General features: G+C 46.0%; 1 protein-coding gene and 2 pseudogenes across 2 annotated transcripts; 2 read left to right on the forward strand and 1 right to left on the reverse strand.

Moving 5' to 3' along the window:
* Window positions 1–18,928: 18,928 nt before the first annotated feature.
* LOC146186621 (uncharacterized) lies at window positions 18,929–56,932 on the forward strand. 2 transcript variants are annotated; one of them, XM_084607359.1, is made up of 6 exons: window positions 18,929–19,012; window positions 20,592–20,726; window positions 24,911–25,057; window positions 28,498–28,609; window positions 35,224–35,368; window positions 52,346–56,932. In XM_084607359.1, the coding sequence occupies exons 1-6, from the start codon at window positions 19,000–19,002 to the stop codon at window positions 52,433–52,435; spliced, it is 642 nt and encodes a 213-aa protein (XP_084463485.1). In that variant the 5' UTR covers window positions 18,929–18,999; the 3' UTR covers window positions 52,436–56,932. The 2 variants fall into 2 exon arrangements, with proteins under 2 accessions (XP_084463485.1, XP_084463484.1); XM_084607358.1 differs by lacking the exon at window positions 18,929–19,012 and adding an exon at window positions 19,783–19,947.
* An 11,353-nt stretch (window positions 56,933–68,285) lies between these two features.
* Window positions 68,286–69,695, reverse strand: LOC146186622 (uncharacterized; annotated as a pseudogene).
* A 149-nt stretch (window positions 69,696–69,844) lies between these two features.
* The window catches only part of LOC146186623 (uncharacterized), a 5,272-nt pseudogene continuing 3,027 nt past the window's right edge, over window positions 69,845–72,089 (forward strand).

Genomic DNA, 72,089 nt, shown 5'->3' on the forward strand with positions numbered 1-72,089 from the left:
CTGATTTTATTGTCCTGATGTTGTGCATCTGTTACAAACCTAGAAGTTTGGAACCCTGACGCAGTTTCCTAGGCACCGCCACTATTCATAAACACCCATATTTCGACCAATCAAAACTGCAATTTTTTGGTACATGGGCCCAATGGGAAGTTTTGTAACATGTAGTATTAGCTCTAGATTGTACCTTGTCCTTGTGTTGATAAGTATGTTGCAGACGACCGTTACTGAAATGTGCTAGAACTCGTACCTGTATACCAGTATGATGTAGATTCACATTTTTATATCACTAGCTCCACTCAGTGTGTTGGAAAAGGCCCTTGTTTCACTTTTGTGCAGCAGAGCCCCACTATATATGAAACTCGGATATAGTAAAGTGATACTGAAGTCCAAGTTAAACTTCCATAGATGACTGTTCATTTTATCCCCTTTATAGCGAAGACATTTTGATAAAAGCCTGTTATACTAGTAAAGTGAGTTTGGCCGCGGTGACGTGCTTCTCTTGAAATGGCATCGCCGCACGCGCACTACCTAGGATTGTGAGGCAAAATTTTTTTCTTGAAAAAAAAAGTAAACCTAAAGAATTTTTTTTTTCTTTTAATGGCTTTACCACTAGGCTTACCAGCTCTGAGGAGAAACCAACTTTACATAGACCTTGCTGCCATGAGGGAAAGCATGCGGTGTGTAGGAAAAAAAAAAAAAAAGCTTGCTGCGAACGTGGAAAGAAGGCAGTGTGGTCTGTTCAGAAAGTAAAAGAGTAGAAGTGCAGTGAGCAGAGAAGGGAACCAACGGTAGAACATTCGCAACACTTGGCGGTGGTGGAAGAAGTGGAGGTGCGGTGTGTGTGGTGTTGCTGCATGCAAATTTCTCATCTGTTGCCTCTTAAATGATGGAAATAGTGGAAAATAATGCCGTGTTCATGCAAGGCTTTGCTTTTCACATGAAATAAAACTCAGCTGTATTCGTAGCACATTGCATTCTTGCTAAAGAGGAATTCCACAAGTTGTAAGCAGAAAAAAAAATTTTATTACTGAAAAAAGAAAACAGATGAAAGGTATTTTGAGAGTCTCTTTTATTTTTTCCTGAAGCAACAAGATGTGTTTAGCAAATAGCCATTCAATGACCAGACCCGGGGCCTTACCAGCAACTGATATAGTACAGACCCATATGGTCAAGATTTTTGCCTGTCTGAGTAACTTACTCTGGAGGGGTTGGTCAGCTGCTGAGCAAGCATTTAACTTGTGAAACTCTCCAACTAGAGGCGCTGGCGCCCAGCATGGCATTCCGATCTCGTGAAATCTGCACAGCATTGACACTTGATTTTTGTGGACGCAGCAGACAGGTCTAGAATGTAGAAAGGGGTCATCTATTCATCTGGGGAGAGATACCACTATTCACTGTAGTTCCGTGCCCCCGACAGTGCGGAGGATCGAATTTCTCCCAACACTGCATGCATTTGGTGCCTTGGCACTGTGTTTATGTTCTGCTCTACCATTTCGTTCCTTTTTAATAGGTTAGCATTAGAGGATTACGCTACATTATGAAGAAAATCAGTCATCCGGATCCATCGTGTGTGGATGATGGCTAAATACACTTAGCTGGCTTGCTTATGTGGTCGAACGTCCTAAATCAACTGAGGCTATGAAGGATGCCCGTAGTGGAGGGCTCCGGATAGTTGTGACCACCTGGGATTTAACTTCCAAACCGAGTTTCCTTTAGACGGCTGTAGTCGGTGCGGGTAGTGTTGGAAACATATTTTGCATCCATTTGGAGGTGTCTGTGATGATTTGTGCCGATCGAGGAGAGTATAGCTCGAATTAAGAGAGTCCCAAATGGTAATCCGAATTTTTCCGAGTGGTGCATCTGGGGATCTGAATATGGATAGAGATGATGAAATGGTCACTTCAGAAGATTTGCTCTAGGTTTGTCATGAGCAGGATCTTTTTATTATTACTTTTTCTGAAGGTGATTGGGTGGATAAGGTGGACTTAATTTGTTGATATATATAATTGCTATGTCTGGTTGGTTAGTCTGAGGAAGTAGAGTCGAAGGGCATCAGCTAGATATGCTGTGAGAAAAGTGTTTCAGAACTGCATGCCCATGTTGGGTGTGTTCATTTGGCTAGCTGGTATGTAGTTACAGAAGGCTGATGTCATGCAGCCAGAAGCAGAGGGAAAATGTGCTTGCCTTTAATTGTCAAGGCGGGCAAATAGTTTCTTTACTTCTGATGTTTGTGATGAGAATTTTCACAAAAGGTGGTTGAGCATGTAGTATAATGAGAGGACATGCATATAGTGGGGTCCAATCAATAGGTGACTTGAGGAGCTGGGTTGATTTGTAGCGGTAGCATATGTCTAGTTGAGTTTGCCCTGCTCCTACTGCTTGTAGTATAAGACTTTTATTCAGCCAGAAATTACAGGTCAAGCATATGTCAACAGCCTGGGCGACAAGTTGCCACTGTTCTTCCCCTTTGGAGCTAAACCAGTTGGGCCAGGTGGTGATGGGAGAGGAGGGAGAGTAATCCAACTGCTGATGAGCTGGGAAGTAGAAAATGTAATGTAAGTTCACATAGGTAGAGTGCAGGTGGGACAGGTTAGTGGGTAGCATATTAAAAGAGGCTGGAAGGTGTAGTGAGAGCAGTCATCTGAATGTGCCAGGGAAGTTGAGCCTGTTCTTTCTGTGGGTACCAAAGGGCAGACATACCACACATCTTTCTCATGTAATCATGGCAAGCCACCTTGCCCAACTGCAGTGGGAGGCCGCGCTTCATCGGACCAAGAGGTCCAACTCCAAGTCACAGAGCAGGCCGAAGAGATTTCCGAACGACATCGTCAGTCAACCACTTGGCGTCTGGCTTAGAAGTGAACACACCTAAAACCTCTCCCTCAATATTCTGCTCCTACGGTATGCTGAGTGATGGATAAGGGGGTTGGTACAAGTGGTTATCTGAGCAAAGTTGTAGGTCGAGTCTCCCACTGCTTACCGATGGTTTTGGCTTTGAGTAAATGCATGGTACTCGGGAGTATTGTGGGCAAGTTGATGTCCGGGCCAATTAACTGCCATGAATCCCTGAATACCCAGCAACACAGGGGAAGGTGTTAGTGGAGGCCATTTGCTCGACCACTTGTTGAAGGGAAGTAGCATGCACTTTTGTATGTTACACAGAATGGCTTGACTCGGAGTCGATTTTGTACAGAGAGAGGGAGGGAGGACACAAACACCTGGTGGGCACGGACAGTTAGTGGCGAGGAGCAGTGCACTTGAAGATTGGAGGTATTGACCGCTAGTGTGGGTTTCAGGGCTAGGATATGGGGATAGTACCTTGTAAGCCATTGTCTGTGTATTGAAGAGTGGGAAATGGTGCTCTTGGTCGCATGACAATTCGATGGCAGGCCACGGGGGATAGGAAGGATGGCCGGCTAACCAGTAAACAATGTTAAGATTGATAACTGACACTCAGCAGATTATAAAAGAGGCCCCTTGCAGAGAGCTTGGTTGTTGAGATGGTAATACAGAGGCTGAAAACTTCCTTGTAGAAGCCAACTAGGACGTCCGCAAAAAGTATGTGCTGGAACTGTGCGCAAGGTGTGTCTGCGGGATATCGGTGGGGTTCTGGTATATATAGTGACCGATGGTTTGACAGCCTGCGATGAAAAAGTCTCTCTCTTTCTACTCTCTCGATCTCTAGAAAGAAAGGGAGATCTCTCTCACAGTGGATTATTTCTTTCCCTCCTCTCTTTCCTTCTACCTCTCCCTCTCTAGAGAGAGAAAGAGAGACTTTTACTGTCTACTCTCCCCCTCCCTCGAGGAATCGCATTGCAACAATCGCAGCTCCCCCGAAATTTTTATTTGGTTCAGTTTGTGGGGTTTAACGTCCCAAAGTGGGCTATGAGAGACGCTCTTTTTGAGTCTGGGTTAAGGGAATGTAAAGTATAAAGCACAGGAACTCGTTGAGGGTGAGTGCATGGGCAACCTTCCTTCTGCCACCGAAACATTAGAGCAATGTAACATTTTTGCTTCACTCGAACATTATTTTGATCTTAATGTCCTTTTTTCTAATGTTTTAGCAATGTTATATGTGTAAGGCAACATAAATAACATACAAGAAAATGTAGAGCAACCTTGCACTAGCATATAGGCCCACCACTTATGGCAGTACACAACTTGCACACTTTGCAAAGGCCACAATACAGTACAACACCATAACTAGCACAACTCCTACACTCGCTCTGAACAAATAGCATAGGGTCAAGCTTTTATATACACCGTCAACGGGTGTTCCATGAGTGGTAATGGAGAATGGATAATGAGCAAGACTTTCTATCTCCGGCATCATCTCAAACTTCTAGTTGCAAAGAAGTGTTGTTGAAAAACCATAGTTACTGGACGAAAAATGACTAAAGTGCTAGGACTCGGTGTTTGAAATATATATGCCACATTGTCTGGTAGTTATGATTCACGCATTACATTAACATTTGGAAGATCATATTCAACCGTTTCCGTGTAACATCAAAATAATGTTTGTAATGCAACATAACACATATATAATATAATAACATTCAAATGTCACCATTAGTATAATATTCAACCGTTTCCGTGTAACATCAAAATAATGTTTGTAATGCAACATAACACATATATAATATAATAACATTCAAATGTCACCATTAGTATAATGTTTCTACTGAATGCACTGATAATGTTATTTTTATTTCTCAAAACGATAGGCAATATTCAGGAAATTGCATAACGCGCATAACACTTTTTAACAATATTCTAATGTTCGGAGCTATCTCAGCAACACTGGTTTGGTTTGTGTGGTTTAACATCCCAAAGCGACTCAGGCTGCGAGAGACGCCGTAGTGAAAGACTCCAGAAATTTCGACCACCTGGGGTTTTTTAACGTGCACTGACATCGCACATCACACAAGCGCCTTGCTTTTCGCCTCCAACGAAAAGCTGCCGCCGAGGCCGGGGTTCGATTCTGCATCCTTGGAAACGATATTCTAGCACCTTAACCACTGTGCCACCCCGGCGGGGCTCAGCAACACTGTTCCTCGAAAAGACCTGAGTACTAAGGTACCATGTGGTGGGTTATTGAGTGGCACGTGGCAACGGCACGCTGGAACACTTACATTTTCTTGGCTGCATGTGAAGGGAAGCCGAAAACTGCATTTGCTGATGACAGGAATGGCAGTACCATGGCTGCTTGATGGAAGCGCTTCCATTGAGCTGTCGTGACAGTACTAGAAAGATGAAGAGGGATAAGGGATTATGGGTGCTTTGATATGTGGAGTGTTTGAGGATGGGAAGCTCGGAGTTCTCGATCTGGACCAGGAAAGTGACCCTGTGGTGAGAAAGGTGTCGGTAATGTCTATACCACATGTTGCGACGCCGGCAGGGCCGGAGCCGAAGGTAGCGAGCGCCAGCGAGGCGAGACAACAAGGCACCACGAAAGCGAGGAGCAGTGCATATTTATTTGCATGATGAGAGATTTTAGAGAAAGTCTGCCAATGTCCCCAGAAATGCCCCGGTTTTTCTACACTGTCTTGTCCCTATAGGTAGCAGATAGGGAATCCTTTGTCCTTGAGCACATGGCCAATCGAAGAGCACCATTTGGCATTTTTGCACACAGCACCATGAAGACACGCTTTCCGAATTCCTTCCCGTACGTAGGCCACGGCACGTGGGCGAATACGTCACCAGCTTCCCACTGGTAGACCTGGTTCTTGACGCTGCGGAAGCTATCGCGGATATCATATTGTCGGCGCGTCTGTTCTCTCAGGCGTGCTCTTGGTAAACCGACCACAATGCGGGGCCGGCGATGCATGCCTCTTTCTTCCACCGCTGCCTTTGGGAAGAGCGTAATTTCAAGGGCAGACTCCCGGAGCGTTCGCCGCATCTGGGTATCCGATGAAATGCGAGCTTGTTGCTTCGCGCAGGGCCTTGACCGCCGTCGTCGAGGCAGGCCTGTTGATATATATGCCCAGGTTGATATGTGTGCTTCCTCAAGTGCTCCTGGCAATGACGACACGCTGGCGCCTTCACAGACGTGAACGCACAGACATCACACACATTGCAAAATATACTGCATGGGACCTGCAGCAGAGCCAGCCAAATACAAGAGAATGATGTCTGCATATATGAAAGTTGTGGGGATGAAGGATATGGGAATATGGCCTGTTGGGAAGTGTGCCACAGCAAGATTGAGCAGGGTTGTCTACAATTGCGGAAGGGCCTGCCATGAAGCCGGCCGTACTTTCGTGGCGCGGCATGAGAGAAAGCGAGTCCAGTCCTCGAATTCTTTTATTTTTTTTTTTCTCACCAACCCGGCCGTGGCGAGCATGGCTGGCCTCAGCGGCTCACATCAGTCTGTTGGCTAAGAACATGTAAAATTTTTATTTGACCTGCAATAAACTCCTTTTCTATGTCGCTCCAGCCGCTTTCTTCATGCTGGCCTTCTGCAGAGACCCCGCATACTGTCTGAGTCTGGCAGCTCGGCAGCCACCACCACCACAACAACTCGACGGCAATGCTTTGAAAATTGGCTGTGGCTAAAGGTACAGCCGCCCTGATTTTTAACAATATAGCGCGAGCGTCGACCAAATTGCTGCTCAGCACCTTGTAACGGCGATAAGCGTGCAACACGGCGAGAGTTCGCGCAGGCGCACGAAGAGAGAGCGTCTTCTGCTACGCTGTTCGGATCACAAAGACACACGCCCTGTCACAATATCTGATTGCGACGTTCCACATTCTTGCGCATGCACGAACTCTCGCCGTGTTGCACGCTTATCGCCGTTATAAGACGCTGACCAGCAGTTTAGTCGATGCTCGCGCTATATTGTTAAAAATCAGGGCGGCTGTACGTCCGACGGACCCGATCAATGGTCTTAAAGGTACGTCCGACGGACCCGGTGCGTTTTTCTTCGGGATACGACGGACGGATCCGGGAAATATTTTTCAGAGGTACGGCGGACGGACCCGATCGGTAGGGTTCTTCCGACGGACCCAACGCATTTTTCTCCGATATATGGGCCTTGGTATCCGTCGGGAAAGCCGGACGGATCCGAGATCCCCAGATGTGGTTGTAACAACAACATGGTAGCCGTATGTAGCCAAATCGAAGTTGGTATGAGGTGTACGTGGTGCGAGGTGCAGGAAGTATGTACTACTGCATGCGTGAAATGTGAAATTACAAAGAATAGTACAGTGGCAAGAATAGTGCCTAGAATGGGTGATATACTACGTGATGGCATGATGATAGGTTTACGTGAGTTAGACCGCGGCAGGGTCGCAAGCGCATGTAATCGCGGTGTTGACGGCCAGCCCGCGGCCCGCACGCCCGCTCATTTGGTCCTCGTTATCATGTGCATTAACGTCTACGGCGGTCTACTAGTTATGTAGTTTTGATTCTTCAAAGTTTCGTCACTTCCATCTGTGATGAGATGCGTCACGTAACGCATCGCTTTCTGCTCGCATTGAGGTTTGGTGCTGCAAGTTCTACGTAGTCGCTGAAAAAGCTGGGTGCCGCCGGCGTGTCTCTAGCCCAAGCATCGCGTCATTCGTGTTTGTTGGAGGTGTGGTTTGTGCTTACCGTGAGATGCTGTGATGTACGGATTACGTCCTACTAGAGTGCTGTGTGAGACTACGAAGAGTGCTGTGATGAGTGCGCCGATGTCCGGACGGACATCAGTGTGTCCGTTTATGATCGGCGATGTTGCACGTGCATGTCAGTGTTTATTAGGTGCAGTGGTAATTTATTTATACGCGCTGTGCAACAATCAGACGAAAATAAGTCATCGACAATTTGTTAGCCTGCACTACAGAGCTCAAAACTCGGAAAATGGGAATGCACATGATGCAGTTTTCGCATGTTGGAGCTAGTGGACCGAAAAATAAGTGCCCAGCCCACACCGCCGGGATGCGCATTACTACAGGTGAAATGGGTCAGGTTTCTGTAAAATAGCTGCCTGGCACAGCACCTTCCTAAATGTTCAGGCTTTGTACTATTGTTGAAGGCCACTTTATCATTAATAAAGAAACGAATATGCTTTATGTGTTAATAACTAGTGCTTTTTCAACATATGTTCATTTTTTTTTTCGTTTTTCCTTAGTTTTCTTTGTTTTTCATGCTATAAAAACACAAATAGTACACTTTTAAACTTGTCAGTCCAAAGCTGAACATAAATATCTGCCATGCATGTGACAGCTTTAATGCTAGAAAGGTTGACGTGTATAGCATGTACGTAGACGCTGCGACATCTTAGTGGCACGTTCGGCTACTTGCCCCAAGGTGGTGATGTTTAATGCCAGTGATGGCAGTCGCACTTTGGTGCAGGTGAAATGCAAATGCTTCTGTTTCCTGCAAGATGTCAACGCAAAGTACAAAGCCCGGGCAGTCAAATTAGTCTGGGGCTCTCCACTACGGTATTTTTCATAGCTACATATGTCACTTTAGGATGTGAAACCCTACATGCCACAGGTAGGCTGCATTGTTTTTTAGATTTTGTAACCTCTCATCTATGTTTTGCAACATTTGGCTAATTTTAGTTGTCAAACAGTTGTTAAAGATGAAACCAAAGCAGTTCTTGGCATGGTTTCCTGCTTGGATTAATTTGCTAATTGCAGTTCTTTGAAACTTGCATCAATGCTGGACAGTTCAAATAGCAGGCAGTTGAATTACAGAAATGATGTGGATCGTGCATATCAGTTCAGACAAATGGAAAGTAACGGTCCCCTCCTTGCATGCATAGGTGCCCTTAGACAAATACATACTCGGGTGTGTAATTGTGACGCATATCAAGGGTCAACAGAAGGCCATGTGGAGCCAGTGTGATATTCTTCATGAAGGCTAAAGTAGAATTGTACAACAGCTGCTGTACCATGCAGAAAAAAATTTATCGTTTAGTGTATGATTAACTGACCATGAATAGCATCTTACTCAGAGTATGATGTGATATATATCTGGTTTAGCATCCCAAAATAACTACAGCTATGAGGAACACGATAGTTGAGGGCTCCGGTATAATTTCGACCACCTGGGGTTCTTTTACATGCACTGACACCGCACGGTGCATGACGGCCTATTGTTTTGCCTCTATTGAAATGCTCCTGCTCTGGCTGGAACCAAATCTGCATCTTTGGGTTCAGCAGCCAAGCACTAACTACTGAGCCAGCACAATGGGGCCAAGTATCAAAATGCATGCCATTACATTTCCTTCTAGCCTGTGGTTTTCTTCACAGAACTAATGTATACAAGGAAAAGTAAATAGCAAGAAAACACTAGTTTTATTGCACATTATATTCACATTTCAGCAAACATTCTCTAGGAAAAAAATTCTCATAATGTTTGCATGGAAACCATGAACATCTTACAAAAAAACAATGCACTTACTCCACTCCAATTATTAATGGGCAAGGTTGCATCTATGCTACTACACTGCACTTATCACAAAACCACAAGCCCCATCTGCTTTGGCCAATCACTTGATGAAACTAACGGAGACAGATGTCGCACACCACATACTGGTCGTCTCGCAACATATCTCTGCATATGTTGCATTTCAATTTCATGCCTTTCCACTTAGCTTCAACTGTTGCCAGCATTACTAGTCACCCATCTTTTCTGAAATTCTTTTTTACGCTGTTGGGATCAGCATGCTTGTTAACGATGGTCTCTGGAATTTTCGATGCTATCATTTTCACATCTTCCTCATCTGGAAGAATGGAGGAAATGACAAGCTTTGAGCAGAAAAAAAAATTAGGGAGACCTCTAATCTCCACCTGTAAGGGTATGGTGTGCCAGCGTTAATGGTTCTTGTCTGCAGATCCCACTGTGGATTCCCGTTAATTTACATGCCCTTTGCTACAAACATAATTACTAATTCCTTAATTCATGTCTCTGTTATCTCAGATATACTCATTAGCATACGGTCGTAGGCTGCCTTGTAAGGTGATAGACAACCTGGCATAGACCTCTGTAAGCCTCAACCTTTCTTAATTGGAGCTGAAACGTCCCAGAACATATTTCAAATATAACTTTGTAAGCTTGACTTAACACCTCCTGCCATGTCGTGTGGCCTCGTGACATTTGGCTCGTGGCACTTTTGGCTTGTGCACAGGGGTCATCTGTTAAATACTGGTTAACATGCATGAAAAATACATTTTCACACAAACTGGTGGCAAATGGTCAAGTGGTGCACTGCAGATTCTGAAATGTATACCTATATGCATGCAAGGATCGCATCATCACATAACATGATCAAGAGTTCTATCAGTACCTGTAGTTACATAGCATTTCAATGCCCATTAAAGGACCACCTCAGACAATGGTTGTTGTTACCACAAGACCTGTTCTAACAGCGTACTGACACCATTCCACTGAGCGATGGACATGTATATGCATACCCTAGACAGCTCATGATTGTGGATCTCATTTATTTCTATGACTTCCAAGGAATTCCTGTCGTGAGAAACCCTACACTTTATGAAATCGGGACAGTTGTCTTGAAAGGTGATGAAAAGAAATAACCAGGTTACCTTGACGCAATGCTAAATTACAGAGGGTGAATATGCTGCATGAAGATACCAAGAAGCTTGTACAAAGAAATGTGAGTGAAATGGCAGGATTTTTGAAACATTGAAATAAACTACAAACTATACTTGTCAAACCTGTCATTAAGGAATGGAAATCATGCAGTAATCAAAAACACAACATGGAGGCCATTTTAGGTCATCTTCACAAAACACATACCCACACCTCACACACAGCTTCATACTTATGAAAGAGGAAAAACCAATATGCAAGGAGTGTGGAGATGAACTAACAATAAACCATATTTTACACGTGCGCCAGAGTCGAGAAAATAAGAGGAAACATTTTGTACAATTTTGCAACAGATCCCTTTCCATCCCAGCATGATCCTAGGAAATAAATAAGAGAATAAGTGTCCTGTTTAAGTTGTTGCGCATTTCTCTTATATACTATGCAGAACCAACTAGCCCGACAACACGCTCTTCTCGACTGTAATCCTAGGAGAGACGTGCAAATTTCCTGCACTTTTGGTTTCTTAAAATGTTCCTAAACAAGCTACATCCTAAAGAACATTTTAGTCTTTACACACAAATAAATACATTAAACCTTGTTCTTGGTGCATGGCAGCATTAGTCGCTTATGCACCATAAAAATCAACACAATGCTGTAAGGTATACCTTGGTTAGCTGTGTTATACGAGACAAGCTTTCGGTCTGGTGTGGTCCTTATTCACGTGAAAGCGCTGTCATGAGGGTATATGTCCCAGCGATCGGAAAGTGACCTATTCCAATAATTTTACAAACTGAAGGCGATTCTACAGATTTCTAAAGACTGGAGTGCTCAACTGTTTTATCAACGTCCGCCTGCTTTGACAGCCTGGAGTGAAACTGTTGAAGAGAATACATTTTTGAACACTTAACGCGTTTCTGAAGGCGTTGCTTTCAATTACGGGGCCCACAAAAAGCAGCTGAATGTCAAACGCCGCCTAGGTAGGCTTTCTAGCAAGACAGCAGTGTAGCGTGGAAAATAGCTCCGCCGGTCCATCGCTGGCGCCGCTGACTTGACAGGCGAACTGTTCAAACTTACAGCTACTGACCACACCTGAAACACTGAATTGCGCATGATCAAGGCAGAATTTCTCTAACACTGAGCACTGGTAGCTATCGATTTCGCGCCCAATATTGTGAAAATCTGTCCTCTCTTCGATCATTGATACGTCCACGGTTGAACATTTATGCGCCTCGGGGTAGGCCAGCCGTTGGAACATGGATGTGTGGTTGTAGCAACGATCACTTGCATGGCGCACTCTGCAAAATTCCAAGAGTCAGCTTCTGCAACGAAATGTGCAGCGCACATTTTCTACCGCGTACCCAAGTCCGGCGATGCATGCATATCGATCCCGATCGTTTCAAAGCTGCGCGGCCGTTCAGTCGGGTTATGCTAACCTCGAGCATGCGGGGGTTTAAACTACATGTACGCAAAATTCAACAAGAGAAAGATGCAGGCTAAGCACTTTAGTCTTCCCCTAAATACCAAAGAACATTGCTGTTCACAGGGAATTCGGATCATTCGCGCTTCCGGCTTTCCGGTTGTGCACTCTTGCGGTGCGGTGCAGTAGGTCTTCGCCTCGACGAGTCGATGTGCAGTTCGCCGCGGTAGCAGCGCAGGCCTCTAGTAAATTCGGCATGTCTTCTGCCACGGCTCTGAGGTAGAATTTAAACGAAGAATTTAGCTAGAAACATCCTGTTTCCTCGGTCTGCATGTGAGGAACGAGCATAATGCCATTTCACATACATACTTTGGACTGCCGAATGTTCTGCACGGCGAGGTGTGTGTGTGTTGTGCCGGCGCTAGATCTTCGGAGGTCGATGCAGGACCTAAGACAGCGTAAATGCTAGGAGTAGCTCGCTTACATTACGGGCAGATCGAGGTAATAGTTTAGTGCGAAGCGAAAGCTGCTCGTGAATGTGCGTATCTCGATGCCAGCTGGTGGAGCGGGTGCAGTACGTAGCATCGCCTGCAGCTATGTGCGTGACAGCGATGCTTGCCGTACACAACCCTAAGTGAAGACCCTGATCTATGTTAGAACGGATGCACTCTTCGTAGCACCTCATCGAGAGTCGCGGCTAGCTAATATCATAGAGGATAAGATTCATTCACGCGTAGCAAGCGGAATGTGGCCGCGTTCGACGTGCGTATAGCCATGAGCCTGTATAACGCCCGCCGTATCTTTACGAGAATCGAATGGATACGTCGGACGTACCTTTAGACACTTCGTTGAAAATTGGGGACATTGCAGTGGAAAAAGTAACCGGAAAAAGAACAAGGATCCCGCCCAGGCACCAGTGGCCTACATTGCAGGTTTCTGCCCATGTCATATCGCAGTGCACATGCAGCGTGGGAGTGAGAAAGCAAAGCCTTGCCACGGCCGGTCTCGAGGGAGAGAGCGCGCGCTCTTTCTTACGGCCTTCTCAGTCGCCGCGTAAACAATGGGAACTTTTCTCCTTGAGTCACGCTCTCCGCCGCCGCAAGGGGCGCGACCTGCTCACTGTTCGCTCCGCATCTGCTTCAGTGGCGGCGGGTGGCTTTTGCTTGGTTTCGCGCTGTCGCCCGCGGGTTTCGTGGTGAATGCAGCCCCTAAATGAAGGATTACAGAAGGTAGATGCTGCAGCGGCATCCTGTCAGCATGCTACACACGTGAATGGAGTCTTTATATTAAAAAACACTGTCGCTCAGCAAACGCTCGACAAGCATATGACATGTATTGCGGCATGGTATCTACTTTTGTTCATTTTAATCTGAATTTTTTTCCCAAGCCTGTACAAGAAGATGAATAAAAAAAGTGAATGAGCAGTGATCACATCGAAGCTTCTTAATTCAAGGCAAACATAACAGCAACAATGGCAAAACCGTCTTTCAGCGCTAGATGAGAAACCATCGAGGTAACACCGAAGATGAAAATAATTTTATAAAATGTAATGTAAGTTGCACAATGCCTACATGACATAAAGTATTAGTAGTACAGGGTGTTGCACAATTAGACCCGCGCTGTAGAATGCTTCTCCCAGCTAAACCGCGGAATCCTTGCAGTTCAGATTTCGCACAGAAATCACATTTTGTCGCTAGTATTTGTTAATACTAAATTTGTTTGTGGTACTTGCCTGATTCGATCAGAAGAAGTAAAATATTCCCATCGCCTGCGGCGGCGGCGACGCCAGACGAACCGCTGCCCCAGTGATGGGACTGGTGGCGCCACCTCATGCTGCTAACAACAACTCAAACCTTCTGCCAGAAACGCTCGCCCCCTCTTTTCCTGCTACAGAGTTGTTGTTAGCAGCATGAGGTGGCGCCACCAGTCCCATCGCTGGGGCAGCGGTTCGTCTGGCGTCGCCGCCGCCGCAAGCGATGGGAATATTTTACTTCTTCTGATCGAATCAGGCAAGTACCACAGACAAATTTAGTATTAAAAAATACTAGCGACAAAATGCGATTTCTGTGCGAAATCTGAACTGCAAGGATTCCGCGGTTTAGCTGGGAGAAGCATTCTACAGCGCGGGTCTAATTGTGCAACACCCTGTATAACGTCAGACTAAACGATTTTGTTTTGTTTTCAATTTTGCTATAATTTATAGACCAGCAAATGTTTTATGTTGTATTATAAACATTATTTTAATTTTGCAAATAAACTTTGGTTTAATGAAATGTTTACATGATATCATGATTATTTCATGAAAAAACAGGAAATCTATTTCAAGCACTAATTCCTAGCAATATTTTCTTTCTTTTTCTAGTATATTTTTGAACTAATAGTTCCTTGTAACTATCTGTGCAGTAATGCCTGCCTTAGAGAGCAATCGCTGCCCCATTATTTTGGTAGAATGCTTTGCTTATTACACATTCGCCACTGTTACTCAAGGGACACTCCTCAATAATGGATATAAAAGCTTTTATCAGTGCGATTTATTCAGAGGTGACTATAGGAGTTGTATGTCGCGCTATATTGCGCGCCTATAGGCACCTAGTGTCGACACCGACCAAGTCATTTCAGCTCTGCCGCAATCAGTAACCGAGGAACTGAAAGAAGTGATGGTATCTCCTGTCATCTCATTACCCACTGTCACGTATTCTGGTTTAGCTTACGTCGCTGGATACATTAATTGTGAAGTTAATCAGTGACTTCGGGTGTGACGCTTGTGCTACCCTTCTTGAAACCAGCTAAAGAAGCAGCCCCATGTACACTATTCTGGGAGGACAAGATTCTAGCGGACTGCATTATCAAAAACCAGAGTTTGTAGCCCTCTTGGACAAGGTTGTGTTTTTTTTTTTAAAGCTGTCGTGCACCTTCCACACACAAATGTCCTTGAAGTCCTTCAAATCTTCATCCAGCCAGCACTTGAGAACTCACCTTTGCTGAGTTGCCTGGAAGGCATTGGCAATAGCCATGCTATAAGGTCCGCTTCTTTAATATGCGAGAAATTTCTCAGAATCCCTCTTGTCAATTATGCTAAGAAGGTGACAGACAGGAACGAAAGGCCAGCTCCATATGTGCACAAACCGTCCAGAAATATTTTGAGACTTTAAATTTCTAGCCGCATGTACCGTTTTGATGAATGAGTGCAATGTGTTAACTTTGAAGGACATTTTTTTATTGCTTGCTGCTCTTTTCAATTATGAATATCTGTTTTTATGCCCATTTCCTGTTTTTATTTTTTTATCACTGTATTAATCTGACTACGACTGTCTACGTGTGCATCAGTCGCGAGTCTACGTATACATCTGCTGTCTTAACCTACTGATTTGTTTTAAACGAAGCTAGAACAGCCCACTTCACTAGACAACTGAAATTTTAACTGTACGCGTAAATTTTTGTTCCTTACTCTGAATCTGAGACGTGCTATGAATTTTCGTCAGTGCCTCTTTTGTTCTAAACGAAAACGGCAGCGGTTGACAGAATATCCACTGAACAGTTTGCCATGCACTACCCAAGCAACCACCGACGTCCGTTGTACGTCCGAGCTAGAGCCGAACGTCCTTTTCCGAAATTGTACGTCCGTCGGACATACGTACAACCTCCGGTTTCGGACATCCGTATTCGTACGTCCGTTGGAGGTACAGACTACGTCCGTTTTTGTATATCCGCATGAGAGACGAGGTGTACGTCCGATGTACGTACGGACGAGTATGTTTCCAGGACATATATCTCCTCGCTGACAAAATTCTGTTTCAACATTCACACTTGTCTTCAATGCTCGAGGTTTGTCCTGCCTGGTCAAAGAAAAAGAAACAAATGGTTACATCTGGACCCAATATTGGACACCACTTCTCCAATGGGTTAGTCCAGCTGGATTAAGCAAATGGTTCTGCAAATACCAATTGGGCATTCCAAATAGTTCCAATTGCATGTAAAATTCCATTCGGATTTTCCAAATGGTACTCAAAATTCCAATAGGAAATCCAATTAGGTTTGCAACTTCCATTCGGCCCCTGAGATAGCGAATTGTATTATATACCAAATGATTAGCTGGTTGGACTAAAAAACTCTGGCACATACACAGTATGGGGCGATTGTCATTAATTTCTCAGCTTTCATGCCCCAATTCGTTGTATCCGTTGGTAGCGGCGGTTGTGATCTCAATTGTTACTCTAGTTGAGCCTTAACGTATGTACTACATGTACCACCTGCGCGGCTTCGCCATCCACGATGGTTCACGACCACGTCTTGGCGAACGAAAGAGCCGGATTACCTTGCACTGTGGTGCTGTGGGTCTTTACAAAAATATCTTTTTTTTTTTGCTGTTTGAAATCCCCGCCAGTCCTCGCCAGCAGGCGGCCGTACTGTTTGGTTGAAAGTTGCGTATTCCATCGCAGTGTGTGTGTGTGTGTGTGTGTGTGGGAGGGGGGAGGGATGGTTGGTTTCGCTTGAATAACCTCACAAAAAAGGGTACCTATTTAAAGAAACTAACAATATTCAGTAAAAATATAGTGTTAACTTATTACGGCCAATTCATTTCTGCGCATGAATGTTCCTGCCGTAGTTTCGTACCACGTGTTTCTGTACCGCCATTGCCGGCGTCGCCGCGGCTCGCTGCAGCAGTTTTTTTTTTCGTTCTGTGCGGGTGCACGCAACTGTGCTCTAATGCCTTCACCCATCTGTGTGCGCTGCAAGGACAACGATTGCGCAGTTGTGCCAGTTCCTAGTGTGAAAGGATTACCCCCTTGGAGCAACAGTGGTTCACGACGGACGGACGACTCCGGCGAAAGCGACCGCGTTTGAAAGTGAGTACTGCGATCGAGCTTCGTGAAAATCTGCGCAGCGAAAATTGTATGAATATGTAACAGCGCAGTGAACTTACTGACACATTTCAACGCGAGAGCATTAAGGACCTAGTTACACCGAAAACCAGGTGTAATCGGCGCGGTGGCGTCCGTGTAGGTCGAGTGAGTTGGCTCTCCCTCTCCTCTACGCAAACTAGGAAATTGCTGGAGGTGCTATCGCGTTCCACTTTTGCAATCTTGCGAAGCTTGTAACCAACCTTCTTGTTTTCGTCAACCAAGGCGCTGGGTAAACAGTCGGTCGTCAAAGATTTTTTTTTTTTAATATGCTTGCCTTCGCAGTGGCATGCTCTGCATTTTTCAATGCAAGTTACAGATTGCGAGGGCACAGTCTGCGCTGCAGTGCATTACCGTAATAAAATGCATAACTGCACCTGTACAATGCGATCAGCGATAATCGCCCAAGCTCGCGAGCTTGAAAGTTGTGCACCACTACAAAAAAAAAGGCATTTCAGATAGCGAGTGGCCTTTTCTGTGCTTGAAGTTATTGAAGCGCGTTATCAGCTTATTTTAATTTAGGTATGGCCTGTATGATACTGCCTTCTGAACTGTTTAGCTTATTTGGCTTTATCCTTGAAGCATTGCAGATGAATCTATGTGATATTCGAAAGATAGCGGGTGCGATATAACTGGCGTGAACTAAGGAAAGGAGGGCAAAACCTCGCTGATATTTGAGACTGCTTGTAACAAGTGTTGTAGGGCAGGTACAATATGAGAATTACTCAATTTTCTTGTTATTGGCCTCCAGAAAACCTCGAGTCAAAGATTATGCTGTGCATGAGCTGCAGGCTATTTACTAATCTGTTTTTTTTTTCTTTTTGCAGAAAGCTGGTTGCTTCCACTTCATCACGGAAGATGTGCGCTTCAAGTTTTACGTCATATTGATGAATTAGACATTTTACAATAAAATATGCCTGTTGTACTTTCGGCTGCTTTTCTATTTTATTGCCTCGTGGGAGCGAAAAAAAGCATGCATGCAGCATATATGCGAATATGCGAGAAAGATCCGGGAACGGACGTCCGAAACGGACGTCCATTGGCGAGACAAACATGTCCATTTGGATGCCCATCGGACGGCCGACGGACGTCCACTGGCTGCTCGCGGACGTCCATCGGCCATCCGGAACATCCGAAACGGATGGCCATTGGCCGTCCGATGGATGTCGGTGGTTGCTTGGGTAGCGTCAGGTCGCGCTATACCTGCTTACAGCTTTCAAAGGCACGCTGCATGAAATGGTACATATAGATTTGTGAAAAATTTAGGGGCAAAAAGTGTTGATGTAAGTGCACCCGAAACTTCATTCGACCGTGCGCGACAGCACTGACGAAGGCGCGCGCGCTCTCGCGCGCACGCGCATTATTGACTATTTTATTGCTCATACACAATAAATCAGACGCTGATTACGGTTTCTTCCTATAAGCCATAAGGGGTGAAATATCAGGACCTGACGGTTGCAACCGATGCGGGCGGAGCGAAGAGCGAGCGCGCGTTTCCCTTGCGCGTGAGCGGCTGTAGCGGAGGAGCAGCAGTGGGGCGGTGGCGACCCCACCGAGGCGCGGCGGGCGGTGGAAACAGACCCCATTGGAGAGGCCGTAAGAGAGGAGAGAAACGCGCTCTCCCTCGAGACCGGCCGTGGCCTTGCATGCTTTGGAGACAACGGCTGGCATATATGCTTAATTGAAACATGCGTGTTACATGTTATTGCCTTGTTTTTATTACATTGAGCTGTACAGTGATATTTTCTGAACCTTTGGAATACCGCTGCAAATAGTACAGTCAGGCATGCATAGATTGACCATGCAGCATGCAGTTGCGTGTCAAATTGCGCGTGTAATGGCATATATTATTCGCACTTCGCTCTGCGCATCAAGAGCGAGCGAAATCAGCTGTCACAGCTATGTACTTGAGGAATTTCGTTCGAGTGTTCAAGATGTAAACAGATATTCAAGCTCCTATTTAAAAGGAAGCATACAGTTCGCAGAGAAAAGAAAATTTTGCTCTAATGTCTGGAAACGTGCCTAATTTTGAATTCGTTTTGAACAGAGAGCAGTTAATATCAAATATGTGCAGCTCTCACTCACTCGCTTTCGTGCGGCACGGCGCATGATGACACAACCGTTTCGGAATTTATCATATGGTCCCAAAGGGTTAGTAAGCAGAACATCCCACGGAGATCCTTGGGAGCTATAGGAACGTAGCCGTACATATTCCACAGGGAGCTTGCGGGGACATACGGATTACAAGCTTGTTGGGGTGTGGAAGGTGGGGACTTCAATAGGACGTCCTTGGGAGTCGGCGTGTTGTCTGGGAGTTCCTTTAGTTAGAGTGATATAGAAACGGTATGCATCTATAGTGCCTATACAAACAGTTAATTGCTGCAAACAAAACAAAATGAGGCCAGTGTCGTCTCTGGGACGGCTAGCGCGTGGCTTGTTACGCTTTGCTGTCGCCGCAGATCGACGAATCAGGCCGGCGTATCAAACAAATGTGGCATAAAATAATACTGCCGACCAAGTTCTACATATGTGCAAAATTTGAGCTTCAGTGCACCGACTTAGAAGCATTAACACTCCTCTGTAGTAGCATGATAGAAATCGACAACTAATTTGGACATATCATTGACTTTAAGACATACATTTCGATCACAAGAAATAATTAGTGGGGACTGTTGCGCAGTCGTGGTGTGCCTCGGACTTCCTAGTATCATTCAAATCCAGCGCGGATGCAGCTCTACCCAGCGTGGAGGCATAGAGTTAATACAAAGACTTAACTCTAATGCATGGAGGTAAGCCACCATAATGGAGGTATGTTACAAGCAGTTGCCAGCAGCATAAGGTTAATGGGCGTCTTTAGCGGCTATATCTGAAACTTTGTAGTTGGCGCACGAACTCCTAGATTGCGCTAGTTGCCAAACGCGTTTTCGGGTAGACGCACGAGTAAACGTCATGTTTTGAACGTCAGTGGTCAATGTTTTCTAGTGTTGTGCAACTCGGCATTGGCGGCATAGATGGTCATTTGACGAATGTACTTCGCGCCACCATGTACCCGGAACTAATTCTGCTTTCTCTTCTTTTTGGAAGTAGTAAGTAGACTCTCAAAGTTTGAGCACGAGCATTTCAGGCGGTGTTGCACTACTTCTGTAGGCGCGGTCAAACGTTGTTTACTTCGTGCTCGCGGCTCTAAAAAAGCGCGTTGAACTCGTCAAGCAACTAAAATGTTACGTCTCAGCGTTAATTTTTGAACGACGACAGCCCTCCATCGCCCTTTGACGGAGGAAAATAGCCTACACCATCTTGTAGCCGCTCGTAGCTTGTGTGCTCTGTGTAGTCGCCTGACAAAGGTGAAAGTGTTTCCGTTTTTCCTGGGAAGTAGTTGCACGGTGATTACAGCAGTCGTATAGCATTACAAGAGGCCCAGTTTAGAACCACATAATGCGTTTTTAATTACTGTGTATTAAGACGAGTCATTGTGCTTAGCGTCTAGGAATTTCTTTTCGTGTTGGTGTTGCTATGTAATTGTTGTGATTCGTTTGTGTACGTACTGCAAAAGCGAGGCTATGTGATGAAAGCAGGCGCAGTTTCAGGTTGTTAAGGTAGCGCTCACGCTGTGATGGCTACAAAAAAATGCTCGTTTGAAATAGCACGTCTGTTTTTATTAGCGCGAATCATGGGCTGATTTGTCACTGCTGTCGACGATGTACGTGCAAGCATCCTTCACTTTATGCAGGTTGTGCGCAGATTGGAAGCAGATGTACATTCATTAGTATCTGCCTCGCAAGGCACGCGACATGCGATTCAAACAACATCTGCAGATGCAAGCCGGACTACCCTGTGCAGATATCTGATCGCAGGTGCGCTAAAGGTAAGCTGCGACACGGTCTCCGTAACCGTTAAACTAAGTGCCCTCATTACGAAAACGTACCACATGTAGACTACGAGTTTCACAGCTGACGTCAGCTGTGCGACGAAGGTCAGTGAGGACTTGCATTTGTTGAAGCCCATCGTGCCTGGTGCAGTGCCGAGGTTTATTCTCTCTAGATTGTGAGAAGTTATGTCATTTCAAATTATTCAAATTTTTGATGAAGTAGTGTTTAACGTAACTATGTTTAAAATGGGTTTCTTGTAGTCATATTTGTGTAGGCTTTTTTTCCTCTGTGCTACAGTTGCGATTACTTTGCTTGTATGTTGCTTACGTTTTTTGGTCTTCAGCTACATGTTGATGCAGCTTCACAGGCACACATTGATTTTCATTGCAAATCTGAGAGCATGTATATTTTGTAACCACTTTAATCCCAAGCAGCTTGTTTGAGCTGGGTTGGAAAGTAAAAATTCGAGGCAGTGACTGACAAGGGGGCTGTTCTCTAGCTCTCGCAAGCTGGCCGCACACACCTCCCATTCGTAGCGTTTTCTCTAATTTGAACAGGTTAAGTGGATCATGTGCATGGCAAGCCTTTGTGTCTGTTCTGAATGTGTACTGTACTGTGTGTGTGTGTGTGTGGTAGGTAGTGTAGAGGAGCGTTCAGCATAATCAGGCTATATTTCGGGATCCTGTGTTCCCACTGTTGCCAAATGCCTGTTTAGAGTTATTTTAAGGGTGTGTGTGGTTGAAGTAGTTAAAAATTGTTAAGTAGACTTCTGTCTAGCAGGTGATGAGAACACTGTTCTGGTGTGTGTGAGAGCTGATAACTTCTGTCTGGACTGCAGCGGTCATATTTTGGAGGGGTGTATTGCTAAAGATGCCCGTGTGCTTGTGGGATGTCACTGCTCGTTAAAGAAGACCTTTTTCTGTGCAAGGTCTTTCTCGTATCTCTTACATCCTTGTAGGTGACACCAAGAGAGGCAGTTGTGCACCGCACCTTTCCTCAGAATCAGTTACTATTATCATTATTATTATATGTAATGTCACTGTAGGTTTTCTTTTTGATTCTAATCAATACGCTAAAGAAAATAATCTGAGGTAGCCGAATACTCCGCAGGCCATATGATTTAATTATGATGCAAAATAATTAATTACTTGCCAGAGTGTATAATCCAAACGCCAATTTGAATTGTACAGACACCAGTGAATTCCCAGTGCCAATGCAATTAATTTACGTGCCAGCTGCTTTAATCTGAGCGTTGACAAATTTAATCCACATTCTAAAAATGAACACAGAAGTCACTTCAGAGGACTAATGCTTTGATTAAAGTGAAGACAAGGTGGCTTTTTAAGCCTTGCGCTGCCTGAGCTACATGACTGCACGTACAATTTCACTTTTATCGCATTGTTATCAATTTCTTATAGCAAATAAGAGTTGCGGGAAAATGTGAAACCTCAGTATTCTAGCAATCAGTTGCGGCTTGCAGCTTATACGGAAAACTAGTCATTAAATATGACTGCCGTGTTCTAATTTATTTATTGTACCCTGAGGGTACAGGGCACATTACAGAGGGGTTAGGGAAGTTAACAACATGGGATCTGAAGGTGAACAAGGCGACAAGACATATATAATAGGGAAGTTTCTTTGCTTTAACGTTTCATTAGCCCATACAAAGAAGACAAAGTGGAACTACACCGAAGTGGTCTTATAACGTAGGCCATAGGGGTGGCAGCTGGATTCTCAATACTGCAAGCTGAGGTACAATGATTAATTTGCCAGAGCTACTCTCCAGGTGATCAAGAATGCAAACAATCTATCGGTTCGTACAAGCACAAAGCAGCCAATCTTAAAATTGCAATTTTATTACCTGGAGGACGTTACATTGCTAATAGTGTCACCTCACACTTTCTATGTCGTCTTCTCGCAGAACTGCAGGTGTAAAAAAATTATGGCAGTCTAAAGCAGCGTTTTCTGCCTACTTATTTGCTGCATAGAGTGCAGAGCAGCATTGAGAAAAATACAGTGCTGGTGCTCCCTAGTGAGATTCGAGTTGTTGTTTGGACTAATTGCACTGGCAACTGCGTTATGTATTTTGCACTAAGATTAAATTGCATGGCGTGCAGATTATCTGGCTGCCTTTTAGATTATGTTTGTTGGCACTTTGATTAAATTCAGTAAGAAAACCTGCAGTTGCTAAAATGGCTAGCAGTTTTTGGTAGCAGGAAGCTTTTTGCGCAGATTTTGGTTGAGTGCGATTTTCTAAAACATAATTTTATGGGGAAACATTGGGAAATATGAGGATTTTGCCCCAAAACAAGAAATTTTTTTTCTCTGCTGTACAGTTTCCCTGTGATATAAAGATCTCATGAGAAAATGGAAGTGATTAAGAAAACCCTTTAAAGGCAGCAAACGACAAGAAGGGACTAGATGAGACACTGACTTGTAACAGTATGTGTATCCAGAATGATGAGATTATAGACATAAAAAGTAAGAAAAGCTATAGAGTATCTTCAGACGCTTCCAAACATTATGTCAAGAGCGCTCAAGCGAACGTCTGTTTTCTGCTTTGTCATGTCAGACACGCAGATACATTTCATGTATTGTCGTCTGCACTCGTAACAAGAACAGTCAAGTGGGTGGCATAGAACAGACATCAGGGCTGCTTAGTGTTGACTGATTGTTTTGACACCATGCTATACTGGCTAAAGGGCACCAACCTTCACTAGCAGCTCCAAACACACCGTACAGCATGATCTCGGACCCAGCGACACTTGCGTTTGCTGTTAAGCATGCGGACGCCAGTGCGCATTTTTGTGGCACCTTCTCGTCTTGGTATGTTATAAACAACATGTAGGTGGAAACATTTTTACTATGAAACAGATAGGTAGCTGCCAAAAAATTTCTAGGAAGAGCACGTGTTCTTGCACTTGGCTATTTAGACACCGATTCATTGGCCACTGTGGGTAGCAGGATTCAAAACCTGCTTGGCAGCCCTTCCTCAGAAGATGGAAACACCCAGAAGGTTGAGAAACTCTCAAAGTGGTTGTACTGTACTTTTTCAAAGTTCACCTAGTAAAAGAGAACAGCACTATCATTTGGTTCACCTTTGGCAATGGCTTGTTACTATCCATCACTGATGTTATTTGGGAAGTGAACAGCATCACCCTTTTCTTGCAGCAGCTGCTGCTCCAGGGGGGTCAGGCCAGTCGGGACCTCAGTTGCTGGTTGCTTGAGTGCGCACAATTACTCAACGGATCTTAAAGCAACAAACATTCTTCCTGTTCTATTGTTGCCCTGGACACACTGTAACAAGGGCACACTGCAGGAAAACAAAAAAACAAAGAGAAAACTGGGAAATATACGAAGCTATTACAGTATGCTTGAAAAAGTGTTTGCACGTGTGCATTTCACTGCTCTGTGTGACTGAAAACTTGTAGCCCTTCTGGTTGTCTATTTTATTTTCGGCTGCCTTTTCTCAGGTTTGCAAAAAGTAAGTACATAGCTGTCACCCAGCTTACCTCTGCCTTGTCTTATCTGTGCTGTCACCCAGCTTATCTCTGCCTTGTCTTATCTGTTCTCTGGACAGAGGTACATTGTGCATACAGGACCCCTTACCGCCATACCACCAACTCAAACAGTAGCTCATAAATCTGACCCTCTCTTGACAGAAACAGTGGACTGTAAATTTTGCTTTTGCAGCAATCTCAATTCACGCTGCTTTGGCTTCGCTTTCAGACATGCTTGCCTGTTTTGGGTATTAATGGTGGTCTTTAAGGTAAGCAGTGCAGTTGATGTCACCTTAGTGGTCTGGTATGCCAATTTGGGCCCGTAATAAACCATCTGATTGAGGGATATGCAAAGCCATTTTGCAGAACCTGACATCTTACACATGCCATTGGCAGTGCTCGTGGATATGGTTTCATGGGTGATTTGGTATGCGCAAATTCAAAGCACCTAATTGTTCTGAAAGCAGATCAATAACATTTGTGTCGTTTTTTCAGTCGGGAGGAATACGAAGATGCCTATGTGGTGCATGGTGTCAATGGACATTAAGGGACTCCAGCTAGTCTAATCCAGTGCCCTGCACTACACTATCACTCTTTGTCCTTCAGTTTTGAGGTGTTGAATACTAATAGCTTATAAAATTGTGGAGATGCCTTATGTTATTTTTAATTATTCTACTTAGCGCGACGACATCTAGAACCATGCTCTGACAACAAGGAGTGCACAAAGATGGACAAAAACATGTACTGCTCTCGAACGTCATCACAGAGTCGCTGCGAGTGCCATGACGATTTCATCTACAATGAAGAGATGAGGATCTGTGAACCCTGTGAGTAGAAGTTCTGCGCGATGCGTGCTAAATATCTGTAGATTGCTGCTATCTCGATAGGCAGTAGAGATGGAAACATAGAGGTGGAAATGAATTAGAATCACCTGTTGAACATTTAATCTCTGTTGGCTGCTTCGTTCGGAAACAGAGGAACATGTGCGATTAAAAAAAAAAAAAACATAGCGTGGGTGCTAAGCTTTCTTTCTTCTTTCTTTTTTTTTTTTACAAAGCCTTGGGGCTGTTATGTTCAGATAGTATCAAGTAAAGCTAGCAAAGCTAATGCTGTTATTGCTGCTGGGATTAATGAAGCTAGAACTGAACTTCAGTAATATTTTGTCAACATTGTTGATAGGCAGCTCATGTCAGCTCACTTCTCTGTTTCGCTGCTGTGCCCCAAGGATTATGGGGTATTCATCATAGAGCCACTCAGAGTATAGCTTCTTTAGTTTTTGTTCTTGTTTAAAATTTGCAGTGTGGCTTTCTCTGGCAGTGCTGGGGTGTGTTTAGATGCAAATGAGATACATTTATGGCATGAATATGGTAGATAACGAGACATATATGTATATATATTTTTTGCCAGTCGATTCACAGTTGTGTTGCTAAACTTGATAAAACGCTTCTTGATGATTGTTTTGAAGTTAATGTTTTGTCTAGACTGCGGTAGTCAATTGGCACAGCCAAACCTGACTTTTTTTCAGGGTGTCCGTTTAATGCCATAGCAAGGTAATCCGCCCACACATTTTTGTCATTTTGTGTGCCTTTTTCAAGTTTGAAAAGTGCTGTGTCATCACACAAGGCACGAGATATCATGCATATATTCCAGACTCTGGAAAGAGGATTGTACATGAAAAAGCAATAGCTGGAGGTAAGATTTAAATATGATCGAGAATTCTCCGCCAATATCCAATATGAGGTGAGTTGGCAGTGACTCAAAACACTGTTGCTATTTCGGAAAATGTTGACCTTCCTCAAGATATTAATAAATGTCCTTTCGAATAGGACAGAATACCTGTGCAAAGCAATGCCAGTGAAAACCTAAATTAATGCATTACGACAAAAGAGGTTCAAGCAGCAAAAAGAAACAATGTACTCCTACCACGGCCGACTTGTACTAGAATCAAACTCCAATTAAGTTTAAGAAAGTAGCAGTGCAGTAGTGCAGTATTTAGTGCGCAGTCACTTTTCTAGTGCTGTACAATTTCTGAAGAACTCTCATTAAGGCAAGCAAAAAAAGAAAAAAAGGCGGTGAACTATGTGCTTGAAACCCACCGCAACAAGGTTTTCTGAAAGAAAGTGGTTCTTGATGGGTTATGGGTTATACATCACTGAGCTGTGACTGACAATATATACAATGTCAACTGGCTGTCGCATCTAAGAAGCAGCAAAAAGATTTAAGCCGATTTAGCTTAACATTTGGAGAAATGCGAAGTATGTGTGCTAGCACTTGGCACGCTTGTGAAACCTGTGCCTTCGAGCATATGCGGCTTGTTCAGGCAATTCTCATGGCACCAGCGTCAGCTCGAAGATGGTGTTCCCTTTGTTTGGGCGTCTCATTACCGGAAGAGATTCCCCTCTGTTCTTATACCACCTGTGAGGATGCACTGCCTCTGATGGTTGCATTTGTGTGACAGGTCACTTCTCTGTTTCGCTGCTGTGCCCTAAGGATGAGGGATCGAATCCCGGCCGCGACAGCCGTTTTCAATGAAGCCGAGAAGCAAGACGCCCATGTGCTGTGCAATGTCAGTGCACGGTAAAGAACCCCAGGTGGTCAAAATTTCCGGAGCCCTCCACTACAGCATCTCTCTTGGGCTCAGTCGCTATAGGACGTTGAACCCCATAAACCAACCTAAACGAAACAACTTCCCTGTTTCTTTTCTTTTCAAAGCTTGCTAGTGGGGCCTGCTCTTGGTTACAGTTGCTTGTACTTTTGTTATGCCAGCTATGCACCTTTCTTTTTCCACAAGTTTTTGACTTTGAACAATGATCTGAGCACTTGTATTTTCAGATGTCTTGCATGTTCATTTGTTTAGGTTTGCTTCTCACCCCAGTTTATCATGTATCACCCTCTCTTTAGTTATGTATCACAATTGCGAATGATCAGAGGTTTTAGTTATTTTATGTTTGCTGCCGTGGGATCGAAGTCCATTCGGGACGGTATGTCTTTCAATTTCTTTCAAGGTCACCACCAGTGGGCCGCACAGACAACGGCTAATTGGCTGAGTGCAAGCTCTAGTCCCAGCTCAATAAAATTTCTGCCATATCATTTTCGTAAACAGTAGAGCCTTGAGGCAGTTAGCTTTCTGCAGCACGCATGAACTGAATCAGAACTATTTGCCCAAGCCATGCTTGCATAAGCCAGCATGTTTTCACATTGCTTGTGCAAGAAGGCAATGCTGCTAAGGCTGTATATTGATAGTCTGTATCTGCAGTAGAAAGCTGCAGTGGGGTAGCATGTCCTAGCATGGTAGTCCGTGATTCTTACGTGCTTGCTTTATTTGAATCCCGTGTGTGCAGATGTGTGTTGCATTCGAAGATTAATGTGCCACAGTTTTGATGTGCGCTGATGTGTACCGCGCTGGCTCAGTGGCTTTGGTGTTGGCCACTGCTCCCGCAGGATGAAATTCCAACTGTGGCAGCTGCATTCCAGTGGAGGAGGCATCAAGGAGAACAAAGGGGCCTCTAAATTGATCTGGGGCCTCTTAGCCGCGGCATTCTTCACATTAGTCCATTAGTTGTCCTGGGACATTGTGCCCCACACGTCACATAAACTGGTGGACTCCAAGTGCGCCATGCCACTGTTACTTTTTTTTATAACTTTTGTTACAAAGGCAGCCAGTAGAAGTGTATTGGGTTCTGTGTCGGGTTTCTCGAACTGGATTTGGTGAAACCCTTGAGCTCCCCAAGACCCTTTTGTAGGCTTCACAAGCACTTATACTCGGCCTCCACATTCCTTCGCCCATTTTATCACTGAAGTAATTATACTATAGGTGCTTTCAGCAAACATTCTCATTACAAATTGGCCATTTCTTTTGAATTAGGCATTTCTCAATGGGTCTTACATCTTTGTGCTCTGCAGGTTGAGGGTAGAAGCGAGGACATGCTGCACTCCTCAGCGCCTTTTGAAAGCCATTGAGGGTCTCCCGTGGTTGCAAATATTCAATGGTTTATACATTTATTGAAAATTGTGCTGTCAAAAAAGGCTTAACTTTTCTGCATGACCTCAAGGCTGACATGTTGAGTATTTTCTGCGGACGTTTTGAAACTTACTAGTTTTGCAAGGGGTACTAGATGGTTCTGTATATCAAACTTAGTGCTTGGTTTATGAAAACACTAATAACACAACTTGTCATAGCATTTTATTGCATCAGCAACAAATTATCTCATTGATCAGTTCATTGATTCCAAAGAGTAAAGTGTTGTGTCTTGTGTTTGCATTGCAGTGAAGCTGACCCCTGTGTCTCCAGACATCCTGTTGCCAATGGCTGTCGGTGTCTCGGTGGCCCTCTCCAGCATGCTGTGTTGCTTCCTTGCCCTGTGGCGTCTCTGCAAGCGGTCAGTGCTTGCTTTGCACTATAGGGCATGAGCAGAATGTGTGTGACACATGTGTTGTCTTGAGACCCAGCTATGGAAACTTATCCAGTATACATCAAATGGCAGAATTTCAGGTGCACTATACATGGAGCTTGGTCTGGTCTTGGCTGCTTTGTGGAACCTGTGCTGTTCTATAGTGAATGTGTCACAAACCCCCGCCTTTACGGTCAACAGAGGCACAGGATCCCCTTTACGGTTACCCGTCGCCCCTCTATGAGGTTTGAGAACACATTTAATTGTTAGGCTGGCCAACCCGTGAAGTATGTGTGTCGGTGTGCGATTGAGGAATAAGTTCAAAAAGGTCATGTTCTTTTACAAACAATTGAATGTTTATGAACAGTAGTCCAAATTACACTGCATAATAATAGAGTACAATAAAAAAAATGAAACGCCACGACAAGATATTGATGAAAAACGACTAGTTAAATGACAAGAGGAAAACCCGACAATGAACAAAACGCTGCGATGAAAAGAAGACTATAAAGATAATAAAGTAAGTATTTCAGATATAATAAGTATGGACAAAAGTCACATAGAAAACACAGCATCAAATACTAAGTCAGAGTAAGGTTAAACAAAGGCAAATTATAATGTTTGATTAAACAACAGTCTGTGGCGAAATGGAATTCTCATGGCTTTCTTGTTAGCTGAGGCGTCGAAGGCTGGGTTGCTCGGTAGCGGCGGCCATACAGGTGAGGAGGACGATGCGTTGATCACGGGCCCGATGAAACACAATACGCTTTTCCGGAGCGGCCGCGAGAGAGGCCCGGAAGACTGAATCTTCCCAGAGCGCACTGGCGCGGGCATGCGGCTGTATGCGTTTTTATGCTCTCGGCTGTCTACGCAGTGCCCGCGTCAAGGACGTACGGTCGCTGCCCCGTCGGCGTGTTGAAGCCTGCTCAGAGGAGCAGCGAGGTCCCATGAGTTTCGCTCTATATCTGAGGTAGAAGCTCCCGCAACTTCCGCTGTATAGGTGAGGCAGCTTGTGACAGAATTTTAATGTGGCATTGAGGACCTCGCAGAGGCTGTTGAAATTCGCGAGGATTTAAGTGCATTTCAATGCGTTGTTAAACACTTGTAACTGCCTTTCACTTATTTATTACTGCTGTAAAGCTTTTCTCAGGCTCAGTCAGGCGAGGGTGCACAAAACTATATGGATCCTTTAGCAACAGTCATTCTCACTTGGTGGTTAGCCAGATTATGTGCATATATACCCCTGTGCACTGGACATTGCTTGGCATGCAGCCTAAGTTGAAATGTAACGAAAAATATTTTTGTTGCGTTTCTGGACTTCAAATATAGTAGCTTACCTAATTTACTTTTTGGGTTTCAGAAGGATATTTGAGCACGCCCCTTTCAGCATGTGATGATGTATAGAACTCCACAGCTGGATGTGGCAGAAATAGCATGTGCTGATGATGCAAATTTGACGTGCAGTGATGGCACACACATCGCCTTGTTGGCGAATCGTTGCATTGCTGAAATAGATATCAATTTGAAAAGAAACAACGGTTCAAGTAAGCTGTGCGAACAGCGAACGGGTAGGGACTTAGAACGGTTCTCGGGGTTTGTGTAGCTAGTTGCGTGCCTTCATTTTCTACAAAAGGGCCTCTCAAAAAACCCTTCAGATCTGTCAGCTTTGTGAGATCTGCAGTCGGGAGATCTACTCCCAATTGCTGCAGTGAATTTGTCATTGTTCTGTGAGCAGATATGTTTTCCGGCAGTTTTAAATGCCATTTTCAATGTCGCTGCCTGTGGAAATCGAATTTCAATTCAAAAGCAGGTCTGTGATTAAGTATTTCAAACACATAAGAGGTTATCTTTAGAATATTTCAATAATTTCTCTTTTGGCTGTGGAAAGCTTCAATTTGTTTCTTTGACCGTTAGTCCGTATATCTCTAAGACGTCTGTGTCCTCAAAGGCAGAATGACGGCATCAGGGTTGCTGTTAGATGTGATGGCCATCATCTCGATAGTGTTGACAGGCGAGTTTTGCAACTCGTATTTGAAAAATGTAGCGTTGTAGGAATATTAAAACATTATGAACGTTTCTAAGAGAATAATGCAGTATTCGTTTCTGGCTTGGTAGCCAATATCAGTAATCGAAAACCTTAAATAATCTCAAAGTATTTTGCTGAGAATTCAGAAAAATAAGTTAGTATTTGCACGCTCTGGCACATCCGCGCACTCGCACTCGCCAGTGTCAACACGCATTGTGCTGAAGAGTTACTGGATACTTCCACCTCCACAAACTCACCCGTCGACAGCTGCACTGTTCGACACGTTGCCGATTGGTGCACCTGATATGGCATGAAGCTTAGTTGAAGAAGGGAACATGCAGCGGGAGCAACAATGGGCTCCCCGCACGGAAAGCTCGGACGACGAGGGGGAAAAAGACGTGAATGCCAAACTATCAAACATGATCGAAACACGTGATGCGTTGGTGTTCCAAACTATCAAACATGATCGAAACAGGTGATGCGTTGGTGTTGGCTTTCGCATAGTGACGGCATCGCTGTAAACGAACTTCAAAGCCAGCAGTACCTTACTAGATGGCTGAAATAATAAGGTGAGTGGTGAAACATTTGGTTAGCACACAGTTATCTCGATGAGGAAGCAGCGACCGCATGGCATTTTGTTGCAGTTTGCTTTGAAGAGTACAACCAGTTTGCTGCATTCACGATCATACGACAGTACGTCTCCACTGCACTCCTCTATCTTTTAGTGTGTTTAGGCAAAAGGGTTTAGGTCAGAAGAGTTTCGTTAATAATAATAATAATAAATAAATGATAATTGGTTCACGGGAAAGGAAAGGCACAGTATCTGTCTCCACTGCACTCCTCTGCTATATTTTAGCGTGTTTAGGCAAAAAGGTTAATGTCAGAAGAGTTCCGTTAATAATAATGAAGAAGAAGTGAATAAATAAATAATAGTTGGTTCACAGGAAAGGAAAGGCACAGTATCTGTCCACTTGTTCTGTGGACACCTGTACCGTGCTGTAAGGGAAGGGAGGAAGTTTGGAATGAAAGTCAAAAGAGAGAAAGAGGCACCTTATTGGAGGGCTGTGGAGCAATTTCGACCACCTGAGGATCTTTAATGTGTGCAGACATCGTTGTTTTCATGGATAAGAGGACTTTGTGCCTTTGTACATCAGCTCATGTGGTCGTGCAAGGCATACTGCCTTCGCATTTCGCATCTCGTGGTGAGGACAGACCTGCACTTGCAGTTGCACACTGCTGCAAGGTTGGTCTGTGGAAGGACCCATCACAGAAATTGCAGCTGTGCATCTTCCAATGGGTTTACAGCATGCCACTTCTGGCGCATGTGCGAAGCTTTTGCTGACATCTTTCAACTTTCATGTAGCGAAAGAATCGGGCCATAGCCTCCCTCGGGCAGGGCTGCGAACGCACGAGCAAGCCTGTGCAGAGTTGTTACGTGTGCGCTTTATGTGCCACATCTGAAATTTCAGCCACACTTGTATAGATCAGGGACGCGTGAACTGCTATTGCGCATATCTGGAATATCAGCCTTGCCAAGTTTGTCAGCAACATTTATATATAAAATCAGCAACATATGAAGAATCGCATGTTAAGGACTGGAGACTGTGATGCTTAGTGCATGCCAGTCTGCTGTTGGGCTTTTCAACTGAAAAAGCCCATAATTTTATGAGGTAATTTCACTTCAAGGAATTAATTGGGGAGAATTCAAACTCGCCTAATTTGAGCCCCTGGTTTTATTTGAATCCAAACTTCTCTCCCCTCAAAGCCACACATATTTCAGTGGGCGTAATGTGTAAGCATGTGCAGGAAATAATTTAAACAAGAGTCATTGATTGGTAAAACAACGCGGTACTGAGGTTCTCTTCTGGCCTTAGCAATGAGTGGCCACATACCACTTACAATGTTTGATTGCGTGAATACCTAACTTGGACATGCATGGTTAGCACAAGGTTGCCAATGCTGTGTACAGACGCAGCATTGTTGACATGACTTGTATACAGGAACACAGTGTACTATATGCAAGTACAGCATTTGTCAAAAGTTTAAAGCCCAGGGGTTCTATACTTCTGAGCCATACTGTGTGGATCATAATGCATTCCCTGCTTTCCGAATTTGCTGAAGGCAAGAAGATTTTTCGTCCTACCCTCTCCAGGGGTTAGAACTTCCACAATTGTTAAAGAAGTCATAATATATGACTTAAAAGCAAACCCTCTGAGCTCTAAACTTTTGACAAAGGCTGTACATAGGACTCCTGCTTGCTGCTGTAAAGTAATAGACCGAACGACCGAATAATTTAGCATATCACAGTTACGTATCGTTTAGTTTGGCTCAGAATGGCGCTTTTTTTTCTGAAAGGATTGCAATCAGTGGAGCTGGCTTGTGGTGTTGAGTTTGGATTCCTGGAGGAGCATGATGTAGCACAGTTCTGGAGAGGGCTTATTACTGTTAACTTCCCGTCACTTTCCTTTATTGTATCATTCTTGGACAGCCGCAAGCGCGTGGTTAGCTGTAGCACGTAGCATGGTGAACATATTTGCATAGAGGCACTGCCACAATGGAAAAATTGTGGGCATGCATACGGAAAGTGTCTTACTTTGACCACTCCACAAGGCAGGACATATAGCACGAGGAAAGGGTAACCGATGGTTGCTTAGGGCAACAAACTGGGTAGGAAAGCGTAGCAGGGGGCGGCAGAAAATTAGGTGAGTGGATGAGGTTAAGAAGTTTGCAGGGGTCAAGTGGATGCAGTTCGCACAGGACCGGGTTAGTTGGAGGAATATGGGAGAGGCCTTCGCACTGCAGTGGGTATAGTCAGGCTGATGATGATGATGACTGAAGACCTTTGTTTTCTATGCTCTTAGCCAGAGCATTAACTGCAGAGCAGTGGAGCTGTGCAGCTTTTGCTTTTGGTTCCAGTGACATAATGTTTTTTTTTTTTTTTTCATCCGTTCTGTGCTGTTACTCGGGCTGTGATGTCTGCTCAAATTTTGGAGCACATTTTTGTCTGCCGGCAGATGTCTGATATCCCGATTTCCAAAAGTTTCAGTTCCTGTGGTTCCACTCTTGCATGCATACTTTTGTGCCACACGCTGGAACTGCATTCTTGAGCAGTAGGGGATGAATCACGCACAGACAGTAAAACTGCACAGACAGTGAGGTTTTACCGACTCTAGGTAGCAACCCTCTTTGAAGCTTATTTCACGTTTCTTTTGACTTATTTGCTTACCAGTCTGTTCTCCAAGCCTTCTTCTTAGAAGAACTCCAAATTGCATGGTCCTAATGCTTTGAGAGTACTAGCTTTTTCTTGCAAAAATTGTCTTTCTGAGACTGTCGGCTTGCCATCGCTTCTCGTTAACGTCATTTTGTGCCTTAGTAAATCTCCATATTTTATGTCCTGGAAAGAAAATAATAATAATAATGGTAATAATAATAATGATGATAATAATAATTGGTTCACAGGAAAGGAAAGGCACAGTATCTGTTGCACTTGTTTCTGTGGACACCTGAACAGCAGAAGGGAAGGGAGGAAGGTGGGAGTTAAAGTGAAAAGAGAGAAAGAGGTGCCCTAGTGGAGGGCTAGGGAGTAATTTGGACCACCTGGGGATCTTTAACGTGCGCTGGCATCCAGGGACGCCTCTTCGTTTCGCCTCTATCAAAACGCAGCCGCCGTGGTCGGGTTCGAACCCGGGTACTTCGGCACAGTAATCGGGCATGTTACCACTGCACCACCCCGGCGGGGCAAAGAAAAACCTCTCATTTTAAGGTAACAGGATGGTGGATTATGAAGCCTTAGATTGTGTTTTTCAAAGAGCCGTGGGTGAAAGCGGCTGTACTTTTTGAGATGTCTTGTTGAAAAGCGTTTTTATCCTGTCCACCGTGGGAATAACTTTTGAGCCTCTGTGGGTGCTGGCGTTGTCACACTGCTAACCGCTCAAGTGCTGTTGCCAGAGCGGTCATTTTAGAACATTTAAGTCTGTCTCTTGTCAGTGACTGTTTTAATGATCACTTGAAATGTGTATTCTAACACAACTTGAACATGACCAGTTCGGGGCTAACCTACTCGAATTAAACTACTCTGGCAGATTTTATTTTTGCAAGAATGCTGGAATTCATGTATGAGCTTCGCTAGTCAAAGGACTCCTTTATCCTGTGCTGTTATGTTTGTCGTGGGCTGAGTGGCTGTCACGTTGGGAAAAATTTATTGACTCTATTTTGTCATGGGGACCTTGATATTGCGCTACAGTATGCACTACCATGGCTGTGCTCTTGCAGCGATGTAATTCTACCATGCTCTGCGTACCATTTGCACAGCATTATTGCACACTACATTTATGCAATGGCTGACCTCAAATGATTTTTTAAAAAGCACTCTGGATGAAGGGCTTCTCGGCTGTACTTCCGTAGAGTAATGAGCTTGAGTGCTGTCACTAACATAGCAAAGCCCCAATTGCTGTCTCTTTGCTAGATCAAAAGCCAGGAGTGACATAGCCAGCCCTGTGTGAAAATGCAGGTGTGCTGCAGAATGTTTCTCTCGGCTGTGGTTTCATGAAGACTGGTCGTCCTTCTCTTTGTGCAGGGCCAACAGCAGCGGCTTCTTGAGTAGCCTGCAGGGTGGGAGCAGTACAAATTCCAGAGTGACCCGGGAGCATGCACCCGTCCGGACTCAGGACTCCTGGAGCTCGGACACCTTGCCCTCGTACGAGGCAGCTGTGTCACTCAAGGTAGGAGCACTATTACAGCTTCAGTACTTCAGTGTGGAGCAGGGGTTCTCAGACTAGGCTTTGCGGAACCATTGTGCTGTCGTTTGGTGTGCTCTTCGGGACCCCCCAAACACCCTAATCCATGTATGCCTCATATTTCTTTTACCCACTTTTTTTTTTTTTTTTTTCCAGGATTAATCATGCTGTACTTGGTTTTCGCAGACTGTTTTACTATACAGCCAACCATTAATTGAATTTAGCAATTTTCGAGGGGCCATGTGTCTACCGTCAAACCTGGTGTTGATAGAATTAAGGGCCCAGGATCAGTTTCCCCGGACTCGGAGGCAGGCGAAGGGTTCTACTCAGCTGTCAGACCGCGGCGATGCCAGATCCGATGTTGTCGTGGATGTTGCAAAGACGTAGCTGTGGGTGTGATGTGGACACGCGGAGGTCCGCTCCAGAGGCTTGGGTCCTGGGGATGGCCGCAAAGAATCAAAACCCCGAGCCATATAGATGAAGCACCAGCGAACATGCTCCTGCGCTCTTTTACATTCTCTTCTCCCGCACTTCTTCCTTCTCTTTTTCTCCTCGCGCTACCACCATGCACTATGCTACTACTATGTACTATTCACTTCATGACACCGGTTAAAATGAATCTTAGCAGATCAAATTGTGTCTTAAATCAAATACTCAATTCTGTCTTAGCACTATTCATATGAAATGTGCCTTCTGCGATGAGCTGTACATTGGATATGCAGTTAAGCCTGGTTGTATTGAAATTGTAAACTGTCTACAATTTTTTGTTACATCCAGGTTTTCGTTATACAGTCAAACCCGGTTATATCGAACCCGGATATATCGAATTTTGGTTATATAGAACGCACGGAATATCCCCTTGAAAATCCCATGTAAAAGTATAGGAAAGCTGCGTCATATATCGAACTTAATTTCACCGGTCGTTCGATATATCGAACTCCGCACCACGCACTGGTAAGTGTGCCTTCCCCAAAGACGATCGCATCACCCTTGGCCATTTGCCACGTGCCGTTTTCAAGCCACGTGCGGAAGGAATGAGAGGGGACAGTTCGGCAACAGCTGGTCTGGGCAGCGCCGCGCCCATTCCCCAAAGGCGCGCGCATCTGCAGTTATCGTTTTCCGTGCGCCAACACATGACGTTTGCAAGCCATGTGCGTGGGTGTGCCCATCCTTTTGCCAAGCTATCTCTCTCCTTCAGCACGCGTTATGCATGCGCCAAGCCAGCTCAGCCCGTTTTCAGACAGGCGTGGAGTCTACGCTTTCTCCAGCGTGTGTTGCGAACCCTCTGCGCGCGGCACGCGGCGGCTGAGGTGGCTATGGTGCTTGCGGACGTTAAAAAGCGGCAGCTCTCTCTCTCTTTTTTTTCCGAGTCATCTTTCCTTATCGTGTGCTGTTCGGACGTTAAGAAGCAGCAGGTTTTTTTTTTCTTTTTGCGGGAGTCGCTTATCCTTGCATGTATGAATCAACGAAAGCACGCAGTCAGCTGCTGCGATCATGACGCCCGCCCCAAGCGCCGCGTGATAAATCGAACCAGGCTTGTACGTGCAATCAAGCCACCACAGGCACTCTGCCAAGTTCGCTCCCCGCCACCGCAGGAGCTATCAAAAGATAAACGGGCTCCGACGTTATCGCTGCGCAGCATCCTGGCACGCTGCCAAGAAATGAGCTGTGGATGAGACGACCAAAACGCGGAGTGACGCGCACCATCGACAAGCAAGCTAAAACGCTCGCGATTTCTGCCGCCACAACACAGAAACCTTGTTTAGAGCTGCCGTGGTGGCTCGAGCAGCGAGAGGGAGTTTGAAATTTTTCGCTCTGTCGCTGCCACTCGTCCCTGAGATCGCTCAATCGCTTGCATGTGAGCGAGCTGGCCTTAACGCTTTTTTTTTTTTCAAATTCTCCGTGCAAAAGTGCAGGGTGGGTTCATTATGCGAGTGGGTTGCTTACGCGACAAATACGGTATCGTTTTTTGGCATCATAAGTCACAAGCCGATTTTTGTATATCGAATTATCGATATATCGAACTATTTCGCAATCCCCTTCGAGTTCGATATATCCGGGTTCGACTGTATGCAGTTTTCACTCGAAGACTCAAAAGGGCAATGCAGAATGAAAGTCAGACTATTTTTCCTTTCTTTTGAGCGTGAACTATTGTAGCACCATTTTCCAAAACGAAAGCAGTGAACACCACTGAGTGTGCCACGTAGATGCACTGTCCGCATTGAAACACATTGTGTCAACTGTGGCCGCTCGTTGCTGGCATAGATGTTCCTCTCACACCAGTTCCTCATTTATTGTTATGAAACTTGCATGGTTCTGCCTAATTTCCACTAATTCAGTATTAACTAAAAGATAGCAGTCACTGTGGGCCTGTAATATCAAGGTCAACCGCCGCAAGATGTTCGTTACATGAATTTCCAAATACATAGACTTTGATGGGGGCGATGCCGAAAAATTCAAAAACTTGGTAATATCGAGAAATCCGCTACATGGAGGCTCGTTACATAGAGGTTTAATATGGAACCTGAGTGCCGTGCGGTCAGTCAACACCTATGGGGCACTAGTGCACCGACTTCCAGAAGCCACTCTACAGCAAGGTTGAGAAAGAAAGTACAAGACAAACAAACATTTTTGCTTCGGAAGAAGCACAAGGGGAGAGTGGAGACAGAGCTGCAAATTAGCCCTTGCCGTTTTTGGCACATTACGGTGCAGTGATTCTGTTCAGCAACTGCTCACTACGTGTTCAAAGCTGTGAGCATGCGGCTACATCCTGTCTCCTCTTGGGAACAAAGGGAAACCAGTTAGCCCTACTCTTTTCAGGCACAAACTTCAAGGACAATTGATGGTGCAGTTGTGACCTTGAACTCTGGAGTTGTGCAGCAAGTATAGTCTTCATCAAATTCCAACTGCAAAGCACTGTGTTGTTTTTGCATTGAACATCGTTGCGTTGATGAAGTTCCATCAGCGCAGTTTCTTAATTTAAACCTTGCTGGATATCCCATACACATGTCAACTCACTAAAGACAGAGACTGCAGCTGTTCCGGGCAGGTTGCAGAGATCATTGAACAATGCGAAGCCAGACTAGTTCGTTGCCGAGAAGCCTACCAAGCGCGGAAGTGAGCTAAGATCAAAGCGGCAGCCTACAGCTGCGGCCGATGGCTAGCACTCGTGAAAATTAAGGACAGTTGAACAATTGTTTTTGTCACATTTAGTGTTGTGCATATCTTGATACGCTATTGTGGAGTTGTGGTACGCTGTTCCTTCCACAACTCCGACCATTTCTATGTTGTCAAAGCTGCCACGTTCGGTGTACTGGATGCACTTCAATGGTGATGACAAGCAGAGGCAAGCTCTGTCACTGTGTAGCAGCGTTGAGATTCTTAGCCACATTGAGCTGGGGGAAAAAAAAAATCTCACAATGCAGCGCACTTCAGGATTTTAAGGAGCAAGCTGAGCACAATCTGTCAAAAACAAAGGTGCAATTCAAGCAAATGCATGGGATCAGCCAAATCCTGACCACTGTTGCATCTGAAAGGCAGCTCACAGTGTTTTCGAGAAGGCTCGTGTAAACAGTTTGAGGATGTCCATGCATGCGACATACTGGTTAGCGAACCCTAGGTGTTGCACAAAGTATTTTGAATATTGAGTGGTCTGTTAGGGACAGTCATTTAAAGGGACGCTGAGAAGGTGTGCACCAAGAATAAGGAAAGCTGGTGACACTGAGAGATGTGGAATCGCCTGTCATCCTCTTTCAAAAATGTTCAGTCTAACTTATGCTGCGCTAGAAATATTGGCAATTAAGCACAACCTTCGTTTCAACTCATACGTCAGGTCCACATCAAGCATACGTCCGGGCTGTACCCACAGATGTGTACCCAATCCAGTCCAGCTGTGTTAGTACACTGGTCATTTTTATGTACCCCACATTCTTTGCCACTGTCATTAGTAAGTCAGTAACAGCCCCTTCCCAGTGACACCGCACATACCTTAGGAAGTTGGAGCACTGAAATCGCTTAAATGACCCATGTTGGTGGCTGGCACAAAGTACAGGAATTGCAGTTTTGAAAATTTGCTTACGAATTATCAGTTCAGTTCTGAGGTCTCATGCTTAGTGTACGTGCCTATTGGCATTTGCTTTACACATTGCAACCATTTTATAGACAGTCTTTTAAAAAACCTTTCTGTGTCTGTTCAGTGACCACTATGCCATCACAGTAAAGGTGGTTGTCGTAGAGAGGCAGGCAGTTGACTCAAACAATGCTTATAGGTGGATAGAGGACACGCGACACAAAATGCCCAAGAAGTATGAACCGCGTAACGTAATCAACGTAAACGGGACCGTTTTGACCTTGAAAATGCTGCCGAGTAGTACTTTGAAAATGGTCAAAAAGTCGATTTTGAGAAAAACTCATTTTCGGAATGTTTATCCTTTCGAGCACTTTCACGCAAATTATTAACACTGAATTCGGTCAGGAAATGCGATAAAATTTTCTCTCAAAACATCACGGCAGCCACGAAATGCTCCTCAAGAAGAGAAAATTGTTCGAAATTCACGCGCGCGCCGCAGGCGTTGCAGCCGGCCGATCGCTGCCATCTTGGGCTTGGTTTTAAGGTGTTTTCTTTGTGCGTAATTTGCGCTATGTCAAAACGGCGTCACTCAAGCGGAGTGGCTGCGAGCGGCGGTTTTCCGAAGGCCGTTTGCAGTCTCTGATTGGCTCTCACGCGGCGCTTGCCATTCCACGTTTCTGATTGGCTCGCGTGACCGGCACGTCAACTTTTTTTTTCTTTCTGTTTTGTATTTGCTGCCATGGCTGCCGCTTCGTACGCGTCTGTGTTTGCGCTCGCGTTTCTCGTTGCACCGCTTTGTGCAGAGCTTTTCCTGGCAATCGAAATGCTGGGAAACAGTCTATTGTAATCGTGCGCGCAACGAGCCTTTGGAAAAAATGTGCATGGAACAAAAACCAGAAGGCACCGGCTACGAGCGTGCCGTCGGGACGTTCGTTACGGAGCCAGGCTTGTTGCAGGGAACATCAACCACGCTGTGCGATGACGTTACCGCGGGCTCATATTGCAGCGCTAATTGCATCTCGGATCACGGTACCCTTCGCGTTGATGTCGCCGCATACTCGTCTACAGCAGAGCTGGCGCTCTGTATTGAGTGGTCGGCGCCAAGTTCATTCTGTCGAGAAAGTCTGCGACCCAACGCGAGCTTCACCTCGGCGTCAGCGCGGAATGCGATGTCGGTACAGAGTTTGCGATTGTGGACTAAAGGATTAAACAACCTCATCGTGCACACGAAGTGCGAAACCTGCGGCGAGATTGTGAAGACATGAGTGGTCAGTCACTTAACCTTCACAACGGACTTTCAGGGCCACCCAACTATGGTGGGTCTCGGGCCTCCTTGGCTCCGAAACGCTAGTTCCCCCAAGAAACTGTTTTCAGGACTCAAAATACTGTCCTTACAGCTGGACACCCTAGCCTGCGCTCTCGTCGGCTAAAAAAAAAGTCAACCCATAACTTAATGAAAATATTTTTTGCAATTTCATCATGTAGACATTTTCAATATTTTTTAAAAATGTTTCCTTCGGTGGAATAAGACACTTTTTGTTTTGTTTTGCAGAGGCACAGATAGGGAATATTCAAATAAAAAGTGCAGTTGAAGATTCATCCCAAAATGTTCTGCAGGCAGTGTCAAAACTTCAAATGCAATTTTCTCATCTTCACATTTTTTGCCAACATGACTAGCATTACTGAACTTTTCATTATGTTCTTGTGGCACAATTTTAATAAGTATTATATCATTGAGTTCAAGAAGAACTGAACTGTGGAATGCTATTTTTATGTTGCTAAATTGAACATATTGTTACGTGGTGGCATGACAAGCGATGGAACACAGCGACACAACAGAAACAGAACGACGTGATGACATGACGATGAAATATGCTTTAATAGCCAGCGGGCCTAGCGCGAGCGCTCCGCCCCGCGCCACTGCCCGCTTCGTCGTCATCGTAGCATTACCCGGGGCCACCGATCGATTGCTAGAAATTCAGTGCATGAAGTGACGATGAACACAGACACAGGATTAGGACATGAAACGCTGGACACCAAAATGAATGAGAAGATGGGATGAATGCTTGCACTGGAGCATCAAGTCCAATCTTCACTGTTTGCCGAAGGCCAAGGCTCATGGACACGCCGAACGGCTTGGGCGGGGGTGCTGTCTTCGCTTGAGTGGTCGTGCGGTCGCTTCGCCGTGGGGTCGGTAGGGTCGGCTTTTCCTGGTCGTCGTGTGTTGTGGTCAGGGCTGGGGACGAGGCTGGGGACATTGGCTGGTTGGGTCTGAGCAAAAAGGGCTGGGGCAGAGCTGGGCGGCGATCTCCACGGGCTTTCGGCAGATGGACCCGGCGTACGGTTGACTTCGATGGGGCAAGGCGAGGATGGGGATGAACCGTACCGCCAACCAAATGTTACGTGGTGGCATGACAAGCGATGGAACACAGCGACACAACAGAAACAGAACGACGTGATGACATGACGATGAAATATGCTTTAATAGCCAGCGGGCCTAGTGCGAGCGCTCCGCCCCGCGCCACTGCCCGCTTCGTCGTCATCGTAGCAATATCAAATTTTGGGAAAAGTAAGGTCAGCTAATTATGTATTAAAATTAAGGGGCACAGACATAATAGGACATATTTATATGATGATGCACCTCAATGACAATGTAAATAGCATAGCTTCACGTGGCACGTCTTTGGCTACAGCTACATTTTGATTGGAACCAAATAATATTGAGGGAAAGTGTCTTAATGACCTGTAAAAAATTACCTAATTAGGCATTAGTTATGTATCCATAGTATGAGAACTAATTGAGATATAGTGAAACAAATTAAGTCTTTGAAAACAGCAGGAAGAAATGCATATACATGCTGAATTTTATTATAATATCTCTATTAATAAAAAAATTACATCTTAAGACCAGTGGCTCCCAGATTTCCTAATGGCATATGCTGTTTTGGCCTTGGATTGTCCGTGATATTCTCACTTTTTGTTGAGATATTCAGAATCCAAAGACAGTTTCAAAAATGGAAAGAATATGTGATTTTTGGTGGCAAATTTCACATTTCAGGTATCAGCTGTTCATCTTATAAGATTTGGCAACTTCAAATGCAGCTTTCTCAGTTTCATATTTTTGGTTAGTCTCCTCAGCCTTACGCAGGGATTTGATAACTTCTTTTGGGGTAAAAAAAAAATAACATTGGTACCTTTTCTTCGGAAAGGAATGAGGTACCCGATGAGATTCTTACTATTTTTGTTTAGAAGATGCATAAATAGCAATTTGCAATTAGCTTAACAAATTTCAGTGCCATATACTGCAACCTTTTACTCTCAACAGTATACCAGGATGACATGTCTTTAAAAGAAACGAAGAATGTCATGGGGTTTGGTAACTCTCTGGCTATCAATTAATGTAATTAAAAGCAGTAAAATGGAATGAGAAAGTTCATTAATGGTGCATAAGAAATGATCTAATTACATTATAGACTTTGTAAAATAACTTTTGATCTAAAATCACCAGCTCGATTATGAACATTTTTTTTGGAATTGGGAGATAAAAACACATCTGTATGCAAAGTTTCACGAGGTTCTACCCATAAATTAAAAAAGTTAGTATTAAGACCCTCGTTTTCCCTTAAAATGGGGGGACACTGGTCTTAGAGCTATTTTCATTATTTTAAAGCCAATCCTGATAAAATCATACCCTTTTGTTCAGATTTTTATGCTGATTTCAAAAATGTAACTTGTTTTTCTCTATGTCAGTTAATTCCCGAGATAATAGTATTAATTATCCATTTAATTAGTACTTCCGCGCAAAAAAAATGCCTCTATAAAACATCATTTTTAATGCATGGCAGTACAGTACAATGACCAAAGAGTGCAATGATCAAAGCAGTTTTTCCATTTTACCCTTATTAGCAATTTTGCTGCACTTTGAAAGTTGGCCTTCAAGACGTGCCTATCATGCTTCAATTAACTTGGCAAAATAAAAAATTTTTGAAGCTTGAATAAAGAATTCTGCTTCGATCATTGCATTCACTGCACCTTCAGCTTTATTTAGAAAAAGGAATTACATCTCTATCTGTCCTAGATGCAGAGATATCGACGAACTAAACCAGCCAAGTGTCCAAAATTTGAGTTTTGAGAAAATGGGAAAAAACAAACTAGGCACAATTTATTCAAAATTTCAAAAAGATATATACATATTTACACTTGCAGACAGCTAATATGCACCAGGCATGTAATCTGACTGCTTGGGCTGACTAGAATGCCGCTTTTTCAGTGCCCGATGCATGTTTTCCGCAGAGGCACGCTTGCGTACTGATTCGGCTGTTCGGCGCCTGTCCTTCTCAGCCATCCTCCTGATATTCTGGACGCCAGGGTTCATATTTAGCTCACTCAGTATTTTTGAGCATGCTTGTAGGTTTCCTGCATTGAAGCGGACAACAGCCTCCGCAACAGCTGCTTGAACGGAGAACAGTGACGCATGGCGCTCCTTTGGTGCGAGTGACCATATTAGGGAGTGCAAGCTTTCATTACTGTTCTGGGTTTTTCCCTGCTGGCACCGCTCCAGCAGCTTTGGGTCTGCCAAGCGCTCATAAATAGGCAAAAGTGCTTTGCACACATGTGGTGGCAAGCTGTATCTGTGCTTGGGAGCAGGCTCTCCCTTGGCTGCAGCAGCATTCTGGCGGCACCACGAGTTTGCGCCTGTCGGGTAGAGGGTGTGATTTGACACGGTATCATTGGAGGTTACGTGATGATAGGTAGCCATCACTGCCTTATGCATTGCCCCAACATCTCCAGCATGGGACTTCAGGGCCCAGCTGTAATACGATGTCAACTTGGTGACAAGGTCGCCTGTCAGCTTTCCTTTGCCACTCAAGCTCTCTTTTGCATCACCTTTATGCTTGGCAATTGCATTGCGTAGGGCCGTTCCCATCCGCTTCTGCACATGGTTTGTGCAGTCTTCTTTGCTGATTTCGATGTAGCCGTACACAGCTGATTCTTGCAATGCAAGAAATGTGCGGCTATCGCCGTCTGAGAGCATGGTCGTGTACCTAAGGCCATGTTTCTCCAGTGACCTTTCAAACAAAACAAGTCCGGCCTGAACTTCCATTTCACCGGACTTTTTGTCCGTGTTCTTTTGGCACAAGTGGCTTTCTTTCCACGCCTCATAGGACGGGTCACCTTCTTTGGGCCCACGCTCACACCCAGCACAAAAGTTACTGAAAACTACATAGTCGAGTACCAGTTCAGTAAAAAGTTCTACTACGGCGCCGACACCGATGTGGGATGAATGACCCCGGGTCATCCATGAACCATCGAAAGAGACAAATGTTCCCGGGGTTGTCAAGGTTCAACTCGTTATAGAGTTGCCGAACAGAACGGGCGCTGTCTTTCAACACTCCTTCGGCTGCGCGTGTTGCTGCGGGCGTCAGCTTACTCTTTACGTAGTCCTGCCACGTTTTCGTGTGCAGGCCACGATGAGATATGTTCATCGCCGCAAACACATCATTCAGCGCCGTTTGCCTATGTCCGGTACTTTGCATCGCGCGTGCAGCAAGGATATTCACGGCAAACGGATTTATCTTCTGGCTGCCTTGCACGCGCGGCGAATTCCATGCCGATGAAATGTCCCCGCAAATCACGCACGCGAGAGAGAGTTTAACGGCTAGACCATATTCACGATTTCCTTTTGAAATATGGACATCCCCGCCACACACTTTGCACTTCACAGCAGACAACAGTTCGTTCAGCGACTCCAAACTCACAACAGTGAACGTCGTATCGTCCGCACGGCAACCGCCGGTCGCGTCAAGAAGACGGGCGTCAGAAGTGGCGATGAAATCCGCTTTCCTCTTCGTCGCTGCGGTTGAACCCAGCTCCTGCAGCATTCCTTCGGCTTTTCTTTTCTTTTCAATCAAGTCCGAAGGCTGCAGCATCGTCGTGTCGTGGCGGACGCGTCCGCTGGGCGTAGGCGCCGCCGAGCTCGCTAGGCCTATTTCGTCCGCGGGGACTTCTTGACTTGCCGCTGGCTCCTGCACATCCTCGGAGCTTTCGGGTGCCGCAGCACGGTTCCGAAAGTTGTCGCCGCGCGCACTCTTCTTCTTTTTGCCGAATTTGTGGCGCGAGCGGAATTTACTGAGGGGCATCGTCTCGCCTCGGTCTCGACTCAGAACAAAATGGCGTCTCGGACGCTTTCAACGGCTGCTGGCCCGCCGCATGCAGACGACGTGCGATAGAATCAGCCAATCGGATGGCTCAGTTGCAGTCACGTGCGCTCAGCAGCGAATCAGACGCCGCGTTTTCGTTTTTCTTTGTGGTTATTTTTCTCAGTGGCCATTGAGGGCAGACAAGCGCTAGCGGCGGGAAATTGAAACCCAGAAAGCGCTCTTTCAAATGAGCCTAACATGGCCGAGATCGGTCCGGCGGAACGGCAGTTGCGCGCAACGAAAAATGTGCCGTTTTATCGTCTGCTGCTGCGCAAATTCAGCCCGCGCGATGATTTCAATTCGTTATTATGCTGAAAATACTGACTTCTGGAAGAAGAAAATTGGTGAACTTGTAGATTAATAGCCACAGATTCCAAAAATGCCATTTTCAGAAAATCGGTTTTTTGGTCATTTTTTGGTCCCAAAGACCCGTGTCCCCCCTTAAAATGAGAAGTGCCATGATAGAATGATGAACAAAGCACATGTGACGGTATCTCTTGCAGTGAGTATTGACAGCTCGTTGAAGTCATGCCTTCTTGTCATTGGAAGTTGCTGGTGTGTTTGTGGAGATGCACTTCGCTTACAATTGCGCACGACGGCAACGAGCGAAGTATGGATGGCCAGGTGCTGTCATTTGAGGCACGGGGTACATGACTGAGATTCTGAGCTTGCTTTGAGTGAACACAAGACTTGCTTGCGATTGGACATCTGTTCGGCCTGCCATTGTGGCATCTCACTCAGAAGCATTGAGGTTTGTTCGCTTTTTTTTTTTTTTTTGTGCCGTCATCATGCTTTCGATGGGAAGAATAGGCTTGGGCAGTAAGGTGTTAAAGCTACTTAATTTGTACTGCAGTTTCTTTCAAAGTCTCGTAATATAAACTTTTCATCTTGCTCCAATGCTTCCTTCGTGCAAAAGACCGGTGGCCGAGGCCAGGTTTGCGATGCCTTATGAGCTGAAAGTGCGGCCCTTCCAATCGGTTAGCCTGTAGATGTACAGTTTCATTTTCTGATCTTCGCTGTACCAGCCCATGGCCCTAACGGCTATGCACTAGTGACCAAAGCTCGGCTGCGCCCTGTCTTATGCTCTGAATGTAATGTCAACCATGTTGCTTTTAGAGGGCACCTTGCCATTTGGGCGCAGGTGTCGGCTGCGTGGTTCGGCCTATGCTCCGTTGATGTGCGTTAATCACCACGTTAATGGTTAGTGCAGTGAAGCCATTTGTACGTGGACGCCATCGCTTGTAAGGGAGCTACCATTGCTACCACATTGCACCTCTGAAAGCTTTTATATTTCCAAAGGCTGACATGCAGCATAGTGTGGCAGGGTTGTGACAGAGTCATTTTCGCACAGTTTTCACTCGGAGGCAGACGACTGTTACTGCTTTTATTCTGAATTGAATTTGTTGCTTCATGAATCGTTTCTGCAAAATTTTTCAGGCTATTAAGCTATCTAATGATTCGACTTCTACGGTATGCGACATTTTTTTTTTTTTTTTTTTTTTTCAGTTCTATGAGGTTTTGTGCTCTCCTGGAAACCAGGCAGTATTGATAACTTTTTAACCCTACACTTGTTTGGGGACTGTTGAATGAGTAAACATATTAGTGCTTTCCACTGTTACTTTATGCATGCTTTGCTTGTTTCTAGCATTTTAATTAAAAAAAAAAAAGGTTTCAAAATGCTATTTGTATGCACTGGTATATTCATAAAGAAAACTGCATTTAGTCATGAATTGTGTGAAGGTGCAGTTGTGATAATTTTGACAAAAATTTCTGGGCCTTCGGAGTTTGGATTAATGTGAATCTTCTGTGCTTTGTGAGTGTGATGACATCTCGGGTGTTATCCTGTGGCAGTAATGATAAACCTAATGGTGTACCACGGTTTGCATCACAAACACCAACCTTTCCGGTGTTGTTCGCCAGCCTTAAAGATTTGGAAACTAAGAGCCTCATGCTCCAGATTGCTATTGAGTCAGTGCTTTGTTCCTCCACAGTGATCCGGGTTAGAAATTGTTGTGTTCCAAAACTTTCTGCAATTAGCATTTTACCAGTCGCATCACTGTACATGACATGACAAGGTGTCTAGCAACCGGGAAAACCGGGAATTGTCAGGGAAATTTTAGGCACTGGGAAAAGTCAGTGAAATGTCAGGGAAACCATCAAATATTTCGCCAAGTCAGGGAAAACGGCATGATATATTCTGAGGTGCATTTTCGTTTCAAGCTGGCACACAGCAAGTATGTTAGTATTTAGTAACATGGATCTTTTTTTTGTTTTTTCTGTCTTGCCAGTGCACAGCCACAACGCAAAGCGAGGTGCAATAATATATTACTGTGACGCCAACACATGGCTGAGCTGCAGTAGTACGTGACAAAAAGCAGGAACAACAGAGCCGGCAGCGGCCAGCGCGAAAGCGATTGGCGAGCCGGGCTGCTATGGTGGCTCCCAAGCACGCGCATAGACATTTGGATTGGATATGCTCGGCTTTTTGCGGGGTGGGCGGCCTGCCGGCTCTGAGGCTGGCATCAGTGCGCTTTCATTCTAAGTAAACTTTAGACTTTCTTAACGGCTATTAGCACTAATAAGTCTTTTCACCATTGTAAATTGCAGAATATGATTAACAAATAGCTTTTCGATGTGAATTATTTGTCTATTCTCATTATCATCAGCTGCTAAATTTTTTGTCTCTTCACTTGTCAGGCAACTTGAACTGAAATAATTGGGGAAAACCTGGGAAAGTCAGGGATTTTGAAAATAGGGGTTTGCTGGACACGCTGCATGAAGAAAGAAAATATCGCTGCAGAGCTCGTGGAAAAAATCGCCCTCTGAGATCAAAAAAGCTTTAATATAAAAATAAAAAGCTCTAGTAAAAGTAATTAAGACTGTGCAAAAATGTACTGGACTGCCTCTTTTTGTAGTAGCGAAAATGTGGTGCGCGTGTTTGTGAGTTTTCTTCTTTCTTTTTTTTTTTCGTTCAACTCTAGTAGTCACCACCTATTTCCCATGCCGTTTGTTGCTATTCTGACGTATACATTTTTCTAACTGCTCCAGTAACATGCAGGGAAGCCAGATTGCTAAGGCACTAATGTATTGTGTGATGAAGTTGATTACTAAATTGCTAAAAACATTCGTTCTCAGCTTAGTCTTTTTTTCTTTTTTTCTCACAGTGCAGCTTTACAGTTCTTGTGTCTTTGAATTATTTATGTTTTGTTGTCAGCATATTTTGCACAGGGTTGCAAAGCGTGAGCTGGTTTGCCATCAAGACTCAAAACTTGTTCACGGAGGCGTTCTTTGGAAACTAAGTGTTCAAATCCAGCTTGATTTGCTTAATGAGCACTACACCCTGCCGTGGTGGTGCAGTGGTTAGGGTTCTCGATTGCTGTGCCAAAGGATGCAGGATCAAATCCCAGCTGTGGTGGCCAGCAAGGCGCCCGAGTGCTACGCGATGTCAGTGCATGTTAAAGAACCCCAGGTGGTCCAAATTTTTGGAGTTCTCCACTATGGTGTCTCTCATAGCCCGAGTCACTTTTGGACGCTGAATAATACATAAACCAAACCAAACCAAACCAAAAGAGCACTGTACTTGGCTGATGTTCTCAAGAAGCCACCACATATAAAGGAGCTGTGATTGTAACTGCTGGCTTGCATGCTCCAAGTCTGAAACTTGCGGGAGTGCAAGCGACACTCTAAAGCATCCTTGCAGCACCTTGCAGCATTATTGTGGTGGAGGCGGACCACCATAGATGATGATTCCCACATTCCTAGTGCAGCTTTAGTGAGGTAACCTGTACAATGCCTATTTAGGTCTCGCAACCCCCCTCCCCCCACTTTTGCCACAGAGAATTTGAAAAAAAAAAAAAAGAAGAAAGAAAAAAAAGCGTTCGTTAGCGCGTCCCTCCATTTCACGCTGTCACTGTCACATTCCACCGCTCATTTCTTGGCAGTGCACCAAGATGCTGCGCAGTGATAACATCATTAAGGTGTGTGAAAAGGTGTTTACCATTTCACGCTAGATCTAACAAACAAACGAGGGGGGGGGGGGGGGGGGTTGGCAGAGTGGCAGTGTTCGTCTGGTTGTGCACGCCTCGTTTTCACTTTGTGTCACGTTTGGGGCAGGCGCCGTTCACTGTCACACAATCATTGAAACTCATTATAGTGCAAACGCCTTTTGATATTAACTGGGAGAAAACTGGTGTAACTCTATGGGAGATGTTCTAATGCCGACAACTTTGGATCTGTGAAACCGGAAATCGTGTGAACAGGTAACATATCAACGAGGTTCTACTGTACTGTACTCTTTTAGTTATAGTGTTACATTGTGGTTCTGTATGGGCAAGTCAAAATTAGCCTTTGCATTTTATGCCCTCATGAGCCTCAGAAACATGGACATCCACTAACACAGATTGGAACTTTGCTGTCCCTTTGCCTCAGTCATACCTGCCAACCTTTCCGATTTGCTTGAAAGACTTCCAATTTTTGATGTAACTTTCTGTTTGTGCAATCACTGCCCTAAATCTCCTGATAAGTGGCCTCTGCTTCTGTAAGAATGCTTTGCTAGTTGTGACCGGTGGCGGTGTGGTCATCGTTTCTTGTTGACGAACGAAAATTTATTGCAGTAGAGGTAGAAGCTTCGCTTTGCCACGGCTTTGGCCAAACATCACGCCATCGTGCTTGGCTGCATGTCTTACGTTGCCGAGCTGTGGTATGCTCGATGACAGCATGATAGCTCGCCTTTTGGAACCATTGCGGCCAACAACAGTCGCGGACAGAATTGTGTAGGAAGGGGCTAGTCAGGTTTCACATTAAAACACTAAAATGATGTCAATGGTAGCGTCACCACGCTGATCAGCTTGCGTCGGCTGTGGAGGCGTGGCGGAGGGTCTCTTAGACGTCTCTTAAGAGGAGAATAGTGAAAGCCTACTCTTCCTCTCCTATAATTTGCCTCCCATCGTTACCCTCTTGTTGGCATTCGTTGCAGTGTTACATATAATTATAATTGGTTTACAGGAAAGGAAAGGTGCAGTATCTATCATACTTTCTCCGGCAAGTGTGCGTTTGGACAGTACACCATCGTTCCTGTTGCGCGGCGTTCCTTGGCGCGCGTTCAAGTGTGGCATTGCAGATGCCAGGGACGCATTCTGCCTCGGCCAGTCAGAGTGCCACAAAAGCAGTACACACTTTGTCCACGACAGCATGAGCCATTAAAGGCTTTCGCCTTAATACTTGGCAAAGGCGTGCAGACGTTTCGGTGCAAACCTCTAGGACTTATGTCATGCTTGCTGTTGTTGTTTGTGTGTATGTTTAGGATGTTCGGATTAGGACTAATTGGAGCATACCTGCCAAGAAACTGATTCTTCTCATTCCGATTGTGCGACCACTGGCTTATATCTCCTAATCAGTTGCCTCTGCCCGAGCAAGAATGGTGTTGCAAAACCGGGTACTGCAGAATCTGCAGCTGCATTGCAATCACCAGGATCATCGGCTAACAAGGCGATCAAAGCCAAAATATCTGTGGCTGGATGCACTAACGTAACTAAGTACTAGGTTTGAGAATCTAGTCTAGTAATGCTGGTGCACGAGGCACTTTATTTTTGCTGTTGCATCTGTTTGTGTGTACATTTGGAGTCAGCTAGGCCATTTTTTGTGTGCGCTGCATCGTGTAAAGTCAGAATTCTCGTGTGCTTCAAGCTGTGGTGATATCAAAGCCCAAGAAGAGATATTTACAAAAGCTTTTGTGCCCCCAAATTTTCATGCTTCGGGATATTAAAAAGAGGCTAACGTTTTGCACCATGTATAGATGCAATGTCAGCATGTCTCACAGAGGCAAAGGGGATTTTAAAACTGAAGCTATAACTAAATCCCACTTATCAGTGTGCAACACAATGATCCAATATATGCTCCTGTTGAAGAGTGCTTTGAGGGAAGCTGCTTCAATAGGCGTTTGAAGCTAGCAATGTCCGCTGCCACAAGGTTTGCCAAGGACTCATTGGCTGCTGCCTAAGTGTTTGGTCATTGAATGCGTCCTTTCCCTACTACCCTCTTGGTGTGAATAAAGAAAATCTCCCTACCTTTGACCTCACCAGGTTGGCTGGTATGCACTTGAATGTACGATACCCATCTGCGCCAAATGCTCATGTTTGGCCCGAAAAGGGATATCTGGTTGCTGCAAAGTGTCTTTGTTTGGTCGCATTTTTGTGATGCGCATTTGTGCGAAACAAAATTGTGTTGTTTCCCTGACTGCATTCATTATAGAGGGCTGATATAAGCTCACAAGCATGCACGTAGGTTTACGCCTGAGCTCTGTTATGAACTGGTTTGCCCGACCAAGCAGAAGCAAACATTTTCACCAGCTCTCATCCCACAAGAAATTGTCTGTGATTGCACATGGAAAATTTGTGGACTTTGCAAGTTTTTACAAACTGATCACGCCATAGAAAACCCTAGAAGGATTGACAGAATTCTTTCACCCCAAGTATGGTGCGTGCTAAAAATTTTGCCATATTGATCGTTCTGGAATGTATAAGTGTTGGCGTTCTTGTTATCTGCTTCATTACACATTAATTTGTGATTGGCATTATGTTATGGTGCATTCAGTCTCACTAAACATTGTTGAATATTGCTGAATGAATATCGTTTGAATCTTTGCACTTAGTCTTTGATTAATTACTGTTCTATGCCCCCTGTGCCATTTTTCAGAGGCCGTCATCGTCATCTCAAGAGGATCCTCCACCACCATACTGCGAAGCTGTTACATTCCAGTTGCCCTTGTCCGAGACAAAAGTGTGACCTCGGTTTTTTCGGCCGCTGAACTGGAATTCTGTGCTTTGCTGCACCACGCAGTCCGAACCGCTGTGAGTGAACAGGCTCTCTTGCCAGGCATTGGAAAGAAGACTGTGCGGTGAACTCGACCTCGGCAGGGCAGCCAGTGGGCCAGACAACCACTGGGACATCTGTCGCACTTTGTCGTCGATGGCTGATCAATGTTTGCTGTCAGTAGCTTGTGCTCACCGTGGTTCCTTTTCTTTTTAGGAAAAAGAAATGTTACGGGATTGAGTCCTCGCTCCCGTTATGCCTTCAGCAGTTTGTGCTGCATTGAGATTTTAGTATCCAACTTCAGACCGGAAAGTAGCCTATACTGTAAGGAAGCAATAGATGGCTGAAGATGCAGCACCATGCAGCTTTATACCGGAAAACTAGCACTCCGGGCAGGCATTGTACTGCTGCTGCAGTATCGTTTTCCATTATGCCATGGGTAAACCGTCGTGTCTAACAGTATTGAAAGTCTCCTAACTTTTTTTTTTTTCTGTTTTTTTTTTTTGCATGAAAATAGTTTTTGAAGTGCCAAGCTGGTGCTTTTTGTGCTTACCTTTTGCAAAGCTGTCTATTCAAGACACTGTGTGACAATGCTCTCGTTCTGTTGTTTTAATTCAATAGGAGTGGGTGTCTGAAAAATGACTGAGTGCCCAAGAACTTTTCTGCTGAAAGCGATTTGGTTTTGTGTTCCTGCCATCAGGTTGATGAACTTGCTGGCATTCCCGTGAAAGGAGCACTACAGTAGGCATATATTTACATTCCTGTTGTCATTGCCAAACTAGGACATGCTTTTCTTTCATCATATTGCTACTAGTGTAGGATTTTTAAAGCGATCATCAGGAGATAAAGGTAGTGAGGAAGACGTGGTAACAGCCATCCGGTGTTCGTTATACAGGAATCCCGATGTTCTTTACATACTTCCATAAACCCGTGTGTCGGTCTTGCTTTGTCGCAGGCCATTACCTGGGCCAAAACAGTGGCTAAATGCGGCAGAACTTTGTTTCCTATGTGGACACGCTGCAAATGGCAGGTTTAGTATTTATGTTCCTTGTTTGCTTGCTTATCGGGCAAGCTCATCACCAGGCACTCATTGTTTTAACGAGCATATTTATTTGTTTTAACCTTGTTTTATTTTTCTTTGTGAACGTGAAGTGTGCGTGTATGTTTTTCTCGTATTTGTTTAGGCTGTGTTGTGTACGAGAGAATGCGTGAGGAAACAGCGGCAAAAGTTCTCTGAGTTTCTGTAACGGTGGCTTGGGCTGAGTGGTAATATTGTTCTGAGAACTGAGCATGTCACTAGTTAATACTGAGGTGCTTGCGAACTGTCTTCCTTATAAAAGTGTCCTTTTTTTTTATTCTGAGTACATAGTGCTTTGGTTGAGTAAAGATGAGCAATAACTACTCTAGATAAGGCATTCTTAAAGCTACCTTTTGCAGTGTCAGGAATGCCTGACAGATTTGTAGGTAGGTTCATTTGCAGGCAACTGCAGGAGTGTACAATACACAGTAGCTATTATGAAATGCCGAAAGTTGGGCAAGTTGGTTGACGTTCATGATGGAAAATAGCGCGAAAAAGTACACGAAGGACGGAAGCGCTTGTCCGTGTCTTCCTTCCGTCCTTCGTGTACTTTTTCGCGCTATTTTCCATCATGAGCTATTATGAAGCAGCTGAATATCAGTGTGTGCAGCTCAGAATTGAAATCTTTAGTTTACACATCTAAGAGTGGCAAACCCAGTACATGTACTTACATGTGCACTGAGGGTGTAGATAACGTAGATTCTTGTGGCTTGTACATTTTGTAGAATTCTGACACTGCTGCTATTATTTTGCGAGGCAAAGGAAGAGTACAGTAAACTGTTTTCCAGTTATACTGCTGTCAGTGGAAAAAAAAACATACTTGTAAGACTTCTATTCAGCACTCAAGCAATGGAAAATGACAAATTTGTTACTCGGTGTTTTCTTCTTTTTTTCTTAAGTCCTATGAAGCAGAGCATACTCAAGTATACCCTAAAGTTTTCCATGCAATCAGCTATATTCACTTTCATTATTTACCCAGTATCTGCTGGAGACTGCTGATAGTAGTCACATTCCAGACAAATCTTAACTGAGCTTAATATGCAGAAGGTGCCTAATTACATGCAGGACTTTTAGGAACTTGTTAAGCAAGTAGATATCCCGAGTGATCGCCTAGCCTCCCGCTGTTTGCAATTCATAGAAAAATTGGGGTGGGGATTAAAAAAACAAGTGGGAAAAAGCTTGGAAATATGCATTTTTACTTGCTTTCATCTGGCGTTGCTTGGCAAGAGGTATGATCAACTTAAATCAAGGGATGTTATCTCGCTCGCAAGACTCGTAAAAGAATGTTTTTACTGTCTGCAAAATCCACTGCTTGTGTCATGTGAGACAGACTCAGAATAGCTGTTTCTAACATGTCAGAATTGCACCAATGGCTGTATCGGTGCTGAATGTCATGGTACAGAGAAATTGCAACGTGCTGTTCCCTATTGGACACAACTTGCACTTGCATAATAATGTTTTGCCTAAGAGAGAGGGGGTGCAGTGCAGTGACTCCTGATATTACATTATTTATGCTAATAGAATACATTTGGTTATGCTAAACAATGCGTGCAGTTGGATCATTTGTGCTAGCCTGATTTTTTTGTCAGCAGGAATGCAAACTGCGGTCCCTGAACCATTTAGCTGACTGCAGAGCTGAGCTTTCTTGTGTTTATTCTGATGTGAGCACACTGTAGTTCGAAAACTTGCCCAATGTAACTGCATGCAACTAGCCTGGGGAAAAAATTCTGCCACACGGGGGGGCTAAGTGAAAGTGAGCAGTGTTATTCTTTGTAAGTCAGTGCTTCGAAGTTTGCTTAGAACACATGGGTTATAGCTACCCAGTGTGCAATGTATACAGTATATATATGCAAGACAGATAATTTTGTAGTAATCTGAGTGTATGCTTGAGGCTTTATAAGCCTTTCTAGAGGTGCTCTCAGGGCTAGCTAGCTCGACTGTTGTCAACAGCTGACGCTAGCTAAGTGGAAGCAGCAACAGAATCTTCTTGCAATAGCCCAGAGAGGAGGTGTTTTAGCATTTCTCTCACCTGATGGAAAGGTTGATACGAAAGAATTCAAAGAAGGAAAAAAACAGATTTTTTTTTCCCCCACTGCAGCCGTGTCCTTATTTTGTCAGAAAAATTATTCACCTAATAGTCATTGTCATCATTACCTCCCCATTACAAAAGCTGAACTGAAAATTTTGTAGGACGTCTCATCTGCCTTCTGGATTGGTAAACTAGCATCTTGTGAGTAGTGAAGGTAATGCGATATGCTTTGCTTTTTGACTATGGTGTGGAAATGGTAAAAAACAGTAATCGGCAGTGTTACAGAGCTGCACATGGTTACCTAGCCCTAATGATGGTATTAATATTACTTCCAAATTGAGTTCTTGCTTAAGGTATAACAGTGCCATTTGCAAGGCATTTTAGCCTGCTCAGTGTGCCGAATAAACATCTGTGGTTGAGTTATAGGCATGTAATTAGAACTATCTGAGAAAGACATTGCGTGGTATTGCCAAGTTTTTGTATGCGGAAGATTCCGCAAGGAGCCAGTTTGTGATGCCTAGCTCACAGTTTGTTTCTCTACTGTGCCTGAATTGTGAGCTTTTAGTGCATATGTACACCTTTTGATGACCACAGCAAACTTTTTGAACTTTGTACAGAATGGCACTTTACACCAGGCATTTTTGTACGAGGAATCTTGAATCGTATAAATTCTTGAAAGCTGATAAATGATGCATCTCCCAAGAAATTGCCAGTGAATATTTTTGAAGCAGTGCCCATTTTTGATCTGCGTGTGCATAGTGTTTATGCATTATGATATATTTGGTGCCACACTCCTCTAATTGATGTAATACATGGAATTAACTTTCGAACATTTGTATGTCATGGTTCTTTACACCAGGTATTTTACAGACTGGTATTGCATGTTAGTGTGTGCCCGTATGTAGACATCTTGGACAGGTTGCGTGACTAGGTCATTGTCGTTGCTCTGTAGTTGTTACAGTTTTCACGGACGAAAAAGGATCTCATTTTTTTTTTTATCAACTACATCGTGTAAAAACTAACATGCCATTGCCATAGGGCAGGAGTCAGTGCTTGTGCTCTGGTTTGAAATCTCATTTGCCAGCCGCGCTGAATTAGTGATTGCATTTGAGACTGTCTTCAGTGTGTTCATTTGGACCAGGGCAATGCTCTCGGGCAGCAAAGACAGCATATTCCAAACCTTTTGCCTGTATTGGTGTGTAGCAAAGTGCACTAGAGTGGCTGGTGAAACAATGACTCAGAGCAAACACATGTGTCATATACACTTTGTCAAATAAAATTAGTGTGCATGTTTCAGAGTGACATATATTTTTTTGTACATAGTGCATCACTTGCCCAAAGAACAATAAAATCTCCAATATAAGGTTGGTGTTCTTTCATTAGTGAAAGTTTGCTAGAATGCAGCCAGTGGGATGCTTGATCACATTTTGAGTCACAGCAATTAAGCATGCACTAAATGTGCACAAAGGTAGTTAAACAGACATATTTGGTTATGGCATCTATTAGGAAGTGCATTTTAAGGGAAACTTGCTGTACTGGCTTGATGGTTTGGAAGTTTTCTTGCTAAGACCGAGAACATGGATTTGGTGGCACATTTTGATGGAGGTAAAATGCTAGCATGCCTTGCTCTTGCATATGTTTGGTATGGCAGGTGGTGTTTCATGAGCAGAAGCTATGCACGGGATGCAAGAATAGATGCTGCAGTGGCGGGCTTTTGGTTTTGAGTGCTGGGATTCCTTGGTATGCCTCAACATTGCACATCATAATAATTGGTTTTGCAGGAAAGGAAAGGTGCGGTATCTGTCACACTTGTTTCTGCGGACACCTGAACAGGGCCCTAAGGGAAGGAAAGAAGGTGGGAGTGAAAGTGGAAATAGAGGGCCGCTGCCTCACCAACAATGCAGACCGGACACACTAAGGAAACATATATGGTGACCAGGTGGGCCATATGGTAGTGCCTCGGGTCTCCAATAAGTGTGGGGGGTTACGAAGTAAAGATGCCTCGCGGCTGGCACATGCCTTCGTTACGAGTAAAATTCTCTACTCAACCCCCTACCTTCACATGCGCAAACATGATGACCAGCTCGAGGTCATACATCGCGAAGTTATCAAACAGGTTCCTGACCTCCCCATTGCCACATCCAACCAGCGTTTTGTTGGACCTTGGTATAGTCAACACCCATCGGGAACTCCGAGAGGCTCATCTTTTCAGCCAATACACGCGCTTATCACAAACGCCGTCCGGTCGCCACATTCTTGACCGACTACACATCCAATGCACCGCCACCCTTGAGGAACGGATACGAGCGCCAGAACCCTGGAGACGTGCCCTCAGGGTCAGACCCATTCCCTGTAACATGTCACACTCTGACCATAATGGCCGTCGCCAGGCGCGTGCGGAAGCACTGGAGCAGCATTATGGTTGACAACACGTGTACTACGTGGACATTGCCGGTCCCTACCGTGGGAGGTGTTCCACCGCGGCAGTGGTCCACAACACCAACACAGTGACAGGACTGACGTTCCTCGCCCACAACACAACACACGCGGAGGAAATCGCGATTGCGCTCGCCCTCTCCCTCCCCCAAATGAAACACATCATTGCCGACTCCAAAGAGGCCTGTCGGAATTATAAGCTGGGTTGGATACCTCCTCTTGCCAATCGCATCCTACAAAATTGCTGTCGGTCCTGCGACCCTGCAAATTGTAACTTGATATGGGCTCCCGGCCATCAGGGACTCCTAGGCAATGAGTTGGGAGGCGATCAGGCGGCCCGCGCGCTCTCTCCCCGGGCACAGCATTGTGTTTGTAAAAATTTTGAGGAGCCTTTATTCCGCTCTCCGGAGACCTCTACAAGGTTCCGATTGTGCCCGGCGGTCTTGAAGCACTTCAATACAGACTTTGATGTGGGCTGCCGCCTGTGTGGAGCGACCTTTCGTTTTCTACATGGTCTGGGCCTGTCCATCTAATCCCTACCGTTCCCAATCCTTCATTACCCACCCTTCTAGGGAGGCCTGGGAGGCGTCCGCGCTGCTCAGCTGCTATGACCTGCAGTCCCAGCGGACCTTGGTTGCCAGGGCGCGAGCGGCGTTAGACGCCATTGGGGCCCCTGAATGGGAGCTCCACCTAGATTTGTGAGGGCCTCGGTCCAAACACGTACTCCTTGTGCAAAGAGTAAGTATATGTTTGTCACCACCGCCACCACCTCCCCGGGCACTCAAACTTGCTCGGGAAGTCTACTCTGAGCGTACCCAATACCTTATCACATTCAAAGAAATTACTACATATAGTAAGGACCGCCGCTTTCCGGACCTTGTAAGTATCCGGACAGCGGACGAAAGGCTCCCTCTCAAAATGTTTTCAAACAATGCTGTGCCCGGCAGTCTTGACACTTCAATACAGGCTTTGATGAGGCCGGGCTGCAGCCTGTGTGGAGCGACCTTCTCAGACGTTTTCCACATGGTTTGGGCGTGTCCATCCAATCCCACCGTTCCCAATCCTTCATTGCCCACCCTTCTAGGGGGTACCCGGGTTCGAACCCGACTGCGGCGGCTGCGTTTCGATGGAGGCGAAACGAAGAGGCGCCCGAGTGCTGTGCGATGTCAGCGCACGTTAAAGATCACTAGGTGGTCGAAATTACTCCGCAGCCCTCCACTACGGCTCCTCTTTCACTCTTTACACTTTAACTCTCACCTTCCTCCCTTCCCTTACGGCGTGGTTCAGGTGTCCACAGAAACATGTGTGACAGATACTGCGCCTTTCCTTTCCTATGAACCAATTATTATTATTAACGTCGGTGAACTTTGATGCGTTTAACGGAAAGCTGGTCGGATTCGATGCAACGCTCACTGGCTAGCTTTCGCTCCACATTCGGTTCAGCAGCGTTGAACCCCTCGATTTTTTTGAAGCGAAAGCTACATTGTTGTTGTTGTTGTTGTTGTGGCTGTAGGAAGAAGGAAAAGAAAATGCACGGGCCTGCTACTGGCTCTGTAGCTGAGCCACCTCAGCTGCCTCGTGCAGACAGAAGAGAAAATAGAGAAGAAAGAAAAAGAAGAGGGAGAGTAAGACGCGCGCCGCAACAACAGACGCATCCACCACCGAAACGGTGGCAGGTGAAATGACGGCCTACAACAGATAAAAATTCTGTGGCAGGTTAGCCCCCGCCTCAAGCGGCGGTGACCTACCTGTCCCAGCCCCATTAGGGGAGTACCGAAAGCTTCATTGTTGTTGTGGCTGTAGGAAGAAGGAAAAGAAAATGCACGGGCCTGCTACTGGCTCTGTAGCTGAGCCACCTCCGCTGCCTGATTTATTTATTTATAGGAAGGGAAAGGCGCGGTAACTGTCTCACTTGATTTCTCACTGACATAACCGCCCTCTCAAACTTCGCCTCGCACGCCTTGAGTGAGAAATCGAAACTTACGCCGCCAAGCTTAGCTGGGAACAATGGCATCAAACATGCGACCGCCTGAACGGACAGCTAGGCTGTAAAACTCATGGTATCTGATTAAACATCTTGATCTGACCCACACAAGGCCACATCCCACAAGAACCTCGCCTGAGTAATACGCGCTTTTCAGGGCACAAATGAACTGCCCGACACTCTGACGGACAAGTACATTAACACCTCGACCGACATCCCCATCCCCGCGGCATACACTGGACTTCCAAACACCGACATGGACAGGGACATTACAGCAGCCGAAGTTCATGCAGCCCTCAAAACATCAAGACCACTGCCACTGCAGGTAACGATCATATAACTAACAAAATGCTCCCTAATCTCGATGACCAGATCATCGAAGCACTCATGGAACTTTTCAATACCCATTGGCATGATGGTCGCCTTCCGGATACCTGGAAGCATGCCAAAGTGATCATTATACCTAAACCGGGCAAAAAACTTGAGCTGGGCAATCTCCGACCTATTTCCTTTGCATCTTGTCTCGGTAAGGTCATGGAACACGTTATCCTTAACAGACTTAAAAACCATGCACACAGACAAAGAAGATCTCCTTCTGCCCACTATGATCGGGTTCAGAGCCGGACTCTCCACTCAAGACATCATGTGGTAAATAGAGCATGACATACTAGATCCAGGTCCCATCCGGGCCACACGGACAATTCTCGGCCTCGATATTAACAAGGCGTTTGACAATGTATCACATGCCTCCATTTTGACAAATCTCGCTCAGATGAATGTAGGCACCCGTACCTACAATTACATTGCAACCTTTCTACACAACCGCACCGCAGAACACCACATTGGCGAACTCATCAGAGACAAGACTCTGGGCACCACAGGAACCCCACAAGGTGCAGTTCTCTCCCATTTCCTCTTTAATGTCCCCATGAAGGGCCTTCCCCCGCTTTTAAACGCCATACCTCACGTAAAACACTCCCTATATGCCGACAATATCACCCTCTGGACCAACTCTGGTTCAGACGGGGGCATCCAGAGCTCCCTCCAGACAGTCATTGACACCGTCCACACCTATGTACAGGCGAATGGCCTCACATGCTCCCCAACAAAATTGGAGTTGCTTGTCATCCGCGACAGGAGAGTGCGCCGACTCGCTCCCGCAGCGCTTGAGCTCATCACGCTCCCCATCGACACAAGCTCTATACCTTCCGTCCAGACCATTCGTGTCCTGGGCATGCTAATACAAATCTATACACACAACTCGGAAGCAATACAACGCCTCCGAACCACAGCTCACCAAATAATCGGCCTTTTTCGCCGCATCTCCACACGTCGTAGATGCATGATGGAGGATGACCTCTGACTGCTAACAGAGGGATTCATCGTTAGCAGGATAGTATACTCCTATCCCTACTATCACCTTCGCCGAAAAGATGAGGAGGCAGTTAACAGCATCATCCGCTCGGTGTACAAGGCTGCCCTAGGGTTGCCACAATAAGCTAGCACATGACACCTCCTCCAACTGGGCATTTACAACACTCTTTCCGAACTTAAAGAGGCATACAAGACAGCCAAAATTCATCGCCTCTCTAGGACAAATCACGGCCGTCTCATCCTTGACCGTTTAAACGTCAACCCAATAGGCGATCCCCATCCCACAGCCCCCTCCATACATGTGTACGTAGCCTTCTCGTTGTCAAACCGGTACCAAAAACATGCTCCCTGGCCGACACGACGCACGCCGTCAGCACAAAGCCAGAGCCCTCGATGACACCTACCATACCGACGAACACGCAACATACGTGAACGCGGCAAGGCAAGATGCAACAACTTATGCGGCCTGTGCTACCACACCGCAATCTATCCTTATCTCCGCCGCCATGGTGCGCGCCTCCTCCTCCTCCACCGCAGCGGACGAAACAGCGATAGCACTGGCCATCGCTGACCCGCGTACGCGTACAGCCCTCAGTGACTCAAAAAGAGCAATTCTAAATTTCTCGGCAGGCTACACCTGCCTTCCTGCTGCACGCATCCTGCGCGGCTGCACTCCCGACCACAAAATTAACCTAGTCTGGGTACTCGCCCACGCGGGCAACTCTGGAAACGATGAAGCCGACCAACTTGCCCGAGGATTAACAATCCGGGCGGTCAGTCAGATGGGTCCTGGTGGCCCACCTGGGGGCCACCAGGACTCACCCGCCCTAATTCACGACATCTGGGACAAATAAAGTTGTTTCTCTCTCTCTCTCTCTCTCTGCGGACAGAAATCTGTGAACATAGCGAAGTAATGTTCCGCATTATAGCTCTTGTGGCCGGGTGAGCCCTTTCGCATTGTGAAAACACCGGCATTGGTGTTGCTTGATATAACCTAAGCCTACTGTCATATTTTATTTTTTTGGCGTACATAGCTCTGCCAGGGGAGCCTTTAGTGAGCAGTTTTTGGTAGGGATTTGAGTTATCGGGTTTGGGATGGTGGGAGGGATATAGTAGGTCGTTTTACCTGTCAGCAAGCCCTCCCGCTTGCGCAGCGGTCGCGTGCGCGGCTGCGTTTCCCTCGTCCGTGCCAGTATGTCCCGGTGTCCATAGATTTTGAATTGCTTTGCCAACTTCCCACATTCGCCTTAGCATCTTTCTGATGTCGTTGGTCACTATGTCGTCTCTATTTAGTGCCGTTATCTCTGCAATCGCTGCACATGAGTTGGTTAGCTTTAGATATTCATTGAAAGTATCTCTTGTGGCTGCAGCTGTGGTAATGGTGTCTATGCCTTCCCATATGGCAAGCATCTCGACGCGCAAAATTGATCCTTCAGGAAGGTGGCACGTGTGCTGTCCGTTGTGTTGGGGCGCTGGCACACAAACCCATAAAGCACTCACCTTTTAATTCCTAATTGCAGTGTGAGTGTAGATGTCTACTGTGTTCAGCAGTTTTGTGATAGCCATTCTGTGTTCAAAAACGTGCCTATATAGCCACCGCATTCCGCCCACTAATAGGTCTCTGTGGTCTTAGTACGATTACCGGCGCCTCCCACAGGGCTGACGTGCTTTTCCCCAAAGGCCTCGGAGCAGGTTTAATTCGGCTGTCCCATGCTATGATCTGCTTCCCTTGCATCGTGTTTTCTAGTCGGCATTATGAGTATTTTATTTCGTTGATAATATCTCGTGTGGATGGTATGCTGACCAACTTAAGCAGCTCTTCATTAATCGTGTGCTTAGAAGCCCCGTGATGGTGTGAAGAGAGGAACCGGGGTCGTTTTTCGATGTCGTTCAGGTCGAGACCAGAAAGCTCATACACGGGTGACCCATACAGAATCTTGCCGACAGCAACCGCTGTAGAGAGTATTTGGCACGATTTTTGCCGGGCTTGACCGTACTTGTTTGAAATCCGGGAAATCATATGCAACATCGGAGTCCCATTATGCTCTAATAAAGGAATCCATTAGCAGGAATGTTGAAACTAGAAACTGTGCCCCCAAAATTTTTGTAGCTGCTGAGGCTGATAAAACTTTATTCACAATAAGTGGGAGGAATAGGGAAATTTTTGTAGCGAAAGCTACATTGGCCACGATGCAGCGATTTTGCCGTGGCACCATTTCCATCGTGGTTGCACCGCTCTGTCCACTTTCACTCACACCTTCCTACTTTCCCTAACGGCGCGATTCAGGTGTCCAGAGAACAAATGTGACAGATACTGCACCATGGGTTGGAGGCGGTGAAGGGTGGCTGATCCTGGCCCTGATGGGGCTGGGACAGGCAGGCCACTGCCGCTTGCGGCGGCGGCTAGCCTGCCACCGAATTTTATCTGTTGTAGGCTGTCATTGTACCCGCCACTGCTTCGGTGGTGGACGGCGGCTGTTGTTGCGGCGCGCGTCTTTCTCCCCCTGTTCTTTTTCTTTCTTCTCTATCTTCTCTTTTGTCCGCACGAGGCAGCGGAGGTGGCTCAGCTACAGAGCCAGTAGCGGGCCCGTGCATTTTCTTTTCCTTCTTCCTACAGCCCCAACAACAGCGAAAGCTGAGTGTTGCAGCGATAGCCTGTTTAGCACTCGCTTTTTAATCCATGTTTTTTTTTCATAATTTTTATTTAAATTCGGTTTTGGGGAAATGAAGGAGCCTTATGTTTTTGAGTGGACTCTGGGATTGCCCTGCATTTTTTACTGGACGCCCGAGATCGCACCTTACCGTAACCTGAACTAACGTTCCCTTCTAGAAACTGATGCTAACACACAAATAATATTTGCCAAGTATGGCTCCCTTAATGGCCTGGTCAGTGCAATATGATTTGAGTGACGACCTGTGCAAACAATGAAGATTCTGCCTTCTCCCCTTAACCCCCATCCATGGCCATGAGCCTGCCTATTCAATAAATGACGTTAAATTGGTTTGGTTTGGTAAAACTTTATTTCCCACAGTGGGGGGTCCTGGAGGACACTCGGCTAGGCGCCAGGTGTAGAGGGCAGCTCCCACGTCGGCACAGAGAGCCCCAAGCTCTCCGCCGCCGCGCGGGCCTCCTGGACAGCCCGAAGCTGATCACGTAGTGAAGCACTTTTCAACACTTTGTCCCAATGTTCCTTGTTCTTGGCGTAGGCGTCGCTCGATGCACAACCACACAACATATGGTTTAAGTCTACACGGTCACTGCACCGTTCACACACATGTTGTCCGTCGTAGTCTGGGTCGATGTGCTTCATGCGTCAGGGGTTGGGGTATGAGTTCGTTTGGAGCAAGCGTAACGTGACTGATTGGCTGCGGGTTAATTTCTTATCCGGGAGGGGAAATGCTCGTCTGCCTAGATAAAAGTGCTTAGTGAGCTCGTTGTACGTGAATAATTGATCTCTGTACTCGATATGTGGAGTAGCAGGGGAAACCGGAGGGACGCGGTCGATGAGTCCTCGCTCCGCCTCGTGTGCGATCTCATTGAGATTCCGCAGGCCGCCCCCTAAGCTGCCCATGTGTGCCGGGAACCATACGATGGAGTGATCGGTGATGTTACTTCCGCCTAAAATCCGTAGCGTCGTCTTGTCTATCCCGCCCTTGGCGAAAGCTCGAGTGGCTGCTCTAGAATCGCTGTATACAGTAGAGCTAGTGCTATCGCTGCTTGTTCAGCTACCTCTGGCTTCTTGGTGTAAAGTGTGAGTGAGTTGCGCGTACGCCCGTGTCCGTCGACTACTGCTACCGAGTAGGCATGCTTTCCCGGTATGTACGCTGCATCCACGAAAGCTGTCTGGTCGGGAAACTGTGCCACGTCCGCAGAGAGGGCTTTGGCGCGGGCGAGCCTTCTTCCTTGATTGTGGATCGGGTGTACGTTTCTTGGGAAGGGGGACACTTTGATTGCTTCTCGCACGACTTTAGGTAACTGCAGGACGTTGTCCTTTTCTACTATGGAGTTCAGGCCGAGCTTAACGAGAATCTCTCTGCCCGCTTTGGTGCTTGATAGGCGTGCAATCTGTGCCGTGTGCTGTGCCTCGATGATTTCGGCAAGGGTATTGTGCACTCCTAGCTGTAAGAGTAGTTCAGTGGAGGCATTATCGGGGAGCCCCAACGCTGTCTTGAAAGCTCGGCGTATGTGTACTTCAAGCCTTCTCTGATGTTCCTTTTTCCAGTTGAGCATTGCAGCCACGTATGTGATGTGACAGAGTACAAAAGCATGGACCATTTGAATAGCGTTGTCCTCGCTCAGTCCCCTGTGCCTATTCATGATGCGCCAAAACATCCGGATCACGTTTGCAACCTTGATCGTGATGCTGTCAAGCATCGCCCAGTTGGATCCGTTGCTTTGGATGATTAATCCCAGAATTCGTATTTTATCGACCGTGGGTATGCGATTTCCACCCCTGTCGTGTAACTCTATGCATGGTGTGTGGTGTCGGCGCCAGTCGTTGGACGGGCGCCCTGGTTTTGGGGGGTGGTAGATGAGTAGCTCGGATTTTCTAGAAGAGCAGCGAAGTCCAATTGGGGCAAGATGGGCCTCGGTAACCGTGATGGCTTCTTGCATGCGCGCTTCCAATTCCGCATCGTTGCCACCGGTGCTCCACATGGTAACATCGTCTGCGTATATAGTGTGCTCCACATCAGCAATTTCACCCAATGCGCGAGAAAGCTTTGTCATCGCCAAGTTAAATAAGAATGGTGAAAGTACTGAGCCTTGTGGTGTTCCCTTATCGCCCAGATTAAAGCTCTCCGAGACGTGTTCGCCTATCCGGATAGTGGCCGTTCGATCCTGCAGAAACGCCTTGACGTAGTGGTAGAAGCGTGTTCCGAGATTGTGGTCAGATATGGCTTTGAGAACGGCTTGATGTTGGATTTTGTCAAAAGCTTGCTCCACGTCGAGTCCCAGTAGCGCCTTGGTGTCTCGTGTAGGGCGATCCTGCAGAGTTTTCTTGATGCGTAGCATAGCATCTTGCGTTGAGAGACCTGGCCTGAAGCCAATCATATTGTAAGGGAAGTACTCCTTTTCTTCTACGTATTCCGATAGTCAATTCAGGATGACGTGTTCGGCTAGCTTTCCTAGGCAGGACGTCAGTGAGATCGGCCTTAGGTTGGGTAGGCCCAGCGGCTTGCCCGGTTTTGGGATGAGGATCGTATTGGCATGCTTCCACTCTGCAGGTAGTTGGCCAGTTTTCCAGACTTCATTGATTTGTTGCGTTAGGAACGTGACCGAGTCGTCCTCTAAGTTTCGGAGAACCCGATTTGTGATACCATCGGGGCCGGCTGCAGAGTTACTGTTGAGTTCGTGAATTGCGAAGCGTACTTCGCTTTCTGTGAAGTCCGTATCTAGCTCTGAGTTTGGGCACCGTCATAGCTTTTCCTTTGTAAAGTACTGGGTAGCTCCGATTTAAGCGGTAAGTACCGTTTGGCAAGGTCATCCAGAAGGGCTTCGGCGGTACTGATTTGCTTCTCGCGATGTACTAATTTACAGCCTGATCCGTTGCATAGTTCTGGACTTTGTTCCGTGTTCGTCGAGGAGGTGTTTTATGAGTCCTCACCCACTTCCTCTGCGTATTTGCCCATTGAGGGAGTTACAGACTTCATCCCATTGTTGTCGGGAAAGAACCATGCAGTTTTGTTCAATGGTCTTGCTGAGTTCGGCAAGTTTCCTTCGTAGTCTTCTGTTAAGACGTTGACCCTTCCACCTGGCTAGAATGGAATGTTTGGCTTCGAGAAGATTCGCTAGCCGACTGTCCATCCTCTCTACCTTAACGTCCGTGGTAATTGTCCGTTCCGAGGCTGCGATGTCTGCTTTGAGCTGCTCGGTCCAGCTTGTTAACGTGTGCTTTGTGGTTGCTCCTGATGAGTTGGATGGCTGCGCCCGTATTGCACGAAATTTGTCCCAATCGATAAGTTTGTATTCCCTTTGCCTCTTTCCCAGTATCTCTGCATCAATTCGGAGAATATAGTGGTCACTCCCAAGGTCTATTCCCGAGTTGTGCCAGGCACATTTTTCTAGGCCCCGGACAAAAGTAAGGTCCGGTGTGGTGTCTCGACATGTGGAAGTGCCACATCTGGTTGGGGTCCCCGGGTCTGTGATCAGCTTGAAGTCGAGATCGGAGGCTGTCGTGAGAAGACGATTTCCCTTGCTAGAGGGATACGCGTAGCCCCAAGCCTGGTGTGGGGCGTTAAAATCTCCACCTATAATCAGCGGACTGTCTTTGGCGATGTGCGCAATCTTGGCCAGAATGCCTCTAAACCCTTGCCTCGTATCCTTAGGGCTGCTGTACAGATTGGTGAGGAAGATGCTTTGATTGTTCCCTACGTGGTCGTTCGGTATGATCTCAATCGTGAGGTGTTCTAGATAGCAGGCTGTGTGGCGGATCTCATGCCGAATGTACAGGATCTTCTTTCCAATCAGTAAAGCGACGCCTCTGCCCTGCTCTTTTCTGTGGGCTTCGGCCGTATATCCCGTAATGGCCAGTTCGGTTGTGAGTGTTTCTTGTAGCATGATGACGTGCGGTTTCTCGGTTTCTGATTTGACCATCTGCAGGAGGACCGCCTTTTTTGAGGCGATCCCCCTACAGTTCCATTGCCAGACGCGGCGACTGCGTGTCTTATTCGGCACTCTCATGTTGGCCGTTGTAACCTCCTTCGCTTGCAGTGAGACCATCGCGAGGTGGGCCTTGCGCACCGATGTGTTGTGAACTCATCCTTGCCATTGCCGGTACTACCATATTGTTTAGATACATTTCCATTTTCTGTACTCGTGAGCTAAATATGTCCATTTTCTCGTTCATTCGCACCATGCTCTCGTGCATTAGCCTCATATTCTCGCTCATGGCGTCCATAGCGTCCTTCGTGGTTCGCGGTTGCGTTAAAGCGCGCTTCTTTAAAAGCGGGCATTCTTCGATTTGTTCTTCATGTATTCGTCTCAACGAGTTGGGGAATTTCGATAGCGGTTGATGGCTCAGGTGTGAACGCTTTTTTTACGGCTGTTCACTTTACCCATTGCAGTTAATTCGAGCGTTAGCTTAGTATAAGCGGCTTTTAGCTCTCTTAGTTCCTGTTATAACATAGCTATTCGCTCTTTATCAGGATTGCGGGACTCACTTTTCTTTGGAGGCGTGATAGCGTCTCTGACCTTGTCCGCGCACGTGCCATCGCCTCCGTTGTCCTTTCCACCGAAGCGCACCTGAGAACGACTTCCGTTTGTCCTCGCATGTGTGCGGCTCTTCGATTGAGAGCGGGAGCGGCTGCGTGTCGGCGTCTTGGACCTAGATCGGCTTCGTGCCGCGTGCTGCTTGTCTTCTTCAACTAGCTGTACTTCCTCTTGTTGCTCCAGTCGCGCTCGTTGTCGTCGTGCGCGTACTACGTATGGAATGAGATAGCGTTTCCTACACACCTTGTCCGCCGTCACGTGCAAGCCCCCGCACAGCTTGCATTTTGGATCGCACACATGGGATGAGGTGGGGTTAGGAAGTCCGCAACCCCTGCATTTGGTTGAGTGTGGCTCGGGGCAAACGTCCGCACGATGTCCGAGTTTGCCGCATACGTAGCATATGTCTACTTGTCTGCGATATAAGTAGCAGGGTACCAGTGTGGGTCCATACCTAACGAAGTTTGGGACGCGAAGACCATCGAACACAATGATCACTGATCCTGAGTCCTTGATTCTTTTCGCCGCTAGTGCCAAGGGGTTGCGGTCATTCACAATGTTTCTTTCAATCGTCCTGTGATCGTCGGCACTATCGATGTGTCTGATTACCCCTTTGCAGGTGTCGCTTGGGGCAGTTTCGTAAGCGCTGACTGCGTACTCTTTTTCGGCTATTCGGATAGCCTTGATTTGTGCATACTTGTCTGCATTTTCTCAAAAAGGCCTGCTCGCCACCATGATGTTCTGCGTAATATTGGGACATATGTCCTCCGCGGTCTGCTGTGGATCAAGATTAACTGCTGCCATTATGGCTTTGCTCACTAAGGTAGGTCCGATCTTTTGCAAGTTCAAGCCACCCTTTGGGCGAAGCACTATCTTGATGTTGTCTTGCGGCAGGGGTGGCATGCGTGAGGCTCTTATCACCCGGTTCTTAATGTTAGGAGGCTTGCGAGAAGAGCTCACCTGCCCGTCGCTTGCATGTTGTGCTTGCTGTGAAAGTTGCGCAGTAGGTTGGGCGCGTTCCTTCTTCGTTCTCCGGCTGGTCACCACTTTCCAACCCGTGTCGTCTTCTGTAGTCGACGCTTGTGGTAAATCCTCCGCAGAACTATCCATTTCATCGGTTGCCATTCTCTTCGTGTTGCGCCCAGCGCGAAGGGCGGCTGGCGTCTCGCCGAGCTAGCGCGTTTCTGGCTAGCGCTAGCGTCTGGCGTGCACGCCTAGGCTTAGTTCGGCGGCGGCGTTCACGTGGTAGAAACGTACTTGTAGATTCTTGAAAAATGAAGACCCACCTCAAAATCAGGTATCCGCGAATTCCCTGCCACTTCACGAAACTGCTGGTGCAAGAACTTCGGTGAATATCGACAGAAATCACTGCGGAATCATGTGAAGATGACGGAGCCGATGGGATCACGTCCACACATCTCGGCGACCGCAGCGCCCCCTCAAGGACGTTCAATCCCTCAATCTACATGGAATTGTGGACACCTACACCTAACCAGGTCAAGATTGAGTTTTCTTGTATATTGTACCTCGGTTTATAAGAAAGGAAAGGTGCAGTATCTGTCTTTGACCTTCAAGGTTGTTCAATGTGAAAGCCTCAGCCTCGCCGACGGCTCCTAAATTAGTTTTGGGGCTAGGAAGCAGCCTTATACTCTTGAGTGGATGCCACGGAATTGTGGGCACCTACACCTCATCATGATTTCATTTTTCCTTGTATATTGTAAAATGGTTTATAAGAAAAGAAAGGAGCAGTATCTGCCTTTGACCTTCAAGGTTGCTCAAGGTGACATCGCACAAACCAGGGCTGCTTCTCCGTTTTTTACTTGGTTCACGGGAAAGGTCGTTGTTGTGGCTGTAGGAATAAGAAAAAGAAAATGCACGGGCCTGCTACTGGCTCTGTAGCCATCGCCAGTTCCTGGTCCTACGGGGCTGGGGCGGTAGGTCAACGCCGCTTGCGGAGGGGCTAGCCAGCCACCGAATTTTTATATGTTGTAGGCCGTCATTGCACCCGCCACCACTTAGGTGGTGGACGACGGCTGTTGTTGCGGCGCGCGTCTTTCTCTCTCTCTTCTTTTTCTTCTTTTTCTCTTCTGTCCGCATGAGGCAGCGGAGGTGGCTCAGCTACAGAGCCAGTAGCAAGCCCGTGCATTTTCTTTTCCTTCTTCCTACAGCCACAACAACAACACCTCCGCTGCCTCGTGCGGACAGAAGAGAGAAAGTAGAGAAGAAAGAAAAGGAAGAGGAAGACGCGCGCCGCAACAGCCGTCGTCCCCCACCTATGTGGGGGCGGGTACAACGACGACCCACAAGAGATAAAAATTCGATAGTTGGCTAGGCCTCGCGCCCCGCCGGAGTGGTGCAGTGGTAAGACGCCCGACTAGTTCCCGGAGTTCCCGGGTTCGAACCCGACCACGGCGGCTGCGTTTCGATGGAGGCGAAACGAAGTGGCGTCCGTGTGCTGTGCGATGTCAGCGCACGTTAAAGATCCCCAGGCCTGCGTGCCGGGGAGTCCGAAACGGAGCTTCTTCTCGGTGGAAATAAAGATTTTCAACAACAACAACATCCCCAGGTGGTCGAAATTACTCCGTAGCCCTCCACTACGGCTCCCCTTTCTCTCTCTACACTTTCATTCCCACCTTCATCCCTTCCCTTACGGCGCGGTTCAGGTGTCCACATAGCAAGCGTGACAGATACTGCGCCTTTCCCTTCCTGTGAACCATTTATTATTATTATTAGCCCTCGCTGCAAGCGGCATTGACCTACCGTCCCAGCCCCGTAGGGCCAGAAACAGCCCCTCTTCACCCCCCCCCCCCCCCCCCTCAGCTTTCACTCTTGTTGTGGCTGTAGGAAGAAGGAAAAGAAAATGTACGGGCCTGCTACTGGCTCTGTAGCTAAGCCACCTCCGCTGCCTGCCTCGTGCCGGCATCCCTAGGTTCAAGCCATGCTTAAACCCCCATAAGTTTTGTCTGCCCGCTTCCAGATGTGATGTCTTCTCCAAAATGCAGTGAAATCTGTTTTTTGACGTTCGTGGCATTGTTGCCACCTATGTTTAAGAGTTTTGTCTTTTCTGGCGAAAGCTGTAGTCTCACTGCTTCTAAGCTTTGAGTAAGGCTGAAGATTGCTGCTTGCAGCTCGGTCTGCATGCTCTCTTCATTTGGGTAATCCACTGCTTCCGTCCACATTGCGACATCTCTGCGTAGATTATGATGTTGCATGGTTCATGGGGTTTAACGCCCTAAAGCGACTCAGGCTATGAGAGACGCCGTAGTGGAGGGCTCCGGAAATTTCGACCATATGGGGTTTTTTAACGTGCACTGACATCGCACAGCACACGAGCGCCTTGCTTTTCGCCTCCATCGAAAAGCTGGCGCCGAGGCGGGGATTAGATCCCGTGCCCTTGGGAACAGTAGTCAAGCGCCGTAACCACTGCGCCACCCGGCGGGGCGTTGATGATGAAGGGGGGCGATGTGCCTCTCTCGAGGGCTTCTACTAACAGATCTGCAAACTGATTGAGGGATTGAC

Source organism: Amblyomma maculatum, chromosome 6, assembly GCF_055883805.1.
Source record: "Amblyomma maculatum isolate TAMU_Amacu chromosome 6, ASM5588380v1, whole genome shotgun sequence".
Taxonomy (NCBI): domain Eukaryota; kingdom Metazoa; phylum Arthropoda; class Arachnida; order Ixodida; family Ixodidae; genus Amblyomma; species Amblyomma maculatum.

Coding starts and splice junctions, on each gene's coding strand:
- LOC146186621 (XM_084607358.1), top strand. CDS start 19,833: ATGTTTTCTAGTGTTGTGCAACTCGGCATTGGCGGCATAGATGGTCAT. Junction 20,727..24,910: donor TGATCGCAGGTGCGCTAAAG/GTAAGCTGCGAC, acceptor TATTCTACTTAG/CGCGACGACATCTAGAACCA. Junction 25,058..28,497: donor GATGAGGATCTGTGAACCCT/GTGAGTAGAAGT, acceptor TTTGCATTGCAG/TGAAGCTGACCCCTGTGTCT.